The sequence below is a fragment of the Argopecten irradians genome, chromosome 3 (assembly GCF_041381155.1).
Source record: "Argopecten irradians isolate NY chromosome 3, Ai_NY, whole genome shotgun sequence".
Lineage (NCBI taxonomy): Eukaryota > Metazoa > Mollusca > Bivalvia > Pectinida > Pectinidae > Argopecten > Argopecten irradians.
In genome coordinates this window covers 36,428,685-36,500,773 of record NC_091136.1, presented here as the reverse complement: position 1 = coordinate 36,500,773, position 72,089 = coordinate 36,428,685, and the positions used below count along the sequence as shown (strand labels likewise).

The 72,089-nt window shown below is 36.5% G+C and overlaps 1 long non-coding RNA gene and 1 pseudogene across 1 annotated transcript; one reads left to right on the top strand and one right to left on the bottom strand.

Moving 5' to 3' along the window:
• Nucleotides 1-47,790: 47,790 nt before the first annotated feature.
• On the bottom strand, nucleotides 47,791-51,700 carry LOC138319653 (uncharacterized; annotated as a pseudogene).
• Nucleotides 51,701-51,797: 97 nt separating this feature from the next.
• Nucleotides 51,798-56,083, top strand: LOC138320032 (uncharacterized). The gene is made up of 3 exons (XR_011208071.1): nucleotides 51,798-51,936; nucleotides 54,642-54,816; nucleotides 55,154-56,083. It is a non-coding gene; the product is annotated as an uncharacterized lncRNA (long non-coding RNA).
• Nucleotides 56,084-72,089: the final 16,006 nt, after the last annotated feature.

Here is a 72,089-nt window from a genome sequence, read left to right as displayed (position 1 = left end):
TATGTATTACAGAAAATAAAACATATACATGTACATGATAATATATTTCAGAGAAATTAATATAAAAGCAAAGATTCATCAAATAACAAGTTGGTCAAAGGTTGGAATGCTAAATCACTTAATTGAAAACCGCAATTCGAGTTACATATATGATGTAGTTGCAAACCATCCAGGAACGCCTGAAGGAAAAACGAAGTATATATTTTTTGAATTTTGTAAAATTGTGTCAAGTGTTTTTCTTCTATGATTTGGAAAATGTAATTAAAATGTTATTATTCTAATCATATTTCAATTTCGAACAACCGGTCTCAAATAAGTTGTTAAGGGGTTTCAACAGATCCAACTTTAACTTCATCATTTCAGCATAATCCTACATCCTGACCACCTTTCCAGTCGGAAAATTGAAACAATTGACGGGATTATCCATATCTATAGCAACACGTATTGCATCATTGATTAATATTTTGCTTTTTAAACAAAATTAACATTTACCAATTTTCTTTGTTATAACAACTTAAAATTGTTGTACAACATTGTGTATGAAAGCTTCACATAGTGCATTTCTACAACGAATTTGTGAATGCATGTTTTGCAAAAAAAGTCATTTCGGAATTTTCCCTACATTTGTTGTGATTGATGGTGTTATACTGCTAGTATTTATCTACGTGATGACGTAATGACGTATTGGCTGTGTACAGTATTTTTACATTTCACTTTTTCAAATGTTTTTTTGATACTCAGACATGGCTAATCAAATCACCTGTAACCTATAATTATCAATGTTGTTTGGAATTCATATTGGGCTCAAAATGTCACCAGCTACTTCTAAGGAAGTGTGTATGTTCAGCAAATGAGCGACAAGGAAAAAAGACCACATTCAAAGTCAATCCATCACCTGAATCTATACGTTAACACTAGCAGTCACTATGTTTGGTTTCTCTTACTTCCAAGAACGTTCCAGTGAATTGATACTGATCTGTTATTGAAGGCCCGTCTGTATCGGGTAGAAGATTTTATACAACCTTGAAAGAGATAGCCCTGATACGTCTACACTGGTCACATATACATACAATAACTCTGTACTCTCTATCGCCAATATTCGCTTGCGTGTTGTGTCTCATTTGTCTAGCGGGCACTGTGGTCGTGTGGAAAACAGATTAGATGACACTTGACGAAGATAAACCTCCACTTTTCCTTATCGGGGACCACTTCCGACATCGTTATAGAAAACGGTAGACACACGTTTACATCATACAGACATACAATAAACCGATGGCTTTAAATCGGTCGATTCATATCTTCAGTCATATCGTGAGTCTAAGTTATCTCGCAGCATATTTGCATGATTATTGTAAGAAAAAGTCTATCTTTCTGAGAAAGTTTGGGCTCTGTTTTTAATTTTACATTTTATCAATAACGGTTATCGGTATATTCATGTTTGAAATATATTTAGACACAGAAAATAGATCTCAGGATATTTGATCATGGTCACAAGATACAGATATGTTTCTGATGGCATTAATACAAAAAAATCTTGATTTAAATTAGAGCTCGTTACAATTTCTTAAAACGGGAAGATAGCTACTGTCTACACAAAGCCATAACCGTGATGGAGGTTTTCTAACGCTCTATCACCCACCATCAAGAGCGGAGGCCATTTACGGACTACCTCCTCTATCCCCGGATCCTATTTTATCATCGGTAAATGAAACATTGAAGCATACCACCAAAGAGATTCAGTAGTGGATTCCACTCAGTAAAATAACTGATAACGTGTGAATCGACGAACATAGATGCCTTCAATTCAAACTCTAGAATAAAACCATCTTATATAGAAAAAAAACCATTGTTCATTTAATATTTTACTAGAAGTTGACTTATTAACAGCCAGGGTTATTTAAGGACGTCCTCTCGTGTCTTCCGTGTGTAAAGTGCGAGCTTTTCGGAGACTGCGGTATACTCGTGTTGTGTCTTCTTGTATATTGGAACTCTTGCCCTTTTTATGAAGCTACATCATTGAAGTGTGCCGCCATAGACACATTGCAACACAGCCCACCCGGTCACATTATACTGACAATGGGCGAACTAGTCGTCCCACGCCTTTAATGCTGAGCGCTAAGCAGGAGGAGAAACTAATATAACTTAGGGTAGGGCGCTAGAATTTTATCTACTGCCCCTATTGCATTAAGGATATCATTTTTCTCTTCTTCATAACTTACTTCCTAACTTCTCCCTTGACATTGCCTCACTTGTGTCCTTCGTTTGAGCCCTCGCCCCAAGTTAGGCTCTGGGATCTATTTCACGGTCGAGATATACCATAGTCAACGCTTTTGTAGCATAAGAGAAAGTATTTTGAGTGACGGTCAAGTTTTTGCAACATAATCTCGGCCGTTTATATGTAAATTGTGATCGTGGGCTTAAAAAGCTAAAACGGTTCTACCATAATTCTAGTTATGATAATCAGACTAAAACTATTTCGTTGTCCGATTTGTATGTGAATATCGTAAATGGCTTTTAGTCAAATTGATTGTGCATGCTATAAATTGGAAGCCTTAACATAAACCAGCACGCTGGCTATAAACACTGATATAATCAATTGAAATTAAGTGTAATTGCTGAATTAAGTACGAAAATAAAGCAATATCGTTTTATATCTTTAAAACAGCAACGAATGATTTTCGTGTATAACCATTGGAAGAATGTCGGACAGAATTACTCAGATACCACAATAACACAGTTAATTTCATTGATTTATTATTTCGTCGTTGAATATTCAATTAGTCTTTCTTTCTTTTAAATTCATCAATCTGTTATGTAATATACACATACATGGAACAGTGACTTAAATGGTCAATATGTTCGTGTCAGCAGGAACGTGGTCATTTGATTCAATAAAAGCTGTACCCTGCCAAAGAAATTCTGTTTCCTTAGACATCCTGGGACCAAGACAATTGACTATTGATCAAATGTAAACTATGATACATGACGAAATATAAAAGAGATTGCGTTTAACAATTTGCCAGATAGATATATATTTGTAAAGTACTAATTCACAAACATTAACGAATTGAAAGGAATTGCTAGGGTAGTTACCATGATGCCTTCCTGGCACCAGTTCCATATATAGCGGTAGAAAATACGGGAATATTTATGCTTGCTTTATCATTTTAAAACTTTCTTTTATTTTCTTACGTTTTTGTATAAAATTATTGTGAGAAAACATATTGCAAAAAAGATATTATAACTTCCGGAGTAAGTATTAGATATATCTTTGCCATTTTCCTTTTATTCTTCAATGTATTTGCCTAACATTTTTAGAGAAAACTTACGTTCTGAGAATTAATGTTTATTGTTTATTTATTACTTCTGGATTACTGGAAAATGTTACATTTGGTAATTTAATACTCTCTGCTGAGAGTTTTATCGACTATAAGATGTCTTTCGTCGATGTAAAATGTTGTAATTAGATATGTTAATTCATATTGTCCAAATCAGCTCCCATTTATGTGGTATTATCGAAATTTTCTGTCCTTGAAGGAAGATTAAAATAGTGTATCTGGTCAGCAAAAATGAAACATCAGGTCTGGTTTTCAGTCAGTATTTTGCAAATCAGCTCCCAGTTATGTGGTATTATCGAAATTTTCTGTCCTTGAAGGAAGATTAAAATAGTGTATCTGGTCAGCAAAAATGAAACATCAGGTCTGGTTTTCAGTCAGTATTTTGCAAATCAGCTCCCATTTATGTGGTATTATCGAAATTTTCTGTCCTTGAAGGAAGATTAAAATAGTGTATCTGGTCAGCAAAAATGAAACATCAGGTCTGGTTTTCAGTCAGTATTTTGCACTATGATGACCCGATTCAATGTGACGGCATTTTCATTACCATGGAAATCTTGTTATGCAAAGCAAGGCAACACATCACAAGCACATGCCGATATCAAACTTAGGTGCGATAGTTAAAAAAGTAGTCTATCATCAGAACTGTTTTCACACCCAAATAATTTCAGTCTTGAAAAAGAAATAACTGGGAGATCGAGTTAGTAAAAACAGATAATTCGAACAGAAATAACGGAAGTACCATATGTTTCATGTCGAAAGACATTGCTAATTGAAATGAAAAGTAGCAGACGAGAAAGAGATTAATGACAAAAACACATTTATCAACGCCTTTCGGACGAAGTAACACGTCTACTGAATCGATGGTAATATAATAATCGCAAGCTTCACAAGCTATTTCATCGTATCATTACGATCCATTGACAGTATTAGTATGTCATTGGCTTCGTCAGATCAACTCATACCACTGTAAAGACACAGCATTGTCAATATCTGCTAAACCTCCTCAATCATCGCCAGCCACAACCACCTATAAATAGCCTGATTGATGGAATATCATAGGCCTGCTATAGTCCTTGTGATAAGGTTTGTTCAATAGAACAGCTCATACATTGTGGTGTTCAATTAAGTAATAACGTACACGTTAAACGATATCACTATCCTGTTGATAAAATGCAAAATTATTGGTACATATGTATTTGGTGTCAATCAATGTCAAAGTTAGAAAATGTTTTGTCCAATTTACTTGCTTTGGTTTGGATAGAGTCGTCCTTTTTGTTCAAGTTTTATTTATGGATGTTGGTATTAAATGTAACAGGATTTTCTGGTATTAGACAAACATCGGTTTACCATAATTATTTGATAACGGGGCAACATTATATTTAGTATTTTACCCCCAAAGGAAAGTTTGTGATAAACTCGTACAGTGAAATCTGACTTCACGGACACCTGATTTTATTGACATCCTGTAGTATCCGACCACATGTGCCAGAGCGGAGACATCTCTAACACTAACTAAGTACATTTATATGTATATGTACCCTGTTTCTATCGACAAATGTCTACTTCGGATATATATTGCTTTTTTCTTACACGGACTTTATAGATATCACAATTTGCAAAGAAAACATTTACATTTGTATATTTTGGTCAGTTATTACCGACTCCATCCTCGGAAACCCAGTGTCTAAACTCCACTACCTCCTTTTATACCCTGGGTAACTAGACAAGGGAATCGGCGTTTTATTTCTTAATATATCGACCGGTCATAACACATGTGCTGCTTTGGAGCTCTTTTTGTTACTACATGTATTATAACAAAGGACTCTCCGACAAAACAACATGTCGGCCTTCACTGACACCGCCGAGACGCTGCCGTGTAGTTTGTGTGCTGTAAGGATGTTACACAAGAAAATAAGTTTGTTTTCGAAAGTTGGTCAGGTCACCTATGCAGAAATATTTATTTTAATGACACTTATAGTGTCGAACAAAAACAAAAAGCATGTAACAACAGAAACTACATGAAATGACGAAAGTCACCGCATTAAAACAGCAAAAATGAGTTACTCGCGCAAAAATATACGTCATCACGAAAGCAAAAAAGGGGCACTTCATTAATGTCGAAAATTCAAGTCAACACAAACAGTTACAAGTGAAGAATTTGATGTTAAGGTCAGTAAATTAATTCTTCTAAAACCTTTATCTGTTTATAAGAATGTAACCATACACGATGCATAATGTCTTCTTTTAACAACAATATGGGATATACCACAGAACAGTCAAAACAATATAGCGGTAGATATATCTGAATACCTCTATAATTGTGCTGATCCAAAGTTCATGACATCCCACTTAGACTTGCGCTCACGTTACACTCGCTCAACCTTTTATACTTCTTTTATACCTAGACTCAATTGAAATCTAAAGTTTTGAAGAGAATGGGAAATATCCCTACCAAACTCCTAATTGACATGAGTGTGGGCACCTTATTGGACATATCTATGGCACCTTATAATTCGGATTTGGTCACACTAGTCATTGACATAATCACTTAACAACACTATTATTAGTATATTTGTGTTGACTGGTTATTTACCATAAGGACACAGAACATATAAACACTCATATGTTATGTCAACTATACAATTATAAGGGAACATGAGCACTGCAATTGTTGCCCAAAATGGCTTTAGCGTCATGATCATGACTTAAATAGTAAGGGTCACAATGATCGGCCGATATCCGGGTATAGGGGGTAGTTGGGAGTACACCGCTGGTTTTGGCCATTTCCCCGACATTTGACAATACCGGTAAAAAAATCTTGTCACACTTCCTTTACATAAAAAGGAGGCCATATGGTAATCTAATTTTAACTTTGAGTTAAAACTCTTCGGGCACCTCCCCGATGATGCTTGAGAGCCCCGGCCACCGGCTGGCCATGTTCGGTGTCCGGCCGGAAACCGGGCTAAAATGGCTCAAAATCATGCCGAGAGTACATCCTAAGCCTAATCGGAAGGGGTTGTGACCGAAACATAATAACCATTGAAAAACACTATGGTCTTCGTCTTCAACAAGTAGTATTACATCAAGCAGAGATTAATGCTTTGCTCACAATGATCGGCCGGTATCCAGGGATAGAGGGTAATCGGAAGTACACCGATGGTTTGTCATTTTTCCTGACATCGGACAACAACGGTCAAAAAATTGTCACACACCATTTACATAAAAAGGAGGCTGTACGGTAATCGTAGGTAAACGGAAAAAACAGTATTCTAAGATCCCTATACTTTGTGTTTTTACTTCCTTTGTTGAGAACTGATGATTACCATAAAAAGCAGTTGTTCTCGTCATGATAAGGCTTTGAGTAATTTTATCGTTAAGTGGCAATCGCCTTGCCGACACATTCTAAATAGTCCATCGAATGATGAATCGTATGAGTATATTGAGATTTATAGTGGAGGCGTCGTTAAAAGACGATCTCAAATATCTGGGTTGTATTCGTGGTGGCTATCAAGGTTACAGTAAATAGCCAATTTTCCACTCCAAGTACCATTTACCAAAAGGCATTAAAAGGCTTCCCTTTGGATAATGTATGGCGAGCTAGTGCGTACCTCTCTGAAGAAGGAAGCGCTGCAACACAGAGACAGACACGTTTATAAGTAGCAATGTTAGTATACTCTTCTGTTTTCAAAACATGGATCATGGAAGACGAAATAAATAATAATGGAACCTCGTTTACATGATTCTCTTGACAACACATGTCGAACACTTATGTATGTTAGTCCAATGGATCAGTGTGCTATCTCAGTCTTAGAAAAGTTGTTCGCCTCTGATATTTGATGTCAAAAATGAAAACTTTTCCTTTTGCTAGCATTTTATATTTATTGCCATCCGAACCTTATAAAAAATTTAATACAGCATCTGATAAATTAAGCAGTTGAAACATACTACACTATACAGGTTATACCATATTATAGAGATCTAATATACACGTGGAATTTACATACCAATTTTCACGTGACTTCCATATTAAAAGATATTCACGTGAATTTTACGTGGATAACAAATCGCGATTTTGTCCTGAAACGGAAACAATAAAGGAACCAAACACATCAGTATTATGCTAAACCACACAAATGACTCTCTTATCATGTGACCAATACAGTTTTGCGACGACATTGTCTCACGAAATCACGAACATTCCCTATCCACGGTAATTACTTACTACATCCTAACGTCTATATAGGTTCTATGGCCTAATGTAGATTTATTAGAGCTTGTTTTGGCGCTCTAAGTTGCCATTTACATATTAATGCTCCCAGGGTCACCAATGCTTTACGTTGATCTGCCCTGATCTTACGAGAATAGTGCCTCCCATAAAGGAGTACTCTAAGGTTAATGAAACATGTATCACCGACACAATATAATCAATGACGGGAGCCGGAATTAATGGGTCGTGTCAGCGGGATCTTCGTCATCTTAAACGAATCTACATCAATGAAGCGGACCCTTAGAACTAAAGAAATTTCACTTGATTGTTAAATTGCCTTATATGATGTCATAAACTGGATATTGCCTTGAACGGAAATGGGTGTTATCACATGATAACCTTGTATTATAGGTATTTGTTTGAACACGACACTAGTGTTTCATAAAAACACTGAATTCGGGATGTGGTGAGGATGTAATGGGTTCGTTTCATCTGTGGCAAGATTTGTACTCCTTGCGAATGTAGGATGAGAGTCCACTTGCAAGTGAACTAGGTAAGAATGCTGAATCCAGAGTTCCATCCACGACAGTCATCTATACGTTTATCATGTATAGGGAATAAAACAAAAGAATGAAATAGAAAAAAAATGTATCTTATAAAGCTGCTGCTAATTTATAATGCTAAATAGGAAAGTAAAGCAATTGATATTGATAAAAAATTATATGGATGGGTAGGATGATTACGTCATTTAACAAAGTTCAATTTCAATACTAATTTGATTATGTTGTCTTTGATTGCAGTATGCTTAAAGTACCAAACAAGATGCAGGTTCTGATAAGATATTTGTTCATTCGCCTCATTTTCTTAGTAATTGAATATTTCCATAGCGAATCGAATTGTTAATCAACCATTCATTTATCTGGATTTAACGAATCCTATTACCAGCTTTGAAAAGTTTTATATTTTTATTTAGTTGCTTGTGAACAGAATATAAAGCAAATTACTGCTATGACAAATTGAATTTCCAGATTCGCTAGAATTCTGAATAAATAATGATAACTATATGTTTGTTATTGTATTGCTTATATGTTGGTTGCCATAATATGGTTGTCTATCATTAAAATCTCAGCTAATAACTAATGAAAAAAATACCTTCAGCAGAATAATGCATAATGTCAGATATAGTGCTATCCACTCAGATACTTAAAGCATTTTTTCTCTAGAAAACATACTTCCATTGATTTTGACGGAGTCAACAAGAATTGAGATTCCATCTACTCATGGAAAAAGGAACACGAATATAATCTCGCACATTGATTTAATGCATACGTCAACAATATTTTACTTTACTGAACAAGTATTAAAACAACTATATATCAAGTTCTGTAATCAAACAGAAAATTACTGAATCAAAATTCGTACTGACGTAAACGTTGGTTTCTTTCAGCTATCAGTTTACATTCGCATGTTGCGTTTACGCTCAAAAGGATGTTTCGAAAGATATGAGAGCAATCCTGCTAAAGTAGAAACGGCTTTGCACTACCGAGAATTTGGTGAGGATATGGTATCGTAAAAATTCCTGATATATAACCAATACGTTTTTGTCGATAATATTACTGATGTTATGAAGACCACCGCCGCGAGGCCCTCACGAACTCCATCAAATCCCACACAGAATTATTTAATCGAAGGATGTTCTAAGTGGTCAATTTTCTTATCTGAAAACAGCGCTCTATGTTCAATGCACTATCAACCCTGCTGTTTTATTTGAAATTTTGATCCTTGATAAACGAGAAACTGATGCAAGGCGCGAGATTAAATTTGATATTGAAGACATTATTGCATAAAATTGCAGTAAGCTACTCTTGATATTAATGTATTAGACTTGTTGGTATTGATCTGGTGATAATGAGCACAATAAACGTTTAATAGGATAATCACAAATTGGGCAGATTTCTCTGCAGCGATATATTGCACGTGATTTTATTGTCCTATACTTTGAGAATACCACAGTTTAAATGGCGCACTTTCTTAAACACACAAACTGAAAATATTGTTCCCAATGGCACAAACATCACTGACTTCCTATAATTCTAATGTCTGTTTGAAGAATCGCGTGGTCATTTCAATAAATGAGTTTCCAAGTTGACCAGTTGACCATTCAAACAGAATATATGCTTAAGTAGATGGAACATCAAATGTTGTATCTATCAATCATATTGTCTTAAAATTGTTTAACATTTAAAATTCCAATTTAGGTAGTAATAAATTATCGCACATCATGCATTTGTATCATTGGCAAAGATAACGTGATGTAATTAAATTCACTGATACATCGACGCTATTTGTTTTAATTGATGATAGATTAAAATTGGTCAAACGATTACTACACCAACTTTAACTTATTCACGCTGTCAGACGATTTTTGATATGTTAACCCTAGTATCGACGTGATTTGGACACAGACACCGACAATTTTCATTAAAGAATTACCCACGGGAAATATCGTGTCTGATTTTGTTTTTCTTTATAGACTTATGACAACAATACAATCGGTACAGCAGGGTCTCCCTTGTCGATGTTTTACACGATGTTAATCGATAGTACATAACAGATCAAAATAGAGATATTATGACAAAAAGGATTCATCGAGAAGTAAAAGAATAGTAATATACGCATTGAAACTTTAAAACAAAGATTGGTATGGATCTATTCAATTGCAGATAAAGGGATCAGGGGACTCGGTGAATGCATATGAGATATTGTCGTGTCTGAAACTCTTGTTTTTATTATTTCAGGATCTCACAGGTCCTCTATTGTACACATGTACTTTGTAATCACTGTTTTCCTAATATAATGAATTAAAGCTACAACTCGTATATTTTAGACGAACCATGTAGATACGAAAATCTGTTTTATAGCTGATGTATGCCTCTCATTTTTTCTTTTTTTTTTTGTATTTTTTTTAGTTTTATTTCGCTTACCGTTCTATAAATGTACTGTATAACATAAATTATTCGTTGATTCCGTGGTTGCTGTGAATCTATGAATATAAAAACAACGTACATCTGTGTAGATGTTTTTCTCGGCTTACCACGAGTATTTATACACATGGAATACTTTTAAACCTTTTAACCACGAAAATTGGTAACCACAAATATTTTATGTTATACAGTATGCTTAAGGTGCACTTTCTCTGTCCGAAATCGTAACTTTGTTTGTTTGTTTGTTTGATTAATTAACGTCCTATTAACAGCCAAGGTCATGAAAGGACGGCCTCCCATGTATGCTGTGTGTTGCGTGTATGTTGTGCGAGGTGCGTGTTTTCGGAGACTGCGGTATATCCATGTAGTGTCTTCTTGTATAGTGGAACTGTTGCCCATTTTATAGTGCTATATCACTGAAGCATGCCGCCGAAGACACCAAGCAACACACCCCACCCGGTCACATTATACTGACAACGGGCGAACCAGTCGTCCCACTCCCTGTATGCTGAGCGCTAAGCAGGAGCAGAAACTACCACTTTACTAGACTTTGGTGTGTCTCGGCCATGGGACAGAACACAGAGCCTTTCTCACAGGTCGAACGTCGTAACTGATACGTATTATATATGTGTAGATATTGCATCTGCAGGAATCTCTGATGTATGTGGGTGTTTTTTTTAATTTTAAGGACTTTTTAGTCCTTGCTAGCTTTCATTGTTGCATCATTTCAGCATACGACAAATGACATAGACATATAGCATTGTAATTATATGCATCGTTTTATAACAATTTCAGCTGCACTCCGTTGTTCTATATGAAATATGTGTTGCATAGTAGGAAGTTCAAAACATGACAATATGACCTGGTCTAAGAGTGCAGCTGCTTAAATATCTTTTCAGTTTGACAAGGAACAGATGAACTCCCTTTTGATTCTGCATACAACATAAAACGAACATGCGTGGTAGAATATATTTCGTTTAAGTCCCCTGACGTGCGATGAAATAGAGAGTTAAAAGAGTATGGTATAATTAATTTAGTTTTATATTGATTTAAGCCCACGTCACAATACATTAGTGGTCCTTTTTGATGTTCTCTGCCCTCTTTTCGCCGCAAACAATTTTGATTTCAGTAAGCACCGGAATGATCCTTCTTTTCCATAAAATAACGGCAAACAGGTTTTTTTAAGAACAAAAGGTCGGAGTGCAATAGTTATACTTTTCATAAGCCTGTAGGTCAACGTCAACATGTTTCAGAAAAACTGAAAACGGTAGTAAGATACACAGTCGAGAAAGTAGAAGAAACATGCTGTAGATAGTGACGGAGGATTTGAAGGGGCCGAACCAGTACTATACCATCTCCCCCACCTTTCACGGATCGTTTCCATATCTCAAGCTTATAGTGAGAAGTCTTTGTAACAATATAAATTCTGGTCTGACATCAAATTGGGTCACTCTTCATGTATTTGTGCATTTAGTGGTTTAAATATTTATTAACATATTCGGCATGTTTAGTTTTTTTTGTTCACTCTGACTCAGATTTCGAACCAATTCGAGTGGGGTGTGCTGTTCAGTGTCTTCGTGGCATGCTTGGGTGGGATAACACTACAAACACAGCACGAATTCCACTATCACAAGAAGACATAACACTAATGTACCGCAGCCTTCAGCAACATACAGACATCCATACACGCTAAGCTGTTAAAAGGACGCTGAACCTAATCAAGCAACTAATCGAACAAGATGCTATGTGAAAGTGCTGTAACCGAAATGAAATGTTGATCAGTTGATGACTGATTAGGTATAAAACTAATTGACTGTTATTCATACGAAACAAATATATTCTGATGACATTGTCATGCTGAAAGTGAAGATTCGTAACTTATTTCACCGTCACCAGTTCCTTATAAATGATTTTGGTTTTTTAACGTGATAATCTATTTCAAATTAATTTCGAACATCTTCCATCAGTCACTGGAACTAAACTTCCGCGACAACACGTGCGTTCAGTGGAAATACATGCTCTTGCTATTCTGATCTTATCCAATTGAATATTTTGAAAGTATTAGATTTACATATTAACTGAAATAGCGGTGGATTGATGGTATAAAAACCGTCATACTACATGTGCGAAACATGCAATTTTCACGCTAAAATTTATAGGGGTACTTAACACTTTTTAACGACGAAAATGCAATGCAGCAATTAAGGAAACCATAACGACGGGTTTGAATTGAATAAAGTGCCATCCCGTAACCATTTAATTATACTTATTAAATTTTGCGGTAATAGTCACGTAATCGATTTCATCACAATTTGAGCAAGTTGACAGGATGCCATTAGAATCTTAATACGGAGGCAATCCTGTATTTATTGTAATATGATTCATAACCTTGTTGCACCAGAAGAGTACACAAAATTGCCGAAATTCGTTTTGGTATCCCATTCAGATTAAGAGAAATTTTGGAAGCTACACTGTATACTCCTGTTTTTTTCCCACTTTGAATTCATAGCAATAAATCAAATATTTTCTCATCAAATAATACGTTTTTATATTGCTTTTAAATGTCAGATAAGAGTTGTCTTCCTTTACAACAATGATATTATGTCGAAAATATATGAAAATATCTTTCATTATAAATTTTTACCTTTATTGAAAATACAGACATCAAACATTTATCCCATACTTGAATCCGCGGTTCCTCGGAAAAGACAACTATGTCGTTCATCGGGGTGGGAAAACAAGAGGACCAGATGATCGTATCGTTCACCTGGTTTGTAATGACAAGTAAAGTTCTGAATACAAGTTTATTGATCTTTCTCTGAAGGAATTTAAATATTTAGCTCTAATTTCACTATTAGGCCTCATTCATTCTGCTCCAGGAAGTCAGAGCCTGCAGAGCCAAAATTTATACAAACTCTCTTCCCCTTCCTAGAGGATGTTTGTGGCCAAATTAGGTTACAATCCATGCAGAGCTCTATGACTAGTAGCGATTTAAATGATTTACCTCTATTTCCCTTATTGGGCCCCGCCACTCCTGCCCCCCCGGGGCTCAGTATCAAAATTTATACAAACTCTGTCCCCCTTCCCCAGTGGATGTTTCTAGCCAAATTGTTTACAATCCATGTAGAGCTCTATGACCAGTAGCGATTTAAAGGAACTATTGACGGACGGACGACGCGCCATGACATAAGCTCGACGGCCCTTTGGGCCAGGTGAGCTACAACACAGATCGCGAGCGCTAGATTATGATGTGAAATAATTTATACAAGGTTTGTCGATAGTCAAAATCATTCACGTAAAATCCTTCAAGTCAGTTTCTATTAATCATGGTTTTATTCCACACTTGAGGAGTTACTGCAAAGTCAAGATTAACAATGAGATAAAACTATCTCGATGGTAGGTTTATATCTGTAGTCAGCACAAACAGGTCATAGGTCATGACATATATGTTGTGACGTAGCACTTCTTGTGTGGTACGTCACTTGCTACGTCACTCAGTTCTTGTCAGGAGCGTATTTTTATAGAGTAAGTATTTAATGTAAAATAATGATCATCATCAATCTTTATGCCTCAAAAATGAGAGTGTGTAATACAGAAAAAGAAAACAAAATTAATAATTTTGATATATACAATATAGATCAATTTTTTAAAATCTGACGTCGTAAACAACATATCAATGTTCTTTGCTGGGGATGTATCCATCCTGACATATTCTATGTTTATGGCTTAAAATAAATGTGTGCTGCTTTATATAAGAAATATCCACAGTCGTTTCCGAATTCGCAGCCCATAGCATCATTGTCAAAATCATATTCGTCAAGTGTTGCTATAAATAGTCATTAAAAGTTTCTCGTCATTCATCTGCGACAACATCAGATATGGCTGCACACTGTAATAATTTATTATTTTTTTTCTATAAACGTGTGTTACAAATCTTGGGACCGCATGACATAACTGACAGACACAAATATGGCGTCGTCAACATGTGCTTTTATTACCCATGATACAGTTCGGTATTACATGTGTCATACTAATTACCGGAATGATATTACGGATAGTTTAGACCGACAAACAGCGACAAGACTCAAATATGCAAATACATTACATCTCTCCACCTCTTTAAGTTAAGACTTTAAACTGTCTATAGAAGATCGCTTCATTCATTTACATTACTGTCAATGTCCATGTCTCTTACTATAGTATCACCGCTCAATAAAATTTACTAACACTGTAAGAATCATTGTTTGTAATTATAACTAGAAATTTGAACACATTAGAATGTACTGCTGGTACATTAAATAACTCTTGCAAAATTCAACACAGTGAAGATTTCTTCAAGGCTTTAAACTTTTAATTCTGTCTCTGGAGACTGTTCATTTCGGAGTCACAAAATCCCTCAGGTAAGCAGGTGTTGCCTTCACACGCTGTGGACGGACAGATGGCATTGACAGAATGCTGATCTTCCCTTCACTTACAGGTTGAGCTTCCGTTTGGGTTGCAAAAGCTGTTGGACTTGGAATAGGGGTATGGTTGTCCGATTTCACGTTATCCTGTGATTCCTGACTGTCTGGTTCATTGACTGTCAGGCAATGTCTTTTAGTGTCGAATGTGATCGACATGACGTCTAGCAACAGTGCCTTTTTGTCCTTCAATATTGTACGATACTGGACTTCTATTGAGGTCCAGCATAGAAGTTTTTGACAAAAACTTGATCACCGACTGCAAATGAACGATGCTTAGCACGAGCGTCATGATAGTCTTTCTGAGATTGCTGTCGTTTCTCGACTCGATCATTCACTTGAGGTTTTACCAAGTCTAATTTTGTTCTTAAGGATGTACTCCTCTGAGAAGTCAAAATTTTCTTGTATTAAACTTTTTTTCTCATATAGATTTTTGGAAATAGGAGTTCATACCATAAAAGAAAATGGAAGAAATAACATATGTCCGTGTGCTCGTTTTTGAGCTATTGTCACTCAAAGATACCTAATTGACAAAATCTTGGATTTCATGGGAATTTTGATATGTATGGATGTTTGTAGAATTTATTTTCCAGTAGTCTTCTTTAAAAATATACCAGTTTTGATTAATAAGACTAATATTTTTCCTCAGAATAACAATATATGTTACCCCTACCCCTTAATTTTGAGCTACAAAATGCACCATTTTCAGCCGTTTTTGCCAAATTTAAGCCTTTATAGAAAAAGTTCTGGTATTAAACTTTTGTTAAAATTTTGCATACCAACAGGGAAAGGGTTGTTCTTTCTAAATCAGGAAGAAAAATGGGGGGACCGTGTGCTTACTTTTTTGCCCCATTTGAATATTTCTTATTTTTCAGTATTTTAGAGTAGAAAATGAAAGTGTTCTAATTACCATTAAATGTTAAAATAAAGTGACAAAAGTGTATCATTTCACACATTAATGCTCAATATTTTGATCACCACGAACTCAGAAAAGATTTACAGCAAAAATTAGCTCGATACAGCTAAAAATACTGGCGCAGTGATGATTTAAATAAAAACAATTTCAGAAAAAAATGGTAAAATTGTGGCTCTACTCAAAGCGAAAAAAGACACAATTTCAAAAGGGCCGCCAAATGGGCCATTTCTTAAAATCCCCGTATTAAAAAAAATCTACTGAAAATAGAAATGTAATTTTTTGACAAAATTTGGAACTTGCAACTTGCTACAGATATTGATAGATTTTATTTGAAAATCTCATAACTTCTTTGATCTATGTCGAAACGAGACTTCAACGGGACTGAAACCTCGGAAGAATACAAATAACTTGCGACCAAATAACAGTTCTGCGAGTGATAGACCTGTAGAAGTCTGCGGTGTTGACCGATATGAGAGGTTTGTTTGTTTGTTTGTTTGATTAATTAACGTCCTATTAACAGCTATGGTCATGTAAGGACGGCCTCCCATGTATGCGGTGTGTTGCGTGTATGTTGTGCGAGGTGCGTGTTTTGGGAGACTGCGGTATATTCATGTTGTGTCTTCTTGTATAGTGGAACTGTTGCCCTTTTTATAGTGCTATATCACTGAAGCATGCCGCCGAAGACACCAAGCAACACACCCCACCCGGTCACATTATACTGACAACGGGCGAACCAGTCGTCCCACTCCCTGTATGCTGAGCGCTAAGCAGGAGCAGAAACTACCATTTTTATAGACTTTGGTGTGTCTCGGCCAGGGGACAGAACCCAGAGCCTTCCCGGAGAAGACGGCTCAATTTAGTCGTGGTATCGCCCCCAGAATTGCCCATCTTTTTCATTCCCACTTTGAAGATTCTAACTGACCGTTCAGCTAATCCGTTTGTAGCAGGGTGATGAGGTGAAATGAGAACGTGTTTGATTCCGTTCTCTCGCATGAATGTCTCAAATTCCTCATTGACAAAACATGGACCGAGTTTCTCCGTTAAACCGTGTTCCGCGAAAATCTGACACAGTTTACTGACAGTCACCTGTCCGGTTGCGGACTTTGTTGGAATGACCTCCAACCATTTATTATAAGATTCAACAACGATCAAAAACATTTGTCCTTGGAAAGGACCAGCATAGTCGACGTGAATGTGAGTCCATGGCCTCTCAGGCCAATCCCACGAGTGTAATGGGGCACTGGTGGTGCAGGTCGTTGTAGCTGACATTCAGTACATGCCTGAACTCGTTCTTGAAGATCCATACCTGGCCACCACACATGACTGCGGGCTAGTGCCTTCATGCGCACGATACCTGGGTGTCATTCATGTAAGAAGTTCAACAACGCAGCGCGTACTTCTTTAGGTATTACTACGCGGTTGCCCCAAAGCAAAACACCATCATGGCATGCGAGTTCAGCTCCAAGCCTGTATGGTGATGCTTCGCACGAAAAAACAAGTTCCTTATCCGGATCATAATGTACGAGTAAGGAGTCTGACTGAAGCATTTCCTTGGCTTCCTGAAAAGCTTTGTCCTCAGCTGTGCACCATTTCCACTTCATATCTTTAGCTAGCATAGCGTATGACGGTGCTAATGTGGTGCTTAGCCGAGGCAAGTAGCACGAATAGTAGTTCAACATCCCTAAAAATGCCTGTAACTCCTTCACGTTGGATGGAGCAGGTTCGTCCTTGATTGCCGTGACCTTGAACTCGATAGGTTGCATGACATCACTATTTAGCCTATGTCTGAGGTATTCAACTTCCTCCTGAAGGAAATGGTACTTGCTTCTTTTGAGCCCCACTCCAGCTTTCTCCAAACGATTGAGAACAGCTTCTAAGTGTTCTAAGTGTTGTTGACGGTTCCTAACAGTTACCAAAATATCGTCCACGCGCACGATTACTTGAGGTATGCCTTGCAATAAATTTTCCATCGTGCGCTGAAATATCCCTGGTGCGGATGAAATGCCATATGGAAGACGGTTATATACAAACAATCCCTTGTGAGTGTTAATGGTTGTGTAGTGTTTCGAACCCTCATCCAACTCGAGTTGCTGATACGCCTGGCTCAAATCCAATTTAGAAAATTCTGTTCCTCTGCCAATAGTAGCATACAGATCCTCTGTTTTTGGAATTGGATAATTATTCAATTTTGAGACTTTATTGACTGTTACTTTATAATCACCACAAATCCGTATGGTTTTGTCACTCTTGACAATCGGAACTATGGGTGTCGCCCAATCAGAGAACTCTACTGGTGATATGGTTCCCTCTGAAACTAATCGGTCAAGATCGTGCTCGATTTTGTTGCGAAGCGCGTAAGGAACAGGTCGAGCCTTGAAATATAGTGGTTTCTTGCTCTGGTCCACATAAATCTTTGCCTTGGTTCCCACGACCTTTCCTAAGCCTGGCTCGAACACTGAAGGATATGTGTCCAAGATCTCCTCAATCTGTTGACAGTTTGACTCCTGTCTAATCATGAAAATTTCATTCAAGTTGAATTTAATATGCTGTAGCCATTCACGCCCAAGCAAACAAGGATTGTCTCCCTTGATGACTTCAGCTGACAAAACACCGCTGTATTTGCCATAGCCCACTGGAACATCACAACTCCCTAATACAGGTACCATTTCGCCTATGTAGGTTTTAAGCTTAGTTTCGACTGACAATCATTTCGCCAAAATATGACCTTTCTTGTGACAATAGAAGCATTCAGAGTCTTTGAATTTACAGATGGGTTGTGTTTACCTCCACACCGAAAACATGGTTTAAACGACTGACCTTTGGTATGACCTTCAGGGAGTGACCTTCCTTATGCAAATCTAAGACATTTTTAGTTTCCATTGAAATGGCTATTTCATATGCTTTTGTAAAAGTTAATTCATGCTCCGACAGCAAACGGCGTTGTATTCTGTCATCTCTAATACCACATACAAGGCGATCCCTAATCATTACGTCAAGTGTTTGTCCAAAATTACAATGTTCTGATACATTACGTAATGCCGCGATGTACTGAGAAACTGACTCACCAGTTTTCCTGATCTGTTGTGAAACTTGTATCGCTCGATGATTTCTGACGGTTTCGTCGAGAAATGTTCTCGAAGGAACATTGTTGAGCGCTGATCCTTGTGAGGTAGGTTCTGTTCCCTGGCTCGACCCACAGGCCAGCTTTTAGTATTTTATTTACGTCCTATTGTGAGGTAGACTCTGTTTCCTGGCCCGACCCACAGACCAGCTTTTAGTGTTTTAGTTACGTCCTATTGTGAGGTAGGCTCTGTTCCCTGGCCTGACCCACAGACAGCTTTTAGTGTTTTAGTTACATCCTATTGTGAGGTAGGCTCTGTTCCCTGGCCTGACCCACAGACCAGCTTTTAGTTTTTAGTTACGTCCTATTGTGAGGTAGGCTCTGTTCCCTGGCCTGACCCACAGACCAGCTTTTAGTGTTTTAGTTACGTTCTATTGTGAGGTAGACTCTGTTCCTGGCCGGACATACAGTCCGGCTTTTAGTGTTTTATTTATATCCTACTGTGAGGTAGGCTCTGTTCCCTGACCCGACCCACAGGCCATTTTTTAGTGTTTTATTTACATCCTATTGTGAGGAAGGCTCTGTTCCCTGACCCGACCCACAGGCCAGCTTTTAGTGTTTTATTTTCATCCTATTGTGAGGTAGGCTCTGTTCCCTGACCCGACCCACAGGCCATTTTTTTGTGTTTTATTTACGTCCTATAGTGAGGTAGGCTCTGTTCCCTGGCCTGACCCACAGGCCAGCTTTTAGTGTTTTATTTACGTCTATAGTGAGGTAGGCTCTGTTCCCTGGCCCGACCCACAGGCCAGCTTTTAGTGTTTATTTACATCCTATTGTGAGGTAGGCTCTGTTCCCTGGCCCGACCCACAGACCAGCTTTTAGTGTTTTATTTACGTCCTATTGTGAGGTAAGCTCTATTTCCTGGCCAGACCCACAGACCAGCTTTTAGTGTTTTATTTACGTCCTATTGTGAGGTAGGCTCTGTTCCCTGGCCTGACCCACAGACAGCTTTTAGTGTTTTAGTTACATCCTATTGTGAGGTAGGCTCTGTTCCCTGGCCCGACCCACAGACCAGCTTTTAGTGTTTTAGTTACGTCCTATTGTGAGGTAGACTCTGTTCCCTGGCCGGACATACAGTCCAGCTTTTAATGTTTTATTTACATCCTATTGTGAGGTAGGCTCTGTTCCTTGGCCCGACCCACAGACCAGCTTTTAGTGTTTTATTTACATCCTATTGTGAGGTAGGCTCTGTTCCCTGACCCGACCCACAGACCAGCTTTTAGTGTTTTAGTTACGTCCTATTGTGAGGTAGGCTCTGTTCCCTGACCTGACCCACAGACCAGCTTTTAGTGTTTTAGTTACGTCCTATTGTGAGGTAGGCTCTGTTCCCTGACCCGACCCACAGACCAGCTTTTAGTGTTTTAGTTACGTCCTATTGTGAGGTAGACTCTGTTCCCTGACCTGACCCACAGACCAGCTTTTAGTGTTTTAGTTACATCCTATTGTGAGGTAGGCTCTGTTCCTTGGCCCGACCCACAGACCAGCTTTTAGTGTTTTATTTACATCCTATTGTGAGGTAGGCTCTGTTCCCTGACCCGACCCACAGACCAGCTTTTAGTGTTTTAGTTACATCCTATTGTGAGGTAGCTCTGTTCCCTGACCTGACCCACAGACCAGCTTTTAGTGTTTTAGTTACGTCCTATTGTGAGGTAGGCTCTGTTCCCTGACCTGACCCACAGACCAGCTTTTAGTGTTTTAGTTACGTCCTATTGTGAGGTAGGCTCTCTTTCCTTGTCTGACCCACAGGACAGCTTTTAGTGTGTTATATACGTCCTATACCATACACATGAAACTGTCTAAATTACCTTATATCTATTTATAGAACATTCTTAAACCAAAGTATCTAAAACCATACTATACTCCATGTGTTGTGCTTATCTATATGTTCAAATAGACTTTAATAGCAGAAACTCATTGCTATATCATAGTTATGTCTTATTTATCTATATGTTCAAATAGACTTTAATAGCAGAAACTCATTGCTATATCATAGTTATGTCTTATTTCTTTACATTTTTAGTAAACATATTAGACGAAATTGCACTCAACGCTTTATTGTTTGTATACGTTATTTTGAGTTAATGTTCTTAATATGCTTTTATCATAATCGATACCAGATGGAACAAAATATCACATACTCGTTAAAGCCATGGATAGGATTTCTGATCCATTTGAACTGTGTCGACCCTATGCTATTTTCTAAATAGAACATAATTCAAAAGTAATGGATATTAATACACAAGAAGGTGACGAAAGTACATAAAAATATCGGCCTAAATGCACTCGTGTATGATAGCGTTAGAAAGTGATGGAGATCGTCAGATGTTCCATTTACCAAGTAACTAATTGTAAACATGAATAATACAGACTCTAAATCTGATGACTTTAAATCTTTAATACGAACAAAAATTACCTATTATCACAAAGTTTTATTTTCTCGTTTAATATCGTTTGATTGATTTTTAGAAATTTCTTTTATAACTATTTTTCACGTCTCGATCACGTTCTATAACAATCTTGATTTAAAAACGCGTAAGGTTTGAATAATGAAACTCAAACCAAGTACGTACCTGAAAAAGACCAACTCCTGACAAACAACTTAAACTAAGCGACTGTTCAATGCTGGCGTTATTTTCTGCCGAGACTTAAGTCAACCTCTTAGTATGTATCTGGAGTTTACATTTTCTACTTAAGTTCTTTTAAATCTATTTCTACTTTCGAGAAATCGAGGACATGTATAACCCCGTGAACGAGAGTTCTTTTGATTTATTTCGGACATCTTAAAGTTGTATGTACAACATGCCTCTATGAGCAGAGTACTCTGACTAAAGAATTACTCATACATATAAAATATATCTAACACAAAAGACAATATAATCAAAAACACATAATACAAACTTAAAACTATACAATATTGGAAAACAATGTAACTGTCGAACATACTGCCAGGTCACTACTACCGGACACTCGTCAATAAGATCACGTAAATTTGTTCCACATCGGAACTTTATCTCACTTGACCCTGAACTTAACCTTCCAGTAATTGAAATGGCATTCACTCCCGTCAAAACGTGCCGCCATACTCACCGAAACGACGTCATTTTATCGACACTTTTTTGCTAATGCAAAGGTTTGTATTGTGAATAATTCTTTGCTGGGTATAAAAATAGAATTACTGAATGAATCTTTTCCTGTGCATCTAAGAAGCGTCTTGCTTCGAGCGAAACCAAACAAATAACCGACAATTTTTTCGTTTTTAATGTCAACATAAGGATGTATTGCAGGATAAACAGAATGCACGGTACGTCTCTTATAAATCCTTGAAATATCGGCTTTTTTAGCCGAGCACTAAGATAAACCTTGTATTGTAAGATACTTACCATCTTAGCTATGTACATTGCATTATAAGCAATCAGCCTCGTCAGTATTTGTCTAAAAGACAAACATTATGAAACGTTAATGTTCCCTAATGATAACCAAAAATAAAAGTCCTAAATAGATCATAATGACGGATCTTGTCCGGTTTCCGGAATTCGGCGTCTCGGGCTTCGTATTGTGATTAATGTCAAACTTCCGGTTCATGTTCAGCGAATTTGTAACCATCATTACAAGATCGATAATATTTTTTGCCTTTTTAGAAAATGACGCGCAAATGTTTTTCATCCAGTGACACCAAATCGCTACCGTCATGATGAGAAATGCTTCAAATTCATAATTGTCAATTTTTTTTATCTCTATTTTAGTTGCGATATTGTCGAAAGCATTGGGTGTTTGTAATTGCAAGGTCCCGAAATACGGCGTCATTCCAGATGTTCGTTTTTCTATTACTGTTTTAATAACACTGATGGGTATGTCATGATCATATAAACATTGTTATTCATCAACGCTTAATGGCTTTTGATGCGATAGCTGGTCACGCCATGTGTTTGTCCTATGGACATATTTACAAAGCGTTGTGAAACCCGTTATAATGCCGCGATAATAGAGTGCTTATACCTCAGACATCCAGTCACAACTCCTGTTTCCGAGAATCCTAAAATTTAAGTAAGATTGGCATGTTATCTTTATTTTCTAATGCTTGTCAGTGATTGCATTAGCGGGTTAGTAAATATCTTGACTGGAGCATCTACACGCCACGATTAGTGAGACGTGTGACTATGTATATCACTGGGTCTATAGCATTTCTGGCGTGTCTAGAACATCTCTTTCCCAGATGACAAGACGATCATAAAAGTGTGGAAAAAGCACGATATTATGTTTACTCAGAGAACACAAATCTCGACATATTATTTAAGTTGTAACCCCGACCAGACAATAACAACCCTCAGCCACTAAAATCGTCCCTCGTTAAACCTACCTAGGTCTCTCACCGACATCGACACCTAAACTTGGTGATACTATCGATTTTCCTCTTTTACTTTTCAACTTAAGTGTAGATCTTAAAAGAAATATGGATTATTTGCCCAAAAAAACCGGAATATACATGTTAGCATTAATCAAAGCAATAGCCATATTTTCCTTCTCTACATAATATCAAGAATATTTCATCCGAAATTACTTATTAATGCTGTAAGAGTGATCTATGAGGGAAATCTTTATATATAATATAGTTGGCAACAGCCTCCAACAGCATTAATCCTATTTCAATTTCAACAAAATTGTATTTCAAATAAATTGAAAGGGGATCAAACAACAGGCAGTGCCTATGTAAGTATAGAATTAATCCTACAGTCCAAACGCAATTCAAAATAGGACTTATGGACATTGTAAACATATGGCATTTAAATTTCAATGTGTTTTTTGTCCATCATTTTCGTATCAAAACTAACTTCTTTTACTAAAACTGAAGTAAGTATTATATAACAAAAGACAAAGTTGAATCAAAAAAGGTATTGTTTGAACGTTTTGTAGAGATTGCAATCTAATGGGAAGTCACATAACCTGATCTAATATCGATGTTGCTGTCTTTCACAAAATCCATCAATTTTACAGAAACAACTGTATTTGTCAGACACCATTGTATAGAACATGCAGGTTACAAATGACTAGACTAATTTCACAAGGATGTGTTTTAGGATGTATTATCTTACATAGGTAGACAGATCTTATCTTCCGGTACGCCTGCACGCTTAGAACCATCGAATGACGTCACAACAAAAATAGAATATCGACATTGCTTTATTTGATTGTGTAACGTAATGCCGTTGATGGCATTGAAATAAGGGATTGGGGATTATACTGTGAGAGGAAGCCTACTATACAGACATTATGTATTCCTGTTCAAAGTAGGAACAATACTGAGCCGTATTCGTCATTCTATCGACTTCCTGACATTACTACCACAGAAAAACACAACAATATATGTCACCAACAATTCGATTTAATGTTAAACAGATTTATCTTTGTCTGAGTCTATGGTCTGCCTTGTCAAATTTAATTAAATGAAAGTATTGTGTAGTTATTATGTTCGAGATCTCACTAAAAAAACCATTTAGCTAAACATAAACTTCTATCAACAACAGCCATTTAGCTTGACTAAGATTTGGCATGAGTTGCTTGATAAACATATCCTGCACCAGATCATATCCTGCACCAGATAGTACCTTATTTGATAGATTAAACAAGCCCTGCAGGTAGGGCGTTAGAATTGCTGTCCCTATTGCATGATCATAAAAGGCGACTAAATTTAGGATATATCTTCTTTCCTAATGCCTCCCTTGGCACCGCCTCACTTTTGAACTCGAGTTGAGCGTTCGCCCCTGTGAGGATGGCTCTGGGTTCTGTCCCCTGGCCGAGACACACCAAAGTCTATAAAAGTGGTAGTTTCTGCTCCTGCTTGGCGCTCAGCATACAGGGAATGGGACGACTGGTTCGCCCACTGCATGTATGGGAGGCCGTCCTTATATGACCCTGGCTGTTATTAGGACGTTAAAATAATCAAACAAACAAGTTTAAACAAATGTAACTAGAAATCACAAAAAATAAACTAAAAATGGAGTAAAATGAGACATGGATGACAACAGTCAAGTTATAAGCTGCAGTAATGATTGTATTGTTCTACAGTCTCTAGCAAATTTATCTGCAGCCATGAAATCATCATAAAATTATTAGGGAAATTCGGTATTTTAATCTGATAATTGGCTATTAATTCTTGTAAATTGAAATAACTTTTAAATTTTAGACATCGGTTTGTACAAATTGGTCAGCTGTTCGGTATATTGGTGATTTTTCTATGTGGTGCTCGTTTTGTCGAACGGATGAGAAGTCGTTTCTTATTTCAAAGATTTTATTGACATGATGTTGCAGTCTAAAGGATTGAATAACAGGCAACGCCTCTATAAATTCTTTTCTTGGGATGAGGAGTCAATGCGTTTAGCACTTATCCACGAAAAAACTAATTAGCTTAGTTAAACACGGGCTTTTGTAGGTAAGGTCAATTTCTCTATCAATTTAAGTTATTTCTATAATAATGTAGAATTCTTAGTTAATAGTCATCAGTATGTAGTAATTAGCATATATTCTGTAGAACTATATTCCTAGTGTAGAATCCTTAGTTAATAATCATTAGTGTGTAGTAATTAGCGTATAAACTGTAGAACTATATTCTTATATCATTAGTGTTCAATAAGGGAGGGAATGGGTGTTAGGGGACAGATACAAATTAGGTACGCGGCAGATAAAGGTTGCTGGGCTAGCAGTGCTCTCTGGGGCTGGGAGTGATTAATGAGTTTTAGGTCTGAAACCCAAACTGTATCTAAGTACCCCGAGCTCTCTGTATCTAAATGTCCCCCTCCCCCCTGGTCAAGTATAGATTTATGGGATTTAGGTCCACTCTCTGAGATACGGGGATTCGGTATCTAAAATGCCCCCCTCCCTACTTAGATACAAAAAATTAGGTATATTTTAGGTCTAGTTTAGATACAGTTTTGGGTATAGGGGTATATAAGGAGCAAGTAAGATAGTTCGGGGTTCAGAAGTTTTTAGCGGGGTCGCTAGTTTTGAGTTGGTAGTTTTTAGCGAGCCGGATAGTTTAGAGTTGGAGAGTTTAGAGTTTGAAGAGGAGTTACTGTTTTAGGACTTATGGATACCGCTTTATTTGATGTGAATTGTGACTAATGTTTATATTGTTAATAAACTTGTACATAAAACTCCTGCGAATTGTTGTATTGCCTGCTCCCTGCGGAACGCTACAATAAGTTCCGTTTACTTGTAAAATAATTGGTATCAGTTTATCGTCCGAAAACAACATGGACCATTTAAAGACGGCTTCCTGTGCGTGGAACATGTTGCTGTATGTGAATGTGTGTATGTTTTAGGAGACTGATATTTATTTGTATTGTGCCTGCCTTTAATAGTGGAACTATACAACTAAAACATGCCCACAAAGACATTAAACAACCACATCTTATTTGGGATAAATTAGGAAATTTAAACCATCCGTAAATCCATCCATCAAGTATGGCCTGGTGAACAACCAAAACAAACGATAAGCGCGTGTAAGAACGCTTTCCTGTTGATGTAGATATTATCAAGTTGGAATAATGGCTGCAGTAAATCATCATGGCTCCATCGAATGTGATAACCACCCTATCGCGGACCACAGTCCAATGTGACTGATGTTTACATATCAGACATAAAAACCAAAGACATAACTAAACGATTTAGTCAGTGGTGGCAATTTTCATACCTCGAGAGACTATAGAAAATAGAAACAAATGTTAAATAGCTCGTGGTGACCTGATTTTGAACGTCGAAAAAACAGGATTATATCATAAAATGTGAGGATGATTTATTTTTGTCTGTGCCCGTTACAGTAGCGTAAGTCGCCACAAAACTTCTTGATTGACTTATCACAAAAATCATCCATGCAATAACCTTATAAACCTGTGATGTTTGCATCATCATAACACTGCTGATGAAATACAAGGGAGTCGTAAACGATTTGTACGCCTAAAATGTTCTTCTGTTAACTCATTCCCTATTTGTCTATGAACGAGGGCTTGCAGAACTAACCGGTTCATTAGTTTCCGTGCTCCTGTCAAGCGGACTAATGACTGCTTGGTTGGTTGATTAGGCATAACGTCCTATTAACAGCTAACGTCATTTAGGGACATTCTCTTTTGTGTACAATGGGATGCGTGTATAATTTGGGAGGATGTGGCATATCCGTGTTGTGTCCTCCTTCATATAATATAGTACTCAGTTTATAGTTACTCAAGTTATCGCGTCCACAAGGAAATGTTAACGGTCGTCGCACGACGGACGCCGACGGACAAAAGACTGTCCCAATATATTGGTCACCAAGACCTATGGTCAGGTGACCTAATAAATGGTGTTGGCCATTTTTTTGCAGCTAACTACACCTCAAATCGTATTGGAGAATAAATTGACGATGTCAGAACAGAAATACCTGGCAACTGCCCCTCAAGGGATTCGAACTCGTGAAACAGAGGTGGAGGGCTTGTAGAATTATGTCGGGACATCTTAATTACTTGGTCAACGCGGCCCTTGTTCTCAAGTCCGTCGCTCATCAGACAATATCCATTTATTGTTCATGACATTTAAGGTAAACTGGCTTTGGCCCTGGTGTTGCAACTTCAAATGTTTGTTTGATTATGTTAACGTAGGGTCATGTAAGGACGGCCTTCCATGTACATGTATACAATGTAGCGTGTGTGAAGTGCGAGGTAATCGTTTTGGGTGACTGCGTTATGTTCGTGTTGCCCTTTTATAGTGCGATATCACTGAAGCATGCCGCCAAAGACACCAAGCAACACATCACAACCGGTCACATTATACTGACAACGGGCGAACCAGTCGTCCCACTTCCTGTATGCTGAGCGCCAAGCAGGAGCAGAAACTACCACTTTTATAGACTTTGGTGCGTCTCGGCCAGGGGACAGAACCCAGAACCTTCATCACAGGGGTGAACGCTCAACTCAAGGCCAAAAGTGAGGCGATGACAAAGGAGGCATTTGGAAAGATAAGTCGGTTAGGATGAAGAGAAAAGCTCAGATCCTTAATTTAGTAACCTTTTACGATTATGCAATAGGGGCAGCAGGCACAATTCTTCCGCCATCAAAGTAAGCAACGAAAATGTAAACGTGCCATATCACTGCCGAAAACATCAATTAGCAGATCACTAAGATCACAATATATTGAAAAGGGGCAAACCAGTCGTTCCATATTAAACACAACGAGCATTTCAGATTATGAAATAATTAGGTCTGGCTCCAAGGCCAAAAGCGTGGCAGTGTAAAGAGTGGCGAAGCCAGGAGAAGTACATATCCCAAAATTTAGTCGCCTATGAAAATCATGGAATAATGACCTGCTTTGCAGTTCTACAACACACCCTGCACATTCTACCTCTGAGTGTCGAGGTCAAAATCTACACGGGTCTGCTGCCAGGTCGGTGATTTTCTCCGGCTTTCGCCCACCTCCTACATCCAAAACGTATTTAAATGATTGACTGTAAATAGGAAGTCGATCTTAACAACCCAAATTCTCATGAGTAGAAAACAAAATATAAATAGACGCAACTGAGCAGTAAAGACAATATGTGTTGTTTCCAATAACGACTCTTAGTTAAATGACACGTGTCAAATGTATGTCTATATTAGGGAAGTGATTTAGACGCCTAGATCGTGTTAACGGACACTTCCTTGTTACTGAGTGGCACGACTAGTAAACAGTGCGTACTTTAAGCGAATTTGCGACTTGTTTTTAATAGTGAGACTTCGGCTAAATGAGTGATTCATTGAAGCCATTGGGAGTATCCATAGCGCCATATCGTTAAAGTTAAGTGGGCAGGTCTGATCAACACATGATCCTAGATCAAAATACACCTGATACAAGGAATGATTTCGAGGAATGGCCTTTATTTACACATATGGCCGTCTTTATGTGTTCGAAAGCTTCTCTCTTGCGACTTACCAGAAAGTATATGTTTCACATCGACATTTATTATTTTATCACTAGCTAATAACATGGTTGTATCGAGCAAAATAAATGTGGCTTTAGTCCAGTTTAAGTAAATCTATTACTCTAAAGTCACCGCCATAAAAATTATGCAGAGTGCGCGTGGTCAGGGAACAAAGCTATAGTTCACTAAATTCTTCGAATGATCTCCAAATGAAGATAAATGTTACTTGTTTGAAGTCAAAAGGTCACTCATAAGGTGTACTTGACTTTTAATACACACAATTCGTGTCGACTTTGCATTTGTGTAATTTTACAATCTCAGTTTCACGTTCGAATCATCAAGGAACTCATTTGTCATTCTAAGTTATGATATTGTGTGTTATATAACATCAACGTTGCATACTACTTTAACATACATTGACGGAAATATCTTCCATAGAAGTAAAATTAATTGACGTAAGCTTATGTATGAAAATAATCGAACTAATCTCACTCTTTTAAAAATGGTTTTTTTATTTTCAGTCGAAAGATTAAAGGGACATCAGTTTTCGGTTTTTTTTTTTTTTTTTTTTTTTTTTGTGAACGCATGGACAATTCTAACCTAACAATCAATCGCGAGAGATAAAGTTTATCTTAGATCATTGCAATAATATGTAGTTCTGTGTTAAATGAAGCTGCGATTAACTATATTCCCCACACGTTAAAAATTCGTTAAACATGTTCAAGAGGGTATAGAAGACTTTGTCAGTGCTACTAAATGAAGCGATTGCTTATCACATGCTATTCGTACTTTAGGTATCAAAACTGCAAGATAGAAGATTAAGCTAACATATCTGTCTTGTGTCGATAATTACTCTCTCTCTCCCTCTCTCTACACAACACAGAATAGATGTTTTTATCCAATATTCAAATGCAATGTCACATGACTTTATCAATCGTACTGAAATGTAGATAATGGTGATATCCGTATTACGGTCCTGAAAAACAGACGCATTTCATACAGTTTCCACTGAAGCACTAACATAAGTCCTGGTTTGACTTTCTAAATACATGTATGTAGGGTTGACACTACTGTTTTCGGTTCATTTGTGTTAATGGCCCGAATACTAGGATAACTGAGAATGCTGTTAATATCTCACGAGATTAACACAAAAGCCAAATGCACACAAAAACTATTGTGATACACATCCAATCATCAATTACGCTGATAGGGAGTTTCAATATAAGATAAAAACAATTAATGCAATTCTGTGCATGGAAGCATTCCCAGGTTGATAACGTTGTTTCACCAAAGGAAAATATTAAACCTCTACACTTCTACATTTAATACAATTAGCATTGAAGTTTCCGGTTGTTACATATAATTGCTAGGGCTGGATCAATATACCGATATGTATAGGTATTCAGCTGTGTATCGAGTATCGATACGCAAACATGCTGTATATAGCTGTATCGTTTGAACAACTCACTCTACTGTTTTTGTTATCAAAGTAGGAAATTTCGAACAAAATGTATTCTAAGACATCATTCAATTAAGAGTATTAAAATTTATTAACACAGATGATAAACCGAATAAAATGTTTGGAAGATTTTTTACTGGTTATAGAATGCTTTATCAAAATTGTTTTTATTGTCACAATATTTTTCACAATGATCAACTGAATTTGAAAAAGAAGTATCGTTAATACGTATCGTGTATTGGTTCAGTGTATTTTTAATGCGTATTGTATCGTTTTATACCTTCAAATACCCAGCCCTAAAAATTGCACTATCGACAAATGTATCTCCCAACTTGTTAGAGTAATTAAATGCAGCACTTATATATGTTGATCTTTTATTCCGAAGCGAATGCGATAGAACAGTCAAATATCGAAGTCTTTTGAAATATCGTTATTTAATTATTTGATTCATACAGTCACCATTAGACAAAACATTGTGTGATTGACTTCCCTACTTTATAGCACTAATTCCTATAATTCTGTAAACTATTGTTCCAAGGTACGTCAGCAAATTAGGAATATATCGGTAGTATTTAGAATTCGTGGATATCAGTGATAACGCGAGTAAAGCGAAAATCAACCTCTCACCAATTACCCGCTTTAATGTATGTCAATAAACGTCTATAAAATAAAAAATAGCACAAAAGAAACATTTTTTGTTCTTTGAACATAATTATTTCCCCCTTCAGCATCATTGACCAAATAGATTTTTCCTTCGGTACGTAAACATCAGATTGCTGGATTTTCTTTTTAGGTGAATGGTCTTATACATCCTAAGACCTTCTTGCGCTCAATCCGAAGATTCTGTGTACTCACTCTTCATGTGCTTTTCTTGTAGAAGTGACTTCTTAGCACTGACAAGACGAATGGCGTGGTTGGTTAAGTGCGATTCAGTGTCCCTTCTTGTATTCAGTGTTGGCAGCATTTTCCTTAGATTCTACAAAACAGCTTTACAGACATACATAAACAGATATATCTATATCCTACTACTTATCCTTTCTCAGGGGTAAACGCCTTCCTTAAAGTGTCAACTATAGACAACTCAAAGTATCCAGCGGCAGTCATTCTTTAGACACATAATAATTTAAACTGCATAACAATTCTTGCCTGACTACTAAGACGTTCCATGGTCGCCTTTTCTCCCAGTCATTGTCCTCCGGTAAGATATATTGTAGACCGACAGATGTGGAAATGTTGTTTGAGAAATTTGTTGTTCATACGTCTTTAAGAAACCTTTTAACGTGGTTTTAACATAAAGATAATGGTGTAACTACAGGCCTTACCTGTCCTAATCGCTTCATGTACAGATACCTTCATTTTCGTCTATGAAACCAGTATCGTTGAGATCATATTCCGGATACTGATGCCTGTCAATCAGCTTGCAGTCTAATCAGCATCAAATCAAATCTTCAAAAACTAGTCTAGGAACTTCATGTTTTTCAATTTCTTGACTGAGTATTGTGTTAACCAACGAGTGCTAGATTCGCTTGTATTTCTAGTTTCATCTGTGGTCACATCATTTAAAGGGGTCATCTCCCCAGATAATTGACGTTTGCTACTGACGATTAACGCTCCCTGTTAAATGGATCAAATTTCAACTGCGACATGTCATTGACATTTTGATGACCTCGACTGTTGATGTAGAAGTTCATTACACTTGGATTTATGGGAACCAAGCTGATCAAACCCATGAAACTCATAGAAAGATTTTACTATAATATGAAATGATATGTACGTGACTTTTAAATAATTGTGTATTTCTAGTGTAGCTTTCCTAGTAGGCATCATCAATGCCTCTTCCGTTGCACATTTTAATATCATATAGGCACCTTTCTCGGGGTATCTTTTTGCACTGTACTATTACATAATTACAATAGTATGTTGTACCCATTCATAAATTTATCTTAATCCCATCTGAGGATCCCTTTATTTGAGGGGACCTTATTCAATTGTCCTCCTTGATGAGATATTATTATTACTATAAATAATAACGGTTTAGATCAGAGCAAAATTTTAACTTGCAGGTAATAATTTAACGCAGGTTAACCTAAATACAATTACCGAAAGACACATGTTTTCACCTACTTCTTTTGAGTTTCTGTCCAATCATTTAGTGAATTACACAAACATGTAAACAATTCTTACGAAGATTATCTTAAAGTTGAAGATGATAGTAACATAAATTGTGAACACTATTTTCTATTCTGTTCTTTATACGTCAACCCTAGACGGCTCCTTTTTAATTATATCTTGGAACTTGACAATGATATGCCACTGACAACACAAACATTTTCTATACTGTTCTTTATACGTCAACCCTAGACGGCTCCTTTTTAACTCTATCTTGGAACTTGACAATGATATACCACTGACAACACAAACATTTTCTATACTGCTCTTTATACGTCAACCCTAGACGGCTCCTTTTTAACTCTATCTTGGAACTTGACAATGATATACCACTGACAACACAAACATTTTCTATACTGCTCTTTATACGTCAACCCTAGACGGCTCCTTTTTAACTCTATCTTGGAACTTGACAATGACCACTGACAACACAAACATTTTCTATACTGCTCTTTATACGTCAACCCTAGACGGCTCCTTTTTAACTCTATCTTGGAACTTGACAATGATATACCACTGACAACACAAACATTTTCACGTGGTTCTTAAAGACACGATATTAATATTAATAAAGCTATATTGGATAAAGTTCAGTGCTTTGTCAGGAATATCAATAGATTTTGTTGAATATATTTCGGTGAATTAGTTTAATATCTTTTAAAATCATTTTTTTCTTCTTTTATTTGTAATGATATAAACTAGGACACACTTTGTGTATGATGTTTATCAATATCTAGCTTGATGTTTTAGGATACCATCATCTTTAGATAAAATATCAATTGAGATTATTTGTGTATGTATATATTGATTTGTATGTACTATTTATATGTAAGGAGAGGGCGTGTATAGGTATGTTTCCCATTCCGATTGTCTTTAACATCCGACAATAAAATATTCGGAAATGAAAGTAGCTTAATTATCACATCAAATATATTGTAAAGTCAATTCTGTGTAACACATAAGAGAGTGAAATATGTGAACGTTTGGAAAATAAAACGAAGGCTCTCGGTGATATTGAATATTGTTATATGCTCTGCTTAATTATAGCCTATGTAATCACAAATGTTAAGATATCATGAATACACTTGTATATTCGTTAATTTAAAGATGCTCCACCGCCGACAGAGCGAAAATGATATTCATCGTTTGAACAATAACTGGTGTTTAATCGTGTATATATATATGTATAATTAACACAAACAATAATATAAAATAATTTATTTCGCCTTTGGTGCATGCGCAATCAGTACTTCATTCCATAAAGGATATAGTGACACAGAATTTTTTCGGGATGCAATTAATTTCATATTTTTAACTTGAAGTAAAATTAGAATATCAAACTTTTCAATGGTGGTAATGGTGTAAAGTAAGTAACTTTTGTAACTGAAGAAAAATACTAAATCGTTGGCCTGTTTTTTATAGTTTCTAGCTAGGTTTGAATCCGTAGCGTTATGACATTCGTTAAATGTAAAATTGTTCGTGCCTTCTGATGAGAAGTATCAGACTGTGAGATTCTGTACAACATTAATGATGTTGCTTCTCCGCTATTCTGCCATACAGTCTACCTTATAGAGACCGCAGAACCAAATGAATTCTCTATATACGATATTTTAACGTTTGCCACTGTCCAGGATATCACTTTCTAGGATATTAGTTCATTTTTACTCCCCTTTTTACTTTGCCCCTGTGTTTTGCTGCCCAAGCCCCTGTGTCATAATCGTGACAAAAACATCTTCTGTATAAACACTTTATAGAATATTGGTTCATGTGCTAAGCTATATTAACAACATATTTGTAATGTGATTTTTTACAACAAAATCACCCAATTTACAGTGTCGTTATCAAGACAGGAAGGCCTCCGTATTAAAAATAACCACCAAATATGTAAAAATTACAAGCAGAATACCGTCAATATTTGATTTCCAGTCAAAAAACATGCAGATTGGGTTCAGGCAAATGGTGTCCAGGGACGCTGAGTGACGAAAACGTCATCCTATAGAGACCGCAGAACCAAATGAATTCTCTATATACGATATATTAACGTTTGCCACTGTCCAGGTTAAATGGAGTTTTCAATTCTGGTCAAATGTCACTAATTTTGAAGAATGGCATCAATAAAAAGAAATTAAGATTTACCATCTTGCTAAACTTTTATGTGGGGGTGCCATTTTATGTTGAATTCCGCACCAAAATTTGACCAAAATTTTCATGACATTCCAATATTGATTACCTCCCCCTGTCAGAAACACACTTGACAGAATTTTAAAATTTCTTTACATATTTTACATCTACATCTATTGCCCAACCCACACATTAAACATTTGAAACTGATGCGCCCTGAATACCCAATCAGCAGGCTCCGAAAGTCAAATTTAGTATGAAAACAAATAGAAATTAATTATATGAAAATATTACGCCCGGGGTGAATTTTCACACTTAGATGTCTTTGTGATAAGCATAAATTCCACGTTTACAGTAGTTAGTTTTTCTTTATATTCAATGTTACTTTCAGTAGTTAAAGAGTTACGTAATTTCGATTACAAATTTAAATAACGAAATGGCTGTTTATTTAAAGATGCTCCACCGCTGACAAATGGTATTTTTTCTCTATCAAAAACAGGAGCATGCAAATTTTCATTTTTTCTTCAGCTACAAAAGTTACTTACTTTACGCCATTACCACCATTGAAAAGTTTGAGCTTCTTATTCTACTTCAAGATAAAAATATTAAAAACAATAAATTGCATCCCGAAAAAATTCCGTAGCACTATGTTCTATATGGAATGAACTACTGATCGCGCATTCACCGGAAGCAAAATCAATTATACTATATTATTTCTTATGTTAGTTTGACATATATTTACACGATTAAACAACAATTACTGTTCAAACTCTGAGTATTGTTAATGCTCTATCGGCGGTGGAGCACCTTTAAAGTTGTATTGCTGCTAATTTCACTGGAACGATATGTAACTTAAACATTTGATATTTAAACATTGACATGTAACTTGATGATTAAGCTCCCCAAAAGCATATGTCGGCCTATAAGAGAGCCGAAATCTAGGAATCATATATTCCTGGTTTTGAATAAAGCGCCTTCAATCACCGCCATGTTCAGTGACTGCGGGTTTTGTCGGATTCCTAATCGTATCATGTGACTGACGTTCGACACGACCTGCACGTGATGAGCCAGGTAACTAGCGTAAGCACACATGTGTTTGTTTATGTTTTCCTTCTGGCCTATATGAGCAAATCATGCTAGTATATGTCCACAGATTGAGTATTTGAAACATCCAATTTACACATTACCGTAAAATGTTGTGTGTATCAAATATTGTAATATGCGAGCATTATTTTCTTTGTAGATAGAGTCTGATGAGGTCGACCACATATTTTGTTTATGAAAAATTGTTGATATTTTCTCTTGGTTTCACAACTCTCGTTTTACTTCGAGATTGTCGCGACGATGTTCGGAAGAGTTCGGAATGATTCGGCATCTTTCGAGCCTATTTTTCACGTGTACACGTTAAAAAGATTTTTTACTTTTATAATTAAAGATACTTTAAGTGCTGCAACTTTATAAAAACTGGTAAAATTAGAAAGGCAGACGGAGAAAAATATGTATAACACTTAAACAGTTTTCACTATGACCAAAAGAGCGAAAGTTATAGACCATACAACTTTAAATAAAAAATAAGCGTCTATAGTTGACTCCGTAAGAGATTTTGAGAAATAATTTAAAGATGCTCCACCGCTGACAAATGGTATTTTTTCACTATCAAAAACAGGAGCAGACGATTTAGTATTTTTCTTCAGTTACAAAAGTTACTTACTTTACACCATTACCACCATTGAAAAGTTTGACCTTTTTATTTTACTTTAAGTTAAAAATATAAAAAAGAATTAATTGCATCCCGAAAAAAATCCGTGCCACTTTATCCTATATGGAATGAAGGATCGATTGCGCATGCACCAAAGGCAAAACAAATTATTTTCAATTGTTTTTTGTGTTAATAAGACATACATAGACACGATTAAACACCAATTATTGTTCAAATGATGAATATTATTTATGGTCTGTCGCCGGTGGAGCATCGTTAACTAAAAAGTGAAACGTGTATCTATAAAAACTCTTTCCGGCGAAATGCCCTCATTTTCTCCGTCACAAATGATATTTGAACTGAGGATAAAGAATATATACCCGCTACGTGTAAGTTTACGTCTACTCCCTGGCACCCGTAGATGTTTACGTAAACGTAGACGTAAACGTTAGCTACGACTTTTAGTAAAACGCGAAAATGTCGTAAGTTACGTCTACGTTTAAGACCTTTAAAGTAAAACTCGCTCCTGAACTTAAAATATTACGACTTCAACTTTTGTTAGTCCAAATTGAATTATAATCATAGTTTGTCCTACAAACCGAATAAAACATACACATAATAGAACCATAGTACGTAATATTTCACAAAGATAATTAGGAACCAGGAAATAAAGCATGACCCAGTTTAGCAATTGAATCCGCCAAATCTAATTTGAAGAAAATGTTACGTGACGCATAAAAGAAAATGAATAGACAACAAATAAATGAAATGAAACCTAACCTTGTTTTAGTGTTGCCTGTAGTGTTTGCCCTTCTTTCCGGTGCCATTGTGGATGATTATTTGGGACTGATGTAATTAACTGATGTGAATTTGATTATCTTATTATACAGGTCAACTAAAACAAAACATGATTATCTTTTTATTGCTCTTGAATTAATCAATACAAATAAAAGCATTCAATTCGTTGCCACTTTATATATTGGCCCATTGCACCCATGAGAAGTAAGTTATTATATAATGTGAGCATATTATTTTATATAGTGCCAAAACGACCTCAGTGTGACAAAAATAAACCGTTGCTTTTATTTATTCAACTTACATCTATTTAATCTTTAAAGAGCATTTGATTGCATCACATTTGTGAATTCAGAAGATTTAAAACATTTAAGCAGCTTTGACCCCTTTTGGCTAAGCCCCTCTGTGTCAGCCAGGACCAATTTGACATGAAGTTAAAATGATCTCAGGCTTCTACTTCTAGCTTTTTACTATGTAACTTGAACAGTTTTGTTTGTTTGATTAATTTACGTCCTATTAACAGCTATGGTCATGTAAGGACGGCCTCCCATGTATGCGGTGTGTTGCAGACCCCAGAGCCTTCCTCACAGGGACGAACGCTCAACTCAAGGCCAAAAGTGAGGCGGTACCAAGGGAGGCTTTAGGAAAGATAAAGTCAGCAAGGAAGAAGAGAAAAGATTCTTAATTTAGTCGCCTTTTACGATCATGCAATAGGGGCAGCCGGTACAATTCTAACGCCCTACCTGCAGGGCAGACAGATAATGCTCAAAAATATGTTTTCTCAATATTATTATAGTGGTTTGACCCCCTCACCAGGAGGAAATCTTAAGACCCCAGGGCCATAAAATTTTGTAAAGGGCATATTTTCTATGAAGAGTTTTTGATTCTACCACATATGCTAATTGAGAGGATTTTTGAACTTTAGTCGATTTTAGCTCCTAAATTGGTTTCAGGAGTTTTGGAAAAGATAGAAAATGTAAATTACCCTATTAAAATTAAGGGTCATGTAAGATCGGCCTCTTATGTATGCGGTATGTTGCGTGTATGAAGTGTGGGTGTGTGTTTTGGAAGACTGTGGTATATTCGCGTTGTGTCTTCTTGTATAGTTGGTCTCTTGCCCTTTTATAGTGCTATATCACTGAAGCATGCCGTCGAAGACACCAAGCAACACACCCCACCCGGTCACATTATACTGACAACGGGCGAACCAGTCGTCCAACTCCCGTTATATGCTGACCGTTAAGCAGAAGCAGAAACTAAATCTTTTATAGACTATGGTGTGTTTCGGCCAAGGACAAGCCTTCCTCACAGAGGCAAGCGCTAACCGAAGGCCAAAAGTGAGGTGGTTTCAAGGGAGACTTTAGGAAGAAGAAAGTACGGTAGGAAGAAAGAAAATAACCTAAATTTAGTCGCCTTTTACGATCATGAAATAGGGACATCAGGTACTAGTCTTAAACCCTATCTGCAGGGCACGATTAGAATAGGTAACTTAAGACCTCTAGATGAAGTATAACGTCGACATGATAGGCTAGGGATAATTCTTACATATGGAATGATAGTACGTGCGATTGTGCATTGGTGCGTGACTAAATAACGGTTGATAACCAGGCAATTTCTGCGATAGAGTACACATTACCTTTACGTTTAACATTTATCATAAAACGCGTAGGATTTTCTGTGATCTGATGACCTTCGTTTTATTAAGATATTGTTTGCGCCCCCATGACATTCACGTTATTATTGTTAACTTCATCTTGTCTATATTTACAATAGATAAATCACACCACCGGACAATCCAGCCACACAGCCTGTATATAAGACAGCACGATCAATCAACATCACTATACAGATAATATAAATAGACTCGATATGTAAAATCTCCTGTAACCCTAACAACTCTATAACACCGACTGGCCTTTTTCTAACCTTCTCATGACTTATTTCCTAATAGATTTCTACCTTCCTCCTTGGGGAGTTTCACTCTCACAGACACGACAAGTGGAATGTTTCCATGTTAATAATATTGCACTCTATTGTTCAGTGTAGGCTTTACTTGCAAACCTCATACGTATAACCAATTGATTGCCTGAAGATAACTTTCGCAGTTGTGTTCAAAACTTGTTTTAACAAATGAATGATGTTCTTGGATACTGATGTTTAATTATTGGCCAATATGATTGTAAAGTATGACCTTCACACCTCCCTATCCCTACACCTAGTTACTCAACTGATGCTTTGGAGATATCAAATGAAATAAGCACTCATGATAAGCATAACAATACAATTCATGAGCGATTGTTTTTATTCCAGTCCTGCTTTATTCCATAATAGAACATGCCTGTCCGAAGAAATCACTCAAAATTTTAATAATGAAATTCGTTCTTTTACAGCCAAATCCATGCTAAAGTTTCTTCATCAGACTCCTTGTTCCATTTTTTTTTATTAATTTGCATCATTAATATTTACTAATAATTGTCAACGTGAAATGTCAAGACAACATACTTTGGTAACTACGGTATACAACATGGCTGACATTGATGTAACCACGCTCACAATATTGTCTGCGCAAGTTGTAACCAACAACGCCTATTGTATGTTGATATTTTTGTGTATTCTAGCATGTTATATATTGCAGTTACAGACACAGTAATGATTCATTGCATTATCCTAAATCATATTTTTCATGCTCATTGCAAATGGCTGTTTAGTAGTAATTTACACATACATCAGTCCCGTATCGGCAATTGAAACTTCATCTCACAAGAAATTTACGGTGTTGTTTCATTATTTAAGAAAGTAATGGCCAACATCTCTCCTAAGTTATGTATAAATCATCAAAACATAATTTATGTAATCTGGCCAAAACATTATATGTATGTTTCAGGCTGCACAACTTAAAATTAGGTTAGGTCACCGTCTGTAAGGATTTATATATCTATTTAGCTATCAATAATGCCTGCTTTGAACACAGCATTTTTTGAAAGGTTACGATAAAATAGCTAGGGTCAAAGGTAGAAAGCAGGGATAGGGTACTTGAAACAATTCAATCTTTGTTTACATTGTTTCTGTATGACATTGAATGTTTTGAACGACAAACAAAAGACAAATTTTTAATATTCTTTCTTTACACGATAGATGTGGAACCAATGATATCCAATGTTCTTGTCCATTTTGTGGTACTATAACCATGGATTACAAAGACACCGCACTGTGTCTATTGGGATACGGATCGTCTTATATCTGATGTTGAATATTAAGTTGGTAAATGACACTTTTATTGACATCACAATGGTAAGTGCTGAACTTGTGACCAAAAAATATGAGCTTTGAAATAAAAGGTAACTTAAAGATAAAATTCCAAATTTAGTCGCCTTTTAAGATTATGCAAGATGAACAGCAGGTATATTTCTTATCCCTTTTCTGTATGGATAGCTACTAAGTGACAATCTTCAGTCCAACTTTCTTATTGTTTGTCATTTATAAAATTTATCATCAATGTACAATACTTGGTCTACAATTATCAAATCTGTTTTACTGCCAACGCCAAACTCATTTGGTGAACAACATCGATGCCTTGTAAGTATGCAAAAGTCCAACATTTCTGGGAACATACATGTATTTTGGGATTTCTATGTAAAAATAAATAGAAAGAATGGATAGGATTTTGTTTAAAACCTTTGATAACATATACATTCGAAATATAGTTTTCCCGGCGATTCCGATAAGATGCTAATATGCACAAACTCTTCAGAAAGTTACATTCAGAAATAAACATAGATGTAGAAAACAAAGAAACAATGCCACAAACACCGAACACAGAAATTATATACTAGAGCGCATTATACACTATAAAGCACAGTGTTTAAGTGACTACAGACGCCCAAAAGGAGATTCTAACTTTGACTTGGTGTAGAAAACACTACTACGATGTACATAAAAGACAAAGCCTCTCGAATTTCACTCTCGTCAATACAACGATTCCGACTTTATGTTGTCCTTGAGTGCTAGAGAGAATCGATTCAGTAGGCTCGATTACTATTCTGTACAAGTATGTCTTCTACCAGGTTTTTATACTTTATGTTATCAAATGTGTTGATTACCAATCTCCTTTGCCTTACTTCTCCAGTTTCCAGGAAAATCGAATGACAAATGGCCGAAAACACTTAAGCGGCAGACCGTTCAAAATCTATGTACGTTTCAATGTCGTAGATATATTGCAAGTATTTTCCACCTTAGAAAATATAGTTGATTATTGGCAATTTACGAATATAAGACATTGGAAAATTAGGGAACCTGCTTTTGTTTCGCTCATAATTTAATTTCCAATTAATTGTGATTCATATCTCCCATAGTTAGACACTATTGGAAGAATGCGTATGGTCCAATACGTTTGCTTTAACTATCATTTTGTGTAATGCAGCTGATCAACAATGACTTTTGTCTAGGGTCTTAGATAACAGTATGAAGTCAAATTATGCATGGACAAATTCATCCAAAGTTGAGTTGGGTTATAACATACGGTGGCTGATTTGTGCCATTTCGTCTTTTCGCCCCGAAAAGACGAAAATTAACAAACCGTAATTTTAGCTCACCTGGCCTGAAGGGCCGGTGAGATTTTGCCATGGCGCGGCGTCTGTCGTCCATCCGTCAACATTTCCTTTAAATCGCTATTTGTCATAGAGTTCTGCATGAATTTTAACAAAATTTGGTCAGAAACTTCCTTAGGGGAAGGGGGTCAGATTTTGCATAAATGGTGACCCTGACCCCCTGGTGCAGGAGGGGCGAGGCCCAATAGGGGTAATATAGGTAAATCCTATAAATCGCTACTTGTCCTAGAGTTCTGCATAGATTGCAACCAAATTTGGTCAGAAACTTCCTTAGGAAAAGGGGATCAGATTTTGCATAAATGGTGACCCTGACCCCCTGGGGCAGGAGGAGCGGGGCCCAATAGGGGTAATAGAGGTAAATCCTATAAATCGCTACTTGTCCTAGAGTTCTGCATGGATTGCAACCAAATTTGGCAAGAAACTTCCTTAGGAAAAGGGGATCAGATTTTGCATAAATGGTGACCCTGACCCCCCTTGGGGAAGGGGAACAGAACTTGTATAAATTTTCACTCTGAACCCCCGGGGGCAGGAGGGGCGGGGCCCAATAGGGGAAATAAAGGTAAATCCTATAAATCGCTACTTGTTCTAGAGTTCTGGATGGATTGTAACCAAATTTGGCCAGAAACATCCTTGGGGGGGGGGACAGATCTTGTATAAATTTTGGCTCTGACCCCCCGGGGGCAGGAGCGGCGAGGCCCAATAGGGGAAATAGAAGTAAATACTATAAATCGCTACTTGTCCTAGAGTTCTGCATGGATTGTAACCAAATTTGGCCACAAACATCCTTTGGGGAAGGGAAACAAAACTTGTATAAATTTTGGCTCTGATCCCTCTGGGGGCAGGAGGGGCGGGGCCCAATAGGGGAAATAGAGGTAAATCCTATTTAAGATCGCTACTTGTCCTAGAGTTCTGCATGGATTGTAACCAAATTTGGCCAGAAACATCCTTGGGGTTAACAGAATTCGTATAAATTTTGGCTTTGACCCCCTGGAGCAGAAAGAGTGGGGCCTAATAGGGGAATTAACTTGTATTCAGAACATTACTTGGCATTACAAACCAGGTGAGCGATATATAGGCCCTCTAGGCCTCTTGTCGTCTTTTCGCCCAGAAAAGACAAAAATTAACAAACCTTCATTTTCGTCTTCCGGTCCGTTGTGGAAGCCATTTTGAAATATTTCTATCTTCTTGACTTAATTGTTCAATATGGAAGCATCAAGGTATGATAACAATCAATTTATAAAAATAGATAAATATCACCATCTTTATCAATAACTAAGATTAGAAGTAATAAAACAGGAGTAAACATGTATGTTCACAGCAGTTACGTAGATCACACGTGCCACTAACAAAATCTTTTCGCCTGATTGATACATTTAAAAAAAATCATTAATATCTTAATTTTTTCGTTCTTATCGCCCTATTTAGTAATTACACTTATCAAAACATTGCCTTATATATATTAGGTACATAATTCATGAACTTGAAATGTTAAACAAAGCTCTAATAGGAGTTGACTCCCCTACACAAATTGAAAAAAAAGTTGTCGGTGGGTTATATTTGAAAGCGTTGAATCGCGGATCAACTTGTAACAAGATGATTATGAAAGACAACTCGTGACGACTTTGACTTTAAAGGAAGGACTTGTACCAAGAAATCGCTCTAATAAGTTAATTATCACAGTCAGTCAGTAGTGTGTATTGTGTACTATTTGAAAACACATTTTGACTACATACATGATATGGTCTTCATCATAAATGTACATTTGAAATTACATTATAATCTCCGTCGTATATGAAATATGATACAGTTTATCTGTAATGTAGACGGTTTGTTGGGGGACATGAGCAATTTATACTCGTTTTGTAATAATTCAGGATAAAAAAATCACATAGAATCTGATATAGGTAGTAAAACATGTTTGCATATTATGATAGTCAAGGAAGAACCCCGTTATTGAAATAACTTTGTATAAGCAATATCAAATTTGACGTTACAGAGTGAATATAAACTCGACTGTTCTAAAATTGAAATACCGAGTTGATATCCTATATGTCCTACATGATTGGATGAGTTACTGCCCTTTGGTGTTAATTACATTAGTATACATACCAATAATTGTTCGGAGAGCATATTGCATACCGTTTTTTTGCAGTGTAGAGTCTACTTAACATAAAACTTGTATAAAAATAAACAAAGTTTTATCAAGGTCCAACCAATTTACATTGTAATTGCATTCTTAACTTTACTGCTAACAACCTGGACTTTAAGGACAACCTCCCATGTGTGCATTTGCGTGTGTATGTTTTGGGAGGCTGAGGTATAGCCATGTTATTTCTCTCAGTAAAAGATGTTATTTCTCTCAGTAAAAGTAGCTTTTTTGTAGTGTTTTCGTAATTTGTACCGAACAAAACACCGGCCTACCCGGTCACATAATACTACCAACAGGCACAACAGCGCCCTGCAGGTAGGGCGTTAGAATTGTACCTGCTGCCTCTACAGCATGATCGTAAAAGGCAACTAAATTTATGATCTTATCTTTTATACCTCTTCCTAACTGACTTTATCTTTCCTAATGCCTTCCTTGGCACCATCTCACTTTTGGCCTTGAGTTGAGCGTTCGCCCGTGTGACCTTAGGAAGAAGCGAAAAAGTAATAATTTAAGTTTAGCTGCCTTTTACTATCATCAAATCGAAAAAGTTAGTTAGGTGGTTAATAGTAACAGTCAGTCATTTAGTATTTCGTGCATGCGGTGTTTGAAGTGCGTGCGTGTTTGGGAGGCTGTGATATACCTGCGTTGTGAGCCTTTGTAATAGCATAACTGTCACCCTTTTTATAGTGCTATCTGACATACAGAACTACTCTGGACACTGGGGTAGGTTTGAAAACTTGATGTGATGTTATATAGCTTAACGTCCTATGAACAGTTATTGCCATTTAAGGATGACTACAGATAACATTTGTAGACTGTAGGTAATGAATAGATGGATCGCAAATATCAGTAGAGAAAACAAATCGAGATGGTTATATGTTTCACTTATACGATATAAACTTAATGTAGAGTAAGCTGCTAAGAATAAATAAATTGCGTTTTGACGTTTATATGCAAAAGCGGACAAACTGCAATATAGTAGGAATTAAGTAGGAAATCACACCCGCCGTAATATAGTCGTAAACATTGCGGAAAGAACACTTTTTTATCCATAAAATCTTTAGCGTTGAAATCAAACAGATATGCGATAAATTTTGTACACGAAACCACCCAATGTTATTAAATGTATCTGAGATTTATACAGTATCGACGGATGAGATATTCCTCTACATTCTTAACCAATATTGATGTCCTTTAAGGCTTTCTGACCAGGATAATAACACATTAAATCAGATATTTATCATTCTTATCGTTGATTTACGCACCTCTATTAATGGAATATTTTAGATAACTCGTAATTGTAGTCTTAAATCAATCCATGAACATAACACACCACAAAATATATCTTCTTTTTTATTTCTTAATTAACAGATAGATGCAAAGATAGGGACGACTCTCCATTAATTATCGGGTTTCAAGGTAACTTGTCACATTAATATGTGGCCAATGGGCACCTCTATCTATAAATAACGGTGTTTGTACCGACAAAGTGTTAATGGTATGCATTTTCTGTCGAACAAATCAGCATTGAGCTGTTTTGCAGACAACCTTGAAATGAAAATTAAATAAACAGGAAAAGTCAAAACACGGGCTTAAATGGAGCAACATTACACTGTTTCCAATTTTACATGAAGGTATTTGTCCATTCTCTTGATTAAAATTCGACGAAATTCTGTTTGCTGTGTAATAGTATGAACAACACTCCATATTAACCTGATGTAATCTACACGCTGTTCAATTTCAATCTATGTCGATTTCATGTTGATACATATATTCCGCCTGTACTGAAGCAATATTTGATAATGAGTTCCATTTTAATCTAAGCATGCGGTATAACCCACATGACCGTACATATATTACAGCAACTCGTTAGCAATGCCGTATCATGTTTTACCATTTATGTATGCCGCAGAAATAGGTTTCTCAAATACGAACTATATATTCATTGATAAGGAATGCCATATTATTATTCTACCAAATATTTAACCATTTGTATCATACTAATGTAATTCTCGATCAGGAATTCCGGGAAATGCTGTATCGCATGTGCTCTTGAAATAACTTCCATGTTAATTTTGAAAAGTATTTGTAATAACAACTAGAATCAGTTTGATAGAACGATCCATTTCACACTATAGTCCAGTGGCTGAGGTTGTCATCATCTACGTTCATGTTACAATACCAATTCAATGAAGCTATTATCTAAATAAAACAACATATTGAAATACATCATAAAACATAGTTCACACTCTTTCCAAAATGTTATGGTGTTAAGCCTCGTAGCTGAACCCCATAATGCTACATAAGCCACCGAGACTTCTAAGTAATCAAAAAGAATTAAGATATAACCAGGACAAATGAGCCTATTTATATCCATATTGATTGACTATCGAAGTTTTACTGTAGGTTACCTGCTGGCCCTACCTATTGAATGAGCGTAAAGGCGACTAAATTAAGGATATTATATTTTCTTACTCCTTCCTAACGTCTGTCCTGACACCTTAGCTTTGGCCTGGAGTCGAGCATTCACCCTGTTTTAGCTTTGGCCTGGAGTCGAGCATTCACCCTGTTTTAGCTTTGGCCTGGAGTCGAGCATTCACCTGTTTTAGCTGTTTTTAGCTTTGGCCTGGAGTCGAGCATTCACCCTGTTTTAGCTTTGTGGCCTGAGCTCTTCACCCTGTTTTAGCTTTGGCCTGGAGTCGAGCATTCACCCTGTTTTAGCTTTGGCCTGGAGTCGAGCATTCACCCTGTTTTAGCTTTGGCCTGGAGTCGAGCATTCACCCTGTTTTAGCTTTGGCCTGGAGTCGAGCATTCACCCTGTTTTAGCTTTGGCCTGGAGTCGAGCATTCACCCTGTTTTAGCTTTGGCCTGGAGTCGAGCATTCACCCTGTGAGTTAGGCTTTGGGTTCTGTCTCATGGCCAGGAATACCATATAGTCTATAATGCTAGTTTCTTCTCCTGCTTAACACTAAGTATTAAGGGAGTTTGACGACTGGTTTGCCCATAATGTAACTGGTTGGGGGGTGCGCTGCTCGATGTCTTTTGTAACATGCTTCAGTGATATATTACTTTACCTAGTCTCTAGATTTAAATGGCTTTATCACACGCAAGAAGACAAATTTGACATACAAACATACCATTTGCAGTACCTATAGTACTAACGATACAAAAGAATTCTTAAATTTTCAATTCTGCCAATCATTGTTGTTGTACGCGGGAAATCCTCTGTTAGCTGGATGATTAACGGTTTCTTGTCAAACACATCATGTGATATCCTCCTCCCCTTATTTCCCCATTACCGATCCCTTCTTGCACTTTTCCCTGAATCCTCTCTCTTCCTCAATACCTTTCCATTTCTTTCTTTTCTTCCTTTTAGATAAGTATGCTGCCTGCTAGTTACATTCAAAAGGAGACAGATTTACATAAGTGTAAATCACTTTTTTTCTGAATCCTAATAATGTTGTATGTGTACCACATGATTTTTTTGTTTCAAATAAAATAAAGTTTAAACTAAATACAAGCACATATACATGTATAACCAATAAATTTAAAAAAAAAATACATCGAGAAAAATTAATGCAATGTTGTAGATACATCATCCCAAACCCAAATAAGGTTGTGTACCCGATAAGGTTGAAGTCATGTAAGGACGGCCTCCCATGCATTGGTCTGGATATACATAGTCTAATAGACTAGATGAAAGGTTTTGACAGAAAGCTGCAAGCGCAGCACGCTTATTATCATATGTGTTGTCAAAATAACGCTTAAAACAATCATTAGCCCAATAACCCTGTAATTGGATTTGCGAACTCCCAAACCCAGCGGAATGAGCCCAAGCAGCAGCTCCCCGGCGAAAAGAATGCCCTCCAAAATTGGACGGATCAAGGTCTATGTCTCTCAATAAAACACGCAAAGCTCTTAAAAAACAGTGTAGGTGAGTCAAGAGCATGAAGATAAAACAAAAAGTGAACCGGGGAGAGGGGGGGGGGGGGTTCCTGTCCTGGCACATGGGCACCTTGAATAGCCTGGCATGGACAGAGGAGGTGAGAATCAAGTTTTGGTAGAACAATATCAATAGGATGCTTCCTAAATTGGAGAGCTTTGATAAATTTAATCGCAAGACAAAAACTCGGGTGACATTGTAACAAATCCACATATTGAACATTAACAGCAAGATTTAAAAAAAAACCAACCTTAACCAGAATTTGTTTGTTTGTTTGATTTATTAACGTCCTATTAACAGCTATGGTCATGTAAGGACGGCCTCCCATGTATGCGTAGTGTTGCGTGTATGTTGTGCGAGGTGCGCGTTTTGGGAGACTGCGGTATATTCGTGTTGTGTCTTCTTGTATAGTGGAACTATTGCCCTTTTTATAGTGCTATATCACTGAAGCATGCCGCCGAAGACATTAACCAGAAAAATTATTTGGTCGTAAAAAAACTGAAAAAACTTGTTAGGCAGGCTGTCAAACAAACACGGCTGTTGTGGCAGGAATAATCCAAAGCATGGTCTATTTGTAAAAGTACATATGGCGACAAAGCAGTTTTACAAGATCACGCAATAGCAAGTTCACGCTGTACACATTTCAGCTGGTGTTGAATTATCGTAGATGAAACAATAGGGTCAGGCAACCCGGTAGACTTTGCAAAACCGATACAATGTTGAAGTAGCATTTTACACTGTTAAATTCAAACCTTGACATTTACTTTATAGGTTATGTATAGTTCAATAGTCTGAGCATAGTGTCAGCAGGTACACTAGCAACTTTATACACATCACAAAACTTTTTAAAGGTCTAATAATGTGAATTGTATGTTTCTGAGGTGGAATTAGCCCATCCCTGTTTTTGTAGGCGAACCACTGTCTCTGATAATCTCCCTTTGTCTGCCCTTAAGTCCGGGGTACCACCACCTGCATAATACAAAAAGTGGTGACATATGTTGCAATAGTTCCTGTATGTTAAATTCACAATATTCATTGCTAATCAACATATTAAAAGGTCTGGATAATTGGTCAAATCGACCTGAAAAGCGTGTAGCAACTAGCATGCATGGGAGGCCGTCCTTACATGACCATAGCTGTTAATGGGACGTTAATAAATCAAACAAACAAACAAATCGTGTAAACGAGAGGCACTATCTGCTCACATGTTAAATCGACCTGAAAAGTGTGTAGCAACTAGTTCAAAGTAAAAAAAGGCTGAAGCCAATATAAAATTCGTAATATGTCATTATTACACAATGTCTGGACGACCCCTTGTTAATAGCATACATGGTGGTAGCATTGTTTGTTGAAACAATCACGTACTCCCTGTCCAAAAACGACCCACCTGGCGGCTGCTAAAACCACCGAGGCCGTTTCTTTTACATTGATATGTTCACGAGCAATAAAGGGAAGGTCTAACAGCCAGTTCGTGTAGAAAAAGTCACCCTTGAAGCATCGAGCAATGCCGAAGTCGTACGCATCAGTTTGTAATTCAGTCACATGGCGTTTGTATAAAAATCACTTTACCGTTAAAGACGACATAAATTGTATCCACCATGAAAGATCCTTATAACAATTCTGAAGAAAGAATAACTGTCTAATAAATGATTTCCTATAGCATATTTCGGAATGACCGATAACATGCGTCGAAGGAAGATGCGTCCACCTCAGACAACCATACTATCTCACTTTAATTTTCCACACAAAGCTTGTATAACACTCGCTCTTCATTTGCATAAAAATGGACACAACACTTCGCAGAAATCTTTCATTTTGTTTTGAGGGAAACTGATCAATAGGTCACATGTATCAATTTAATCCCCAAAAATACGAAGTGTTTAGTGTGATCCTCTACCTTGGACCAGCTGATAGAAAAGCCCCAACGACGCAATACACGGAGAAGTAGACGGAGTGCTCTACTACATGAATTAAAGTCATCCTCAATTATCAGAAAATCATCCAAATAAGCTGACTGTGGCATTATATCTTTTACGCATGATAAAACATACTGAAGAACTAAACTTTTGAAATATGCTATGGCTGTGGGAATATTCAAACGGGGGTTTAGCATCATACATATACGTGGGGTTTTTATCCCCACTAGACGTCTATTTGTGTCAAGTGAGAGGTTATTCAGCACTTTTAATTTGTACCGACAGGTAGGCACTCTTTAAGTCAACTTTAGCAGGATATGAATAAGGTTTTATTAATTTTTATGGCCTGACGCAAGTCCATGTACAAGCATCTGTTGTCTGAAGTGTAGGTATTTAAACAACTAAACCTAGGCATGCTAGCATGACGGATAAATCTAATGGCCCCATTCGGTTTCTCTACCGCTCAAACGGCACTAGTGATTGTAGGTTTTTTGGTTGTAATATATAGTTTCCGAGACTAATCTCATTCTGTACCTGTTTTTCGACAAGTGTCTTAAATTTTGACGTAGAACTGTAATTTTCGCATTCAACTTGCTGATAGGGTCCATACATTGTAGTTAGTCGTAAACCATTACGTACACCCTCAGTTTCCACTCTCTGTCCAGGTGGTAGTTTGTCGGTAAAAGTTCCTACCTCGCATCAAGATGTAAACAGTTCACTGTGGCGGATGTGGCGTGGATTTAACCTCTACTCCCTCTCGGGTCCTCGTTTTTTTGGGACACCCTGCAGACTAATTCACGGATGGCCAGTAGACGACTGATCTGTTGCTATACACACAGCACAAACAACCATTTGCCTGCATTAAAATTACGACAGATTCCCTGTCCATTGTTGAGAAAAGGACCACGACGGCGATCTTTGGATTGTTGAACACCATTTAAGTTCCTGTTGTATCCCGGTCTATTACTTCGTACCTCAAGTATAGCTTTGCTAGAAGGGTCGTCTGTTTTGAAGAGGAGATTGAAATCCATCAAATCCTGACGATGAGTACCCCGTTTGAACCCCTCTGCGGTTTGAAACTCTCTTTACTCCCGGTCATGAGGTAAAACACTTAGCCAACCATACTTTGTTGCCAGACAAAATATCTTGACTGAGTAGTCCATATAAGGGGTAGGGTCGTCCAGCTTTTTCTGTGTTATAAGAGCATTCATAATTTTTATATCGGCGTATCCCCAGTGTTCAATAATCTTGTCTTACGATTTTTGTTTTCCGATTCTGAATTCCATACCACCAGCATTAGACACAGTTTCGTATGTCTGAACGGGAGGTCAGATAAATTCAATAATTTTCAATGCCTTAGTGGTTTTTGCTCACCTGCAGATCCTGAGACAAGATCAGTAGGCGATGACTGAGACAGTGGTACTGGAGGTACTCCTTCTTGGGAGGCTGAAGTCGATGGCATGGTATCACAAGTGCGGGGAGGTGTCATGACTGCTGGCTCCGTATCATTTTTACAAATAGGTAGTGTTCGTATCTTTCCCCGTTCATTTTCAATTTCAGCACGAATTTTAACCTTTTTGCTAGCCCGTTTGACCTGTTTTAACTGCAATTCCGAATCCTATTGTTCAGGATCCGGATCGTTCAACCTATCCACATTTTCGGTGTCCACCACATATATGCCGAAATCGTCTCCCGTCACACTATCCTCAGGTTCGGAATGACTATGAACCTTTACGGACTAATGGAATTCTTCTTCCATTTCCTCAGATTCAGTGAGATTTTATATATTATTATACCTAACCGATGAGTCACAGTCGTTGATTGGTCGAGATACGTCACGTGTGAGGGCGACAAAACATTGTGTATCCCGCTGAACGTCATGTTCAAAAATCATGTTTCCCCCATGCGGAGCCCCTCGTAAGCAAGAGTTGTCGTTCGTGTAACGGAACTCTCCGAGGTATTCCGGTAACAAACAAAATGGATGGCAGACAACGCTTTCATCCGAGGAAATTCATTAATATTCTTATGATAAAGGATACAGATAACACAATTACACTCACTCCATGTAATGTTTATATGATGTACCATGCTAAGGGGGAGGGGAGGGCGTTATTTGGGCTGAAAGATACGGTAAGTTACTTCTGATTTAACAATAACTGTAACGTTAGCCTAAACGGCAACAGTGTTTTGTGCAAACAACTTAAAGTCTAGCCATTACTTTAGACTTGTATTCTAGCACAAGAAAAAAAAATAATTTGTTCGGTATAATAAACAATTTATTGCCCTGACGGTAGGGAGACATGACGCTTAGTTTACCCGCTGCAAGTCATATTTACCTTGGGTAAACAAAGCGTCGTGTCTCCCTACCGTCAGGGCAATAAATGTATAATATCCGTCATCCTTTTACCGTCGTTAGTCCATTTTGGCTCGATTAAATTTGTATGGTTTTGATTGAAAACCATTTAAATTAGCAGCGGTCAGCAACCGCTTCGGCACAGCATGGCGAGAACACATAATCAAAAACGAAGCCGCGTGGCAAGTAGATGCAAAGCTACAATTATTTAAAAACATTTGGGAATCTACCTACAATTCAATTTACAACTGAATATCATAAAAGGGCAAGCAATCCGCTATACAAGAAGACACAGCACGAATATACCGCAGTCTCCTAAAATCCACACCTCGCAAGTCCACGGGCAACACACCACATACACGGTAGGCCAACCTTAAATGACCCTGGCTGTTAATGGGACGTAACTATAATAAATCAAGTGTAACCACACCACCATGGTGTTATATCTATGTACCTCGTTTATCTTAAAATTAAAACACCGAGTCGATATGTAAAATATTGCTTACACGTGATCGTGATCATGTATTACTGAACGAGATTTGAAAAATCAGAACATAATAATATGCATCATGTTGTGATAAGCAATTACGCTTTTTTTCCCTGTGACGTTATTCACACAAACGTAGACTTACAACAATCAATACCTACCAGCAAGGACAGGTAACTATTTGATATACAAATGCAGAACACGTGAACATGTAAACAATAAAAAAATCTTTAATGAATAAGTGCTTCCTGATGAAACCCTGGTAGTGTAAGATCGGCTTGATTTCCCAGTTGACTACGTAACCCAACTACAAATGAACATGCATGCGTAATGATAACAATGACCCCATCTGGGGAATAATTAACACTACTAACCAACAATATCGCATTGTTTAAGAGGATTAGTGTGCTTATAATGCATTAGACTGTTTTCGTTTATATTATCTGTAGCATGTATCCTAATATGGACAAAATACATTTTCTAATAGTATAAAGTATAAAGTACACCCACTACTTTCACTCATACCTATACATATATATGGATGTGTTTTCACCACCATCGCAACTATCATCATTATGATCATCATCAGCAGCATCATCATCATCCCACCACCACCGCTACAATGATCATCATCATTATCATCATCATCATCATCATCATCATCATCATCATTTACAAAACATGATTTTTATACTAGTATCTCTAAACACCACACCTATAATATTACGAAGATGATGTAAATGTTAATAATATCATATTAACATATAAAATGTCAAAACTTTCTTTATAGCTTTTGCCTTTGAATTTCAACGCTATTAAACTATTTACACAAGTAGCTATACATTGGATATCCTCGATTAATCCTAAACTTAGTGTAACAATCATGTAGAACTTTATAGACTTCCTCTTCGCGATATACCAAATATCTTTTATTGACGATGAATGATACATATCAAAGCAAGCGTAAGCAAAACACTTATATATTCCGACATTACTGTTCATCAAGATTTTAGTATTGTTTGATATTTATTTATCTTTGTTGTTCATTTAGATTTTAGGAACTTATTATCAACATATTTTTCTCGAATATCAATAACAAATCATTGACTGACGAAATTCTGTTTTGTGCTGTTTATTTTAATGTTTTCATGATAGGGCGAGTTCGATCATCAACTTTTGTCGGGTCGACTTTAAAACAGGAAAGTCGTATGCGCATGTCATTGATCGAACTCACTCTAGTTTCAGTTTGATCTAGTCAACATAGCGTTGAGTACCTTCCATCACCTGTATATTGTATTCTCCGAAATTGACGACGATGAGTCCATTTTTGGTTTAGTGAAACAACAGTGTTTGGCAGCCGTAGCCGCCGCATCAATGCCAAGAGACTATTTGCCAAATTTACCAATTATATGAGCGCAGTGTTTGAAGATTTCAGAATCCCAGAACATATAGACGACTTCCGATTACATTTTAGGATTAGTATCAGCTTGTTTGGAGTCATGCTACAAGAGGTATACATCTCTTTAGTTTTAAAGGATTCTGGATCATACGCACCCATATTTTCCGAAAAACAATTTCTCGTTTTTTTGTGGTATGTGGCAAACAAGCCTTCTATGAGAGAGGTTGCCCATTTATTTGGATTATCAAAATCTACGGTGCATACTGCAATATTCAGAGTGATGGATAGTATGCAAGAACTTAAACCAAGGGTAGGTAAATCTACGGTGTATACTGCAATATTCAGAGTGATGGATAGTATACAAGAACTTGGACCAAGGGTAGGTAGATTCTTCGCTTGATCAATGTCCACGATTTCTTGCGAGTCATGGAGATGGCTCCTCAATGTAATGTTATATATACATACATGTACGTATATGTTAGGAAAACCGATATGAAAAATGAGATTGTATAATATAATGTCACTGAAATACACCAAAGTAAATCAGTAGTCTTGATAAAGCTTTTCATTGTATTCTGAACTTTCATTCATTCCAGGTGATAAAATGGCCCTCTGCAGAGAGACAGAGAGATATACCATGAACTTGAGCAGATCTGCAGACTACTAGGGGTTATAGGGTTTTTGGATGGGTCCCATATTAGGCTGTCATCTGCAATAAATGGAGACTGAGACTTTTTCAACAGAAAGGTATTTCCATCAATGCAGCTGCAGGTATGTAAATTATTGAATATTTAGCTTATATATAGTGTTATATTATCTCTTTGCCTTGACTGACAAAGACAGTTTAATGGGTGCAAGTGAAATTAATCAATTTAACCTAATTTTTTTGTCATTAGCTAGAGTCTATTTTATTTCAAAGCAGCAATAAGTTGGAGTGTAAATTTATGAAGATAATAAAAATAGTATAAAAGTAATAATAATAATAACACTTGCAAACCAAAAACCCATTTTTTTCTTGTTTTCTTGTTTATATACAAGCCGAAAAATTGTATGTTTCAATACACTGTAAAATTGATTTCTTTTTTTTTGGTTGTGTCCATGATGCAAGAGTATTGCGCAATTCTGGTCTTTACACTGGTGCTGAAGCAAGAGACTTTGTGCTACAAGATCACCACATCTTAGCAGACAATGCCTACCCACTTCGTAAATGGCTGATTGTACACTTCGTAACTGGCTAATTGTACCATTCAAGAACTTTGACAATTTAACTTCTCAGCAGGTTCGGGTCAATAAGCGCCTTTCCTCGGTGAGACAGAAAGTGGAAGGTTTAGGAAAATCCAGGAGGTACCTTTCCACATACCTGAAAAAGTGTGTAATCTTATATATACAGTGTACATTCTGCATAACTTTTACATTGACAATGCTTATCATTATTTTCAGGAACAGGAGGATGACCCAAATCAGAACATTTATGAAAATGGACATAACGGCATTATAAGGAGGTTAAGATTGGTTAACTTTAATTGAATGTTCAGAACATTTCCATTGCATTTAATGCACGATACCAGCTGTACTAAGTTTAAATTTAGATTAAATGTTTTTCATGGCTGTATTGTTAATAAATAAATATAAATGCTGTGTTAAGAAAACTAAAGACAAAATGAAACTTAAAATAATAAAACTAGGTTTTAATGCTGAAATATGAGACATTGTTAAGGTCAATCCGGCATATGTTTTTCTGTAGTCTTTGGCCATGATAAGATCAATGTTTTACAACAATGTAAAAACTAAACAGAATTATATTTGGCAGAGAAAAATGTATACACGTATATGTGTTTGCATTTAAAAATTAAAAAGTAAAATTATAATTACATTTCATGTGCTAACAAAACTTTAGCCACATGTGGAATGATCAAGACTTTTACCTGATCAGGCTTTACAAAACGTTTATAAAACAGTTCGTATGAACAAACAAACATGTAGATGTGTTTGCATACTGTAAAAAATAAAAGGTAAAAACACAATTACATTGAATTCGCTAATAAATCATTAGCCACCTGTGCAATGTTCCGTTTTGAGAGTGGGCAAAAAAAGCGTCCCTCCATGTGGTTATATTCCACCATAATCATATATTTTCCCATTATTAAATCAGTAGTGTTATTTGAAGATATAAGATATATCATCTTCGTAAAGATCTAAAAGTCTATCAAGACGTTTAATTTTGCCCCCATTAATTTTGCCCCCTATGAATTTCTGTAACCTTTTCATGAAATTCTGTGTTTTGCTTTTCCAGGATTTCTAACAAGTGCCGCTGTGTACTTTTCTTTTGTGAGCTTTTACCTTTGCCTTTCCCTTCACATGTTTAGTTTCTTCCTCTTCTGCACAATTTCTTGGTAATGTGTCGATTTCATGTAAAGGCTTTGTACTGGCACGAGTACCATACAATTGGTCAAAGGCTTCTCTCTGTTTAAAAAAAACTTTGTCTTTGTGCCCGTACCAGCACCCACAATTTCTTTTCATCTTGTTGAGTGACTGTGTGGGCGTTATAATGCATTTTAGAGCTGCATTTAATTCTTTACAAATCTCCTGCCACAGATTGGTATGATTCTAACCTTCATTAAGGAATCTTGTTTCTCATGCCCCAAGCTTACAAGCATGTCCTCTTCATTACTTTGCCAATTATGAATCGCACTACTCCCACTAGGACCGGGTTCCTCAGGGAGCGACGCTGAAGAAAACACTGAACTAGAGTTTGAAGAAGATTCTTTTGATTACCATGCTTTTCACAGCATGATCTGAAAATAATATAAAGTCATGCTTACAGGTTAAGAACACATACTGGCAAATCAAGAGCAAATTACAGATTTTTTTCCTCACATTTGACAAAGACAAATCCTATAAGGTGATAAATACTGCTCATCTGGTAATATCCATATGCTTTATCTTTCAGTAAAGAATACTTTAAACGTAAACTATAAACAATTACAAATTTTCCTATGACAAAGTAATTGTGAAAAAATCTCTGTTCCTAGAAGTGGTGCTATATGCAGCCTATTCAATATTATATATATAATTAGTCAAAACTTGCTTACCTATTGATTTTGCCGTAACCAAATAAGCCACATCATCCGAGACTTCTAGTGCAACGTATGTGCCATCTTTTGTTTTGACGTTCAGAACCTTCCAAAACAAATTAAAAATTGTGCGAGAGAAAACAACACTGTCCCAACAGCTTGTAAATAGAGGGAGGGGATAGAACAACTAAATTTTCCATAAAATTAAGAACTAAAAAGAAATATTTTAATATCTGAAAAAAATTTGCATCACATGTTTTTTGTTTTCATAGGCTGAAAATATTTCTTTGATATCTGATCTATGCTTATTCACAAAGATGGCAATAAACCAGATATATATCTCTTGTTGCACACGGTTCACAGTATGTTCCCTTTAATTCTCCAGTGATATGAAGTTCCAGTTCGTATTCATAGCAGCTGGGGTGAAAACAAAGTTTGCAGGTAGGACAACGAAGATACAACCTGAAAATAATTATAAACTCAACTTTAATTTCTAATGCTTCATTTTATGTCATATTTTCCTTGCTCACTATTTGTTTTTCTTCTTCATTACAATAATCATGTTCAGGAATATTTTTTTCATACATCAACAAAAGACACTTCCAGAATAAATTTAAGTTTTAACAAAGTGATAAATAGTTAAAATCTATGTATAACTCTCAAACTTTGCCACATAGTAACGACATGTAATGTTTCCTGGTGCTAAGCTTTGACCTCAAGGCCATGGCCATATTTTTTCTCATGGATTTTTTTATTAGTTTTCAGCATAATAATACAATTAACAGTACAATAACAATGATAATACAATTCACAGCACAATAACAATGAGATCAGCGCAATGGACAATTCTTATTTGTACATTGGAATTTTCATACTTGTAGCAATGACAGGAAAAAGTAAAGATTAAATTTGGTCTAAGTTCAACTATTTATGTCAATGTATCGGGAAAATACAAGATAATTAATTACCATAACATTGCTTACATCTTGGGCTACTGATGTTTTAAAATCGTGTTTTCAATTTAAACCTGGTCAAAATCATATTTAACACATACATTATTTTTTATTATCTTCACTTAAAGAAGATTTTTAAGTGTAATATGACTCAAACATATCAATTGAAAGGTATTTCACATTTTCTTCTGCCTCAAGATCACTAAGTAAAAGTCATTTGAAACATGTACAATTCATATCATTATTGCAGCGTCTTTAGCTTTTTAAAGTTACATTCACATTTTCACTCGCAAATTCTACCTCAATGTCACAAAGTCAGAGGTCAAGGTCAAATATAACAGATAACCCATGTAATGGTAATAAAATCACTTGAATTGCAAGCCTCAGCTACAAAAACAATGTGTATCATTTTGATAAACTTTTATTTTAGATAGCTATGCTTATTACGTACGTTTACTTTAAAGATGCTCCATCGTTGACAAATGGTATTTTTTCCACTATCAAAAACAGGAGCATACAATTTAGTATTTTCTTCAGTTACAAAAGTTACTTACTTTACACCATTACTACCATTGAAAAGTTTGAGCTTTTAATTTTACTTCAAGTTTAAAATTTGAAAAATAATTGATTAATTGCATCCCGAAAAAAAATCTGTGGCACTATCTAATATATGGAATGAAATACTGATTTCGCATGCACCAAAGGCGAATTAAATTATCTTATATTATTTTTTGTGTTTATTAGGCATATATATACACGACTAAACACCAATTACTGTTCAAATAATGAATTTCATTTAGGCTCTGTCGGCGATGGAGCATCTTTAACAGTCTTGGAATGCTCGTTGATTTATTCATACCTTTAGTTCCATTTTCCCTGAAGAAAATACATAGGACATTTATTAAATGACAAAGGAAAAAATACTTGAACTCAATCAAAGTTTACCTGTAGTCGCCGTCAATAAACACCTCAGACTTTCCAGCAGTTTCCTGAGCATCAAGAGAATGGATAGAATGGTTGAGGGCAGGCGTGTTACATCTGAAACACTTCCACTTAAATTTTAAATGGTTTTCACAATTTGACATCTGAAATGTGAAAAGTAAACCCGTAAAAAGTGAAGACTATATGACTCTTTCATATGTACATATGTAGGATAGAACTATTCCACCCGAGGGTACAGAATTTTGGGTCAGAACCGAGGCTTGCCGAGGTTTCTGACCCAAAATTCTGTACCCTCGGGTGGAATAGTTCTATCCTACATAATTTACATATGAAAGAGTTATTTTCTCACATTGCTTGTCGAATTACTTGCACGAAAGGTGAGGCAGCCATTTTGTGACAAAATCTTAACTTCTTAAATAATCGATCGATTTTAAAAATAGATAGATTTTTCTCACATAGCTAGCCATGTAAGTATAGAGTTGTCCCATGAAAGACAGCTATGTAAGATAAATCTATCTTACATAGCTGTCTTTCATGGGACAACTCTATCTTACATGGCTAGCTATGTGAGAAAATAAGATCAGTAACATTACTACAGTCTAGGTCACTAAGCCGTTATACGTATGTGCGCTCTTTCCACGTTTTGGGAGGCTGAGCCACACATAATTAAATATATGTATTTACGCGATATAACTGTAGCGTGATGATGATTCAATTACTATTCTAACTAATCTTGACATTAAATGCTGTCAGAACACCAAAATTCTCATTTAACAAAAGACATTTAGTATACACCGATAGCACATACTGCGCAAATCCATTTCTTACCGTTGTCTGCCATATTTGTTCCGTAGGAACTAGCGCCAAGACGTGGGTTGAACTATAGTGAAAAAAGTGATGTCACTTCCGCCGACCAGAGTGAGTTCGATCGCAGTTTTGTCCAACAATAGTCACTGGCGTCGATGATAGAACTCGCCCATTATAACGTTGCGTGGTATTACACAGACTACTGGCGTTATAAATAGAGAATATTTTATGGGAATATTATACTATCCATCCATTAGCAATGCATATAGCTAATGGAACTTTGTAAGAAGATTATTATCTCATCAAAGATCTTCTACATCGTCTAGACAGATAAAGGACACCATTTTCACTAGGTTGTTTACATCAAAATGATCGTGCACTACGTTTTTTTTCCTTTGTGGCGTTAGAGATCTTGTGGCATGTTACGGGTGGGCGATATTACTTAAATACGGTGGCCTAAGGGGCATGTGGCACGGACTACGTCAAAGGATTTTGCTTTGTAGAGTGACAATTATAAGTTATCCCAAGCCTTTGAATTTTTTATTATTTTTTTTTTGGATGATTGTTGAAAGTCGGAGTATGAGGGGAAAAAACACACAATCAACTTGCTTGTAGTTGACAATAGGTTTTGCGATCCTTATCTGAATTATTGCCTTCAAAATTGTGAGATTGCAGGCTTGTAGTGATGACCCCGTTCACAAGACGTCACTCATTAAATCCCTGTCATAAATAGTAATTGTTCTTGGAATAAAATGAATACAAATGATAATAATTTGTAAATATGTATTAGAGTATATATCTACATAAAGATGTGTGTACATTAGATATGGTTTACGGGCACTTTTGACAAATAATAATCTAGATGTTGTTGTCTCGGGTTTAGGGGTCCGTTTGTTCAGTAAAGGTTTTTTTAAATGCAGTCATCAGAGGCTCCTCCTCTGCTGTGGAAACACATACAGACATGTGTTGGGGATAAATGTAATTAAAAAGCAATGCTTACTTCTTTGTAAGGGTTTTTCATTCATATTCTTACCAAATTTGATTCCATCCATCTGCTAAATATTCTTAGCCAACATTTCGCAAAAATTAACACATCGCTGATAGATTAAAGCGTAAATATTTGTATTCAAAGCCTAATTGAAATGGGGACAACAGGTTCTGGAATATATATGCCGTTTGGATATATCACGTTCAAGCAGAAAAGCAACTCTCCAAAATGAGAAATAATTAGTCGGGAACTTTGAAATCGTCCCTTTGTATAGAGCACAGTTGTGAGCTGTCTCTAGACTTCATATCATATCTTCAACTAAGATACTCTTCAATTCGAATAATTATTTTTATAACTTACACTTTTGACAGAGTTTGACCTTCCATTACTATTCTATTTTCATACCAGTACTGGACAATGTTAATTATGAGCACACTTACGGCATAAAAATATGTCTGCTGTTACAGACCGAAAGACACCAAAATAAACACCCAAACAAATCTATTGTCTAGACAGGTATATCAAATATCAATAAATAGCATATCAAAAAACAATGAAAAGGATATATTTTTGTCATAAACTCGTCAACTCTATTACAAGGCAATTGGTATAGTTCACAAAATCTATAGGCAATTATGTATACATGCATTCATTTGTTTATCGTTATAAATTATAACGAGGAAGCTTGTATAATTATCTTCAAACAACAAAAAGGGTTAAGGAAATATTCATTAGCAAGTTTTTGTCGCACTTTCCTGGCATCGCAAACTTGTGAAAACAGTATATATCGTAAACCTTCATCTGTCACTGAATAAACCGGGAAAATAATTATATCAACTGAATTTAAAACCCAAAACTGGGTGATGTTTCGTATGAATAAAATTTCTTATCTTCAAAACGACTTTAAACGATATTAACCCTCTGAAAAATAAGATGTTTAAATTTGTTGACCTAGCTTGAACAGCACAAACGAAATGCAAAATGCATTGTACTACATGATTAAATAATGTGAGGATATCTGTTGCAACTATTCTTTCCCTTGTTATGTATATGGGGCGGTACATTCTGCTTTCAATCAAAAACCCAACAAGTCACATTAAAATTCACAATAGAAGACAAAGACAACTTCTTGTAAAATATAGTCATGAAAATCACCTGTGCAAGTCAGAAAAGACGTTAAGTTGATAGATTCTAATGACGCTGGTGGATTCCAACACAGTGATAGATACAGTGTCATCAGGAGTCTTTAAGTCATGTTGTAGAGGCGACAGGGAGCTAATCACTTCTTAACTGATTTAGTGAAAATGACAAAGGTCAAAGTTCAGGTTCTCAACTAATAAAAAAAATCAAGGTTTGCCAATGTGCCATTAGTGATAGAAAGCACATTGTTGTATTTCTCACATGCCGTCGTAATATGAAGTGCTCGGGTCTATCCAGGAAAACAGTTGAGTGTATTCAGTGGCACCGATATTGCTACCCATGCAATTCTACCATGGTTCGGTTATTTCTTTTTACGAAAAATGCAACAAGAACAAAACAATTACACAAATCGAACAGAAAAAATTCCATTATTGTATTTTGCAACAGCATACCGAATTACTCCAACACTGAGGCTAAGACTGCTCGGAAAGTTTTCAAATATTTCTGTTCTTTACCGGACCTACATAATATTTTGTTTATTGGTGTAGACTAGGCTTTGTTATCAACAACGTTTCTCACAAATGGAAAAGCTTGATTGTACGTTTCTCAGAATGACAGATGTAATAGATCAATAGCTTATGCAAGCAGGCGGGGAAGAAAGGATTATGGGAGACATATATACTTCCGGTAACATTCATTAGACTTGTATGCCACACTGAGGAGATTTGTAAGCGTGGGATTAGTCCAACGAGAGCAGATCAACGTCTAAAGTAAACCTGATCCAAAGCGTAATTTGCCTACAGAGATATGAATTCATTCCACGAGTCCGTCTAGACTGTGTTATGGAAACAAGGCTGTGTCAGTTTCAATTGAGACAAATGACCGCTCCCTTGGGACCTAGATTGTCCCCTAAAGAACAAACCTGTTGTACATAAACCGCACTATAAATTGGCATAAACCAACTCCTGTCTGATGTAAAGTACGGACAAATATAAGAGGATAAGGAACAGCAATTGGGTCAGGTCTAAGCTAAAGTCTCCGAATCTCCCAAGACGCATTAGGCCCATAACGAAGCAAACAAATAGATAACGAAGCGCAGTTAGCAGATATATTTGACATAATGTCAGACTATTCTTACAAACGCTATTAGAATACTTCTCACCTTGCTTTGGCCAACATGGCCTGTCAGAACGTCAATCATTGACAGACACTAACAATATAGCCTAATATTACTGTTGGTGCAGTCGCTGAATCTTCTTATCCAATAAGAAAACAAATTAATACAACCAAATCAGCACGTCCTCGATAACCCCGAGTCACGAGTTACACCTATAAAGATTTCGATATAATCAGTACTTCCCGAAAACACACAATCATGAAATCCGAAATTATGGCTTTACATACATATTTTTGTAATTGACATTATATTACGTTAACCCTGAAGGTAGGGCGTTAGAATTGTACCTGCTGCCCCTATTGCATGATAGTAAAATTCGACTAAATTTAGGATTTTATCTTTTCTATTCTTCCTAACTGACTTTATCTTTCCTAATGCCTCCCTTGGTACTTTGCCTCACTTTTGGCCTTGAGATGAGCGTTCGCCCCTGTGAGGAAGGCTCTGGGTTCTGTCCCCTGGCCGAGACAGACCAAAGTCTATAAAAGTGGTAGTTTTTGCTCCTGCTTAGCGCTCAGCATACAGGGAGTGGGACAACTGGTTCGCCCGTTGTCAGTATAATGTGACCGGGTAAGGTGTGTTGCTTGGTGTCTTCGGCGGCATGCTTCAGTGATATAGCACTATAAAAAGGGCAACAGTACCCACTATACAAGAAGACACAACATGAATATACCAAAATATAGCAAATATAATATCTCCCAAAACACGCACCTCGCACAACATACACGCAATACACTGCATACATGGGAGGCCATCCTTACATGACCATAGATGTTAATAGAACGTTAATTAATCAAACAAACAAACAAAATTATACGTGTTAAACTATTATTGATTTGGAAAAATAAGTTCAACAAGGAAAATGTCGTGACCATGATTTAGCATTTGTGAAGAAATTATATAAATTTATTTTTTTCGACGTTTCATAACAGTCTTTGTTAAAATAAATCAAGAAACAAGAAAAACAAACAGGTATGAAGATCAAAATATTTGAGAATGTGTTGGGAAACTTTATCAACGATTAACAGCAGACAAGGATAATCGAAGGACTATTCTTTATTTGATATAAGTATAAAAATATAATTTACCTTGGATTTTAACTTTTTTTTATAATACTTTAAAATGTAATAAAAATCATGTGATGTGCTTTATTTTGAGATATTATAAATCAAAGATAGCTATTTGACGTAAATTGTGATTGTACTGGAATTTTACTGTTTTGAGCATACACACGACAAACTAAAGCAATGTTTTCTATAAGGAAATAATAATATCACATAGTCAACTCATTATTTTTGCTCAGAACAGCTGTATATATTACCCATGCCATTCAAATCCCTTTATCTTCACAAAAATATAATTCCACTCTTAAATGCTTATTATTTTCATCTCGGTGAACCTAAAAAGATTTTGTGCAAAAATTAACTTGTTATAGCTAAAAATGTTGTCGCATCGACGAGTTAAGTAAAATCATTGAAAAAAAACCCAGATAGAAATTCATCTCTTTACAAAGTGTAAGAAACGCACCTTTTCAAAACGCCCGCCAAATTCATCATTTCTTAAAGTGTGTGTATATTTTTTTACCAGATACGTGATACGTGACACCTGATAATGTTTATGCGTAACTATTGTTTATGATATCACTTGCTATAGCAATTTCATCATCAGTTTAAAGAGTTACGTTCCATCACCACTTGAGATACTAGTTCCACACATGAATTAGTCCCATTTATTGAGTGTTCCTGATGTCGTTAATGCAGCGTCTTTGTTTCACATCTGCTACTCCGTGCAGTCATTACGCTGTAACTGATATAGTTCTAATTCGAATTTGCCTTTAATAGACCCCATCATATCCGAAGAAATGTCGATATCAAGGAGACAAATATCTAGCACAGTAATTATTTTATAATCTTAAATCGCTATTTTCATCTTATTTAAATTTATCTGAGCGACATGAGGGCGGTTAAGATTTGTTACAATTGTAAGGACCATGTAGTAAAACAATTGCTATATATAAGTGTTATCGATCGTCAAGGTGACAAAATGTTGGGATTCTTCTCTTCCTGATCTCTTTTCCCTTCAGCGTTTTCTATAGGGATAGTTTCTTGCTCGACCTTTACGGCAGTGAGATAGCGCTACAAAACTAAGTGTTAACAGCAGTATGCTTCAGTAAGATAACGCTATAGAGATGGGTTTGTACGACAGTAGGCTATTATTCTATTATGGCCCTTTCCAGAGGGAACTGTTCTCCTATAGTGTTGTCTGGCGAGGTATAGCCCGAGTCGAAGACGAGGGGACTATACCTCGCCAGGCAACACTATAGGAGAACTGTTCCCGAGGGAAAGGGCCATAATAGATTTAGTACGTCACATGACATTCATTATGACGTCATATATTTGGTCGCGTGCTCATTCCCGGGGGACTATACTTTGGTATAGTTCCCGTAGTCAGGTATAGTCTCCCGTAATCAAGAAGGACAGGGAACTGTCGCAAAATAGACCATGGCTGCTATCCAATCGCATTCCTAGTAATTATCATGTGATGTACTAAATGGGATAGCGCTATAGAGATGGGTTTGTACGACAGTAGGCTATAATGGAATAGCGCTATAGAGATGGGTTTGTACGACAGTAGGCTATAATGGGATAGCGCTATAGAGATTGGTTTGTACGACAGTAGGCTATAATGGGATAGCGCTATAGAGATGGGTTTGTACGACAGTAGGCTATTATACAAATATTTCATGGTTTTCTGTGCTCTAGTTCATAATATTTAACCCGAGGTGGTGGTAATAAACAAATGTTATATCTTCGGCCTCGTGCAATATAATATTTGTTGATTACCACCACCGAGGGGTAAATATTATGAACTAGAGCACAGTAACCCATGGAATATTTGTTTTATTACATAATCACCAGTTTTCAGTTGAATATTGTTATAAACCGAATATGACAATCATTTAACAAAATTATCCACACCGCACCGTACGGAAAAGCTTCAAATCCTATTGAAGTTTGACGTATAGCACACGAACGTCAGGTTGTAACTCCGGTTTGGATGTCTTATTGTCTTCTTTAACATTATTAGACCTGCATGCAGCCTTTTAATTTAACTCATTCATCGTGTCCGTCCTCTACTCGATACTAACGTCTACATGACGTGCTTGATTCAAGATCTATTAAGTTAGCGCGAAATTGAGCGTGAACCTTTGTGACGTCATAATAACGTAACTCACTGTTACGCGCGATTCCTCGGAAGTTTTCTACAAAACTTGACAACAACAGCGAGGTGTTCCTAAAGCCGTGCAATATAACATCTCGAACCGTGCAATATAACGTTGCCATGGAAGCGTGCAATATAACTTCGAACCGTGCAATATAACAAGGTTTTATTGAACGGTCGGTGTAATAGTTGAAAATATAATATTTCTTCATATATAGATTGGTGTAAACAAATTATGTAATAAAATGGAATAGCGCTATAGAGATGGGTTTGTACGACAGTATGCTATAATGGGAAAGCGCTATAGAGATGGGTTTGTGCGACAGTAGGCTATAATGGAATAGCGCTATAGAGATGGGTTTTACGACAGTAGGCTATTATACAAATATTTCATGGGTAACTGTGCTCTAGTTCATAATATTTAACCCGAGGTGATGGTAATCAACAAATGTTATATTGCACGAGGCCGAAGGCCGAGTGCAATATAATATTTGTTGATTACCAACACCGAGGGGTAAATATTATGAACTAGAGCACAGTAACCCATGAAATATTTGTTTTATTACATAATCACCAGTTTCTCAGTTGAATATTATTATAAAATGAATACGGCAATCACTTAACAAAATCATCAGCACCGTACCGTACGGAAAAGCTTTACATCCTATTGAAGATTGACGTATAAACCACGTACGTCACGTTGTAACTCCGGTTTGGATGTCTTATTGTCTTCTTTAACAATATAGACCTGCATGCAGCCTTTTGATATAATACATTCGCCGTGTTCGTCCTCTACTCGATAAACGTCTACATGACGTGCTTGTTTCGAGATCTATAAAGCTAGCGCGAAATTGAACGTGAACCTTTGTGACGTCATAATAACGTAACTCACTGTTACGCGCGATTCCTCGGAAGTTTTCTACAAAACTAGACAACAACAGCGAGGTGTTCCTAAAGCCGTGCAATATAACATTTCGAACCGTGCAATATAACGTTTCCATGGAAGCGTGCAATATAACTTCGAACCGTGCAATATAACAAGGTTTTATTGAACGGTCGGTGTAATAGTTGAAAATATTATATTTCTTCATATATAGATTGGTGTAAACAAATTATGTAATAAAATGGAATAGCGCTATAGAGATGGGTTTGTACGACAGTAGGCTATAATGGAATAGCGCTATAGAGATTTGTTTGTACGACAGTAGGCTATAATGGAATAGCGCTATAGAGATGGGTTTGTACGACAGTAGGCTATAATGGGATAGCGCTATAGAGATGGGTTTGTACGACAGTAGGCTATAATGGAATAGCGCTATAGAGATGGGTTTGTACGACAGTAGGCTATAATGGAATAGCGCTATAGAGATTTGTTTGTACGACAGTAGGCTATAATGGAATAGCGCTATAGAGATGGGTGTGTACGACAGTAAACTATAATGGGATAGCGCTATAGAGATGGGTGTGTACGACAGTAAACTATAATGGGATAGCGCTATAGAGATGGGTGTGTACGACAGTAGGCTATAATGGAATAGCGCTTTAGAGATTTGTTTGTACGACAGTAGGCTATAATGGAATAGCGCTATAGAGATTTGTTTGTACGACAGTAGGCTATAATGGAATAGCGCTATAGAGATTGGTTTGTACGACAGTAAACTATAATGGAATAGCGCTATAGAGATTTGTTTGTACGACAGTAGGCTATAATGGAATAGCGCTATAGAGATTTGTTTGTACGACAGTAGGCTATAATGGAATAGCGCTATAGAGATGGGTTTGTACGACAGTAGGCTATAATGGGATAGCGCTATAGAGATGGGTTTGTACGACAGTAGGCTATAATGGAATAGCGCTATAGAGATGGGTTTGTACGACAGTAGGCTATAATGGAATAGCGCTATAGAGATGGGTTTGTACGACAGTAGGCTATAATGGAATAGCGCTATAGAGATGGGTTTGTATGACAGTAGGATATAATGGGATAGCGCTATAGAGATGGGTTTTGTACGACAGTAGGCTATAATGGAATAGCGCTATAGAGATGGGTTTGTACGACAGTAGGCTATAATGGAATAGCGCTATAGAGATGGGTTTGTACGACAGTAGGCTATAATGGGATAGCGCTATAGAGATGGGTTTGTACGACAGTAGGCTATAATGGAATAGCGCTATAGAGATTTGTTTGTACGACAATAGGCTATAATGGGAATGCGCTATAGAGATGGGTTTGTACGACAATAGGCTATAATGGAATAGCGCTATAGAGATTACTGGGAAATCCTAGTTACTCAGTCACTTTATTATGTATTATTTCATTCACAAAATAATATGCCAAATAATATATCAAGATTGAGAATAGAATGAAATATATTGAAACTATTTGCCCATCCATTTTACTTTCTTCTAAATGTGGCAAATGACGCAGAAACAATGAATTTTCAATTTTTGATAAAATGCATGTGTAAAGATGGATATGTACCTCTTGATATATAAATGCACACTACGTCAAAATATAATCATATCTTACTAATGATTAAGTTCCTTACAATTCCAGCTGTCCTGAATATGATATCTGTATTTACAGCGATGGAAGTACAATAAAGATGTCTGCGAGAGTTAACCAACATTTCCTCTGTACGAAAAATCTATTTAGCGTTTTTGAATTTAATATTAATAAACATTGAGTGTGCATAGAAACGTGATAATAGATAGTTCCATCAAGAGTTATTTTAGTGATAATGTTGTAGCGTAAGATATGACACTGTTTTATATATACACAGTTATATACATAGTTTATCTGCCTATCTGCACCGTAATAACATAATTCTCAGTGCAATACTATAACCATCAAACACGTGACAACGTATGCCAGTATCGGTACAATTTCACAGAATTACATTGATCCGGCTTCTCAAGATGCCAGAATTCCTCCAATGGATGTCAGTCCTGGATCAGATAATGGAGACACATCTTACTTTTATTGGAATCTCTCAATGATATCACAAACACTTCAAACTTGATTGGGGTGTTGGTCTTCATGTGAAATATGTCTTCCTTTTAAACATCCAGTATAGATAAATTTTGTTGCAATTAGTTTGAGGTTAGCCTTATTTTGAGGCTAAAATTGCTCGACTAGTATTCGTCTCGTGTATGTGATCATTAAACTGTACGTGTTCAGCCTAGTTACGAATCCTAAACCGACAATATAAGTTCATGCTATATTCCTATTGTCTACCAAGTTTCTCATGCAATGAAATGGACAGGTTCATTTAAAAAGACAAATAATTCTTTGTGATTCACGATTACTATACACATATTTCCACATCGTTACTACACTAAAGTCAATACATAGTTTCTATATTAAATATTGCTCATATGTAGTGACATTCATTGGAATTTATTGTCAGTCTTTGTCCGTAATCGTGTATTAAATAATTGGATTCAATCAGATTTACATAGGCGTTATGATGTAGTATGAGCTTAGCACGAACCTTGGTTTGTATACTGTGTTTGGTTTGGCATAATTTCTAGTGTCTCTCACCTACATATCTTTTGTTTAACATCACGTTAACCTTCTTTATCACACTGTTGATCAGACCTCTGTAAAAAGGTGTGAATATTGATGGCTGTGTTAAAAGTGTAGGTTCATGTATTTTGTTGGTATTTCACGCATTCAAACTAGTATCATATTAACTTATTTAACGTTTAAGTATGAACTGTTATATCACGCCGACACAAGCTTAAACCATATCTTATGATGCCAAAACACGTTTTGTCTGTAATGGATTTAGTTATAAAAGTCAGGAATTTGTTCATTTAGTCTTTTATTTGGAACAATGTTATAAAACCAAATTGATGCATACTTCAGCCTAAGCATTATGGACGTCTTCTGAATTGCAATACCAAGAAGGCTGTTGTCCTCTTCTCAAATACCATTCATTCTGCTAGACATAAACTGGTACTCGTTGTTCCTGTGTAAAGTTAAACATTCAAGGCTTGTAGTGACTGTTTTCTTTGATGCCATAAAATAGTTTTTAACTTCACTAATGTATTTATGATGAATAAAGATGCATTTATTAAAAATATATTAATATTTGCACTCATAGTGAGACAACACAACTATTTTATGTTCATGCCAATAATATTCTGTTACATTTTTGCTTAGGTATATGCTGATTTTGCTGAATTTGTTAAATGTCCTCTGAATAGCAAAGATCCTTTAATGCTGTGCGAGGTATGAAGATGGAAAAGTACACGGAGTAAAAAAAATAAGGTCAGTACTTGGTAATTTAAGGGAGCTCCATACTTTTGGGAGAACATATGTCATTTTTTCTAACAGGTTTTATTTTCATGCATTTTTCATACAGATTTCATTTCAAGGTAAAAACACACAGATACTATTTTGTGAAAATTACTATACCTCTAAATATAGAAAAAAATGTTTGTGGTATCATTATGATTATTAGCTCTGCGGGATACTTTATGATTGTGAATCAAGAAATAGGCGTCGCTGATTAATATTATTATTTTCATAAAAATCTGCATTAAATTCTGACGACTTTGACAACTGTTAATGAATCATCTCCTTGAGCCATGCTTTATGCACGCTGCTAAACATTAATATTCATAGATTTCATTATCATCAAATAAACGATTTATCTAACTATCTAAGGTACAGTTTCTGAATGCAAATATCTCAACTAACAACAAAATCCAAAGATTATAATTCATGAATTCCTGTTGTATTTACCAATGACCTTGGAACCTACTGTACATGATCGTATTAACCTGTCAAATACATATCAAAGTTGTCATTTTAAAGTTATATTAGGATACTCGTTTCGAGAGAAATATATAAAACCTTGCATAATAGATGCATACGGCGTCAATATGCTTGCAAACCTAATGCATTCACATAGCAAGGCCTTTCTTACTGCACCAATGGCGAGGGAATTTCATGAATATGCTCTATAAAAAGTCATATGTCGATTTGACCTTCTTTTGATAGAGTTGCATTTCAATAAGCATTTCTAGTTAAGATCAATTTATTGTATTCTTATTACTCTCGCGAAACACAATGACAAATGTTTTGTTTGCATGAGATATTCATATTTTACAATTTTACCTCCGTATCCCCTCCCAATTTGCTTTGTGATCTAGATCTAATCCTAATTTGAATTTAACTACTCATCCGGAGCATCTCAATATGGTTCCTATTACTCAATATTAATACATCTGTATTTGCACTACTCTAGTCGTGTTTAATCACTTGTGTAGAAGAACGGGAGAAATACACATGATTCCTGTCGAGTGCCCGGACGAGGAATCGAACCATGGTGCCCAAAGTGAAAAAAAAAAATGCGAAAACAGTATTAATCTTTCTCATTTTGCCCTTTTGCACATACTACTAAGTTATTGTAACATTTAATAAGAAATGTAATATATTTGCTTTGTTTCAGCTCACTGGCTACTATCTACGTCATTCAAGCAAGACTGCTTTCCTTTAGTGTAACGTTTTATGTTTTGTGTAGTGATTAAAGAACTTGTGTTTTGGGACATTGGGTTTGTCCGTACCGTGTCCCATTGTACTGGTTTTCATCATTTAATAGTTATCATCAACATATGCTGCCAAAGACATCGATCAGTGTACCCTATCTACCTACATTATAACGACAACGGTTAAACCAGTAAGCATCCATTTTACGCTGATTGCTACGTAAGCTAAAATCATTGTATACGCC